Source organism: Suncus etruscus, chromosome Y (genome assembly GCF_024139225.1).
Source record: "Suncus etruscus isolate mSunEtr1 chromosome Y, mSunEtr1.pri.cur, whole genome shotgun sequence".
NCBI lineage: Eukaryota > Metazoa > Chordata > Mammalia > Eulipotyphla > Soricidae > Suncus > Suncus etruscus.
In genome coordinates this window covers 737222-809310 of record NC_064869.1, presented here as the reverse complement: position 1 = coordinate 809310, position 72089 = coordinate 737222, and the positions used below count along the sequence as shown (strand labels likewise).

Sequence of the window (72089 nt, the reverse complement as noted above, 5' to 3'; positions counted from 1 at the left end):
TTATTATAGTGCTATTTACAATATACAAACTCTGGAAACAGCTAAGATGCCCTTCAACAGAGGAATGTTCAAAGAAACTGTGGTACATATATACTAATGAAATATTATGCAGCTATCTAGAGAGATGAAGTCATAAAAATTTTCTATACTTGGATGTACAAGAAATTTATCATGCTTAGTGTAATAAATCAGAGGGAGATAAAAAGACATAGAATAGTCTCACTCATCTATGGGTTTTAAGAACAATTAAAGACATTATTGTAATAAGTCTCAGAAAAAATAGAGTAAAGAGCTGTAATATTTAGCTCTCAATATGAAGCTCACCACAAAAAGTGGTGAATGCTGTTAGGGAAATAACTACACTAACAGCTAGCAAGACTACATTAATATGAGTAGTAGAATGCAGCAGTAGAATACAGGCATGGGTGGGGAAGAAAAAAGGGGTCATTGGTGGTGGGAATGTTTGACAGGTGAAGGAGGTGTTCTGTTTATGACTAAACTAACTACAGTAATGCTTATAATTATGGTACTTAAATAAAAATTTTATAAAATAAAAATAAAGGGAAATAATTACAATTAATATTATTTCACAAGTACAGTCTGACACATCAATATATTTATATATAGATGCCTATTCTAATAGTATTCATATTCTATGATGTTAAAAATGTCATGGCTCTCATAGCACATTGTGTCTGAGCAATTTCTACATAGTAAATAGCATCAAAGTTTAATACAGATAAATTATACTTTAGAATATTGTTATAGCTCTGTACTCACAAAATGATTAAATTATTCAATGATTAAAATCATTCAATAACACTATAATTTACAAGTATTAAAACTTATTGGGGGCCGGGAAGGTGGCGCTAGAGGTAAGGTGTCTGCCTTGCAAGCGCTAGCATAGGACGAACCACAGTTCGATCCCCCGGTGTCCCATATGGTCCCCCCTAGCCAGGGGCAATTTCTGAGCGCATAGCCAGGAGTCACCCCTGAGCATCACCGGGTGTGGCCCAAAAACCAAAAAAAAAAAAAAAAAAAAAAACTTATTGAACATTGTATGAACCATAGTTTTAAAAAGTTCAAATTACTCTAGAAAACAAAATAGTAGAACATTTAATGAGGCAAACCACTGTTGACAAAAATATAATTATGCTTTAAACACAGCATAACTTAAATTATAAAAATTATGACGCTATAACATTCTTGAATGCACAGACAAATGCACAGACCATTGACTATTATAAAATGTTCTTACTCCTTTGTCAAAATATACCTAAAATAGCCCTGGGGAATTAACTTGGAGATGAGGATATGTTTCAATCTCAAAAGAAAAACAAGCAAGTAATATAATTTGTTAACACAAAAAGCAAAGGCAAAAAAAGGCTCAAAGGAAAGATTCCCAATTCCTTGGAAGGCCTTCTGAGAAGCCACAAATTGAGCTGGAACAGAAATTTTGAGATGGATCTATTACAGGGAGACAAAAACCATATTCTGTCCAGACACAAAAACAGCTAGAGAAATGCCATCTAATATCAAATAAGAAGGTCTCAAGCGAGCAAGATAAAAATAAAAAATGAGATTAAAAAATCAGTGTTCTTATATCCCACTCTTAGGCTGGAACCATAAGGACACTAAGATACCAAAGATAGTTAAGAATAGAAAGTTAATTAGAGAGCTCAGTACCTAGTATCCCAGGACAAAGAGACCTGAGATCCTAATAGACCTTTGCAGACAACCTCACATATCTTCTATACAAAGGCAGGAAAGCCACATTCCTATCTCCTCATGTATATAGTAAGGTCACAGAGGTTAGGAAATCCTAGACTCTTTTGAGAATTGACACATAATACAATTTATGAGGTTGTCTTAATTGCTCCCTTTTCACATGGGTGATGGCTCCTGTGGTGTCTTCCATTTTCTGATTTACAACCCAGCCAGAAAGTGCCCTTTTTAAATTAAAGTTATTTCTGAACATACACACACACAAAAAAAGAAATTATTAACACTAGAATATTCTGACAAATGCAGGCATACACATATCCATGTTCACCTAACTTTGAGTAGTTTTAATTTTGTTTTCCAGCTGGGAATTTTTTTCAAGGCTCAACTTAGATAAGGGAGCTATACTATGAAATTTGTGCATGCCTTACACCAATACATTAATTTTAACCCATGCCATCTGTAATATATTTACTAACATATGTTGATTGCCTTGATTTTTGCCTTAAACACGGAGTTAGCCTAATGATAACAAGTGTCTATCATCACTACCCCAAGAGCTTTTACCTCAAGCTTTCTGTGCTGAGGAAATTATGTCCTAGCTGGAAGCACTCAAAGTCAGTAGTACAGTATATTTACCTGCAAGCTGAGAGGCTTTGTTACATCAATTTAGAATTCTTTGTTGTTGTGTAATTTTTGCCTGTCGCCCCACCTGGATCTTCCAGGTGATTAAGGGAAGAAATAACTTGTTGGGGAGGCATAGGGTTTTTTTTTTGCCAGAACTGACGGCTTGTTCGGCTTGCTTTTTGAAGCTGGCTGCAACTGACAAAAGACTCTCTTTGTTGAACGTTTAGTCCCCTAAATTCTCTGACTGGAGTGGTTTATTTGTGGGGGATTTGTTGCTGGGGTCTCCTTTAAAAGGAAGACAGAGGAATTTAACATCACCAGCAAGGGGTTCGACCTCCCCCAACATTTGGCGCCTGGAACAAGTGAATCTGGACCCTCTGGAACTGTAAGTGACATGTCTGATTAGAAATTACTTTTGGAGGTCCTTGGCTGGCTGCTATGGATAGTCATGCTCACTATGCCATCTGTTATTAGATACATCACTTCAGCATTACTCAAGTGCATTACTCTGCTTGGATATAAACCACTTGGTTTGATACTAGTAAATACCATTGTCGTTGGATGGTTGCTGCTTACAGTTCAATCGAAAATTTCTACTCCAATATTTGCATTGCTCGAGTGGTCCCCATTAGTCATAGTTTGTGGAATTTCTGTGTTGGCTAATATAACTATCATATGCATAGGCATTGGCTGGTCTTTAGGAAATAGACAATGTGGAAATGGCAAAGTGATGACCAGTATGAATAATAAAAAAATTTATCCTACAAAAATTCAGACTAAGATACAGGCTGATAAATGTAACTTTGGCATCAAAAATATAGGCATTTTTGCCAGTAAAAAATCAACCCGGACACGTAATTTAGATACTCATAATCCAAATCAAGATCTTGACACTGACGATCAGCCTCCAGTGCTAAGTCCACAAGGGAGTTCTGATTCTGCTCACAGTATGGAATCACATGTTAGTGCCAACTCAGACAATGAACCACATTCTAGTATTCCACACCTCAGGCATCAGAGTCCTGTACAAGGTACTTTTGCTAATCTGGTCTCAACTCCATTGCAAACAGTATATGTTTCAAATTATGAACCTCTTGAAATGGAGGATGTGGAACGGTTTAAGAAAGCATGTAAAGAATTTGGGGCTACCTCTCCATATTGTCAGGAGGTACTAAGCATGTGGTGTCAAAAATCAATTTGGACTCTGCATGACTTTAAAAAACTTGCTGAAATATGCCTACCATCTAAACAGCGAACTGAATGGGAAATGTTATATGCAGAGGGTGTGAAATCCAAACTATATAGTCTAGATGGAACCAAAAAATGAGTGGCAGGGGTTAATCTCTCATATGAATTATTAATGGGAGAAAATCAATATTCAGATATACAGACACAAGTGGCTTTACCAAAGGAAATCTCAAAAATAATTAAAGACATTGCATTATCTGCATGGGAAAGAATTGATACTAACAGTACTGGTGAGGGAACCTTTTTAAGAATCATCCAAGGTCCCCAAGAGCCTTATGTAGAATTTGTGGCTAAACTCAAGGATGCTTTAAAAATACAAGTTAAAAATGATGAGGTGAGGAAATTTCTAGAAAAATGTTTGGCTTATTATAATGCTAATTCAGCTTGCAAATTGGTATTGGCTCCATTGCAGGAAAAAGCTTATTTAAATGAATTTTTATATGCACATAGGAATGTTTATGATATGTTTATGATATGCCCCATTCATTAGATCAGGTGCAAACCTTTGCAATTACTAAAGGAAATATACCTCTCTACCAAAAGGGACAAAAATTTGCCCGAAAACCAGGTCTCTGCCCAAAATGTAATAAGGGTTACCACTGGGCGGAAGACTATAGATCTGGAAATCCCCATAATAATAACATAGAAAGAGGTTTAAATACAAACCCTAGGAGACAATTTGCCTGTTACCATTGTGGAAAACAAGGGCATATTAAAAGAAATTGTCGTCTTTTGTTAAATTCAGTTCCTCCAGAATCAACAATTAAAAAACAGGGAAACGCCTACAGGGCCAGTTCCCAGTCCCTTACAAATTAGGGGCAAAGTCATCAAACCATAATTCTTCCCAGCCCAGCCCAAGAAGATTAATCTTAATTAATGAATTAACACATGCCACATTGGGCAGTGCTGGGCTTGATATAACTTGCCCAGTGGACATTACAATTTACCCAGGAGAATGCCCTTATATGTTACACACAGGCATAGTGGGACCACCACCCTCAGATACAAGGAGTTTGATTCTGGGCAGAATTTCCCTTAATGTAAAAGGTATATCAGTAACCACAGGTGTTATTGATTCAGATTCAAAGGGAGAAATTATTGTAGTTATCAATGTGACAGTTACTTGGACTTTCAAAAAAGGGGAGACGATTGCCCAAATAGTAATAATACCTTATGTTAAATTTGGGACTTCAGATAAGAACTGGAGATTTTGGAAGCACAGATCCAGGGGCTGCCAAAAACCCATTAATGGCTCTGATTACTAAATGTAAAGATGAAAATCCAAGGATTAAACTTAATATAGAAGGGCAATTCTTCAATGGCATGATAGACACAAGTGCTCAGGTCACTGTAATTTCTGATAAAGAATGGCCAAAAAATTGGTCTCTGCAAGAAATTCCATATTCATTAAAAGGAATAGGAGGCCTGAGTTCTTGTTTGTTAAGCACAAGAAACATGGTATTTCATGGCCAGAAAACCAAAAGGCTATAATCAGACCTCATGTGGGCCCATTATCACCATCCCTGTGGGGCTGTGATGTGCATAAACAATGAAAGGCATAATTCCATATTCCATTAGCTCAAGGTGAGCCTGAACCTTCTCCTGAATTAAAAACCAAATATTTTTGGTAGGGGCCACTGCCAGAGAAGCCCCAGCACCAATAAAAATAAAATGGAAATCTGATTAACCAATTTGGATAGGCCAGTGGTCCCTTAAAACTGATAAATTAAAGGTGCTGACAGAATTAGTGGAAGAACAGCTAAAATTTGGACATAGTGAGCCTTTGTTTTCTCAATGGAATTCACCTATATTTACCATAAAAAAGAAATCTGGTAAATGGAGATTGTTAATGGATCTGAGAGCTGTGAATTTATCTATGGTACCTATGAGAAAATTACAGACAGGTTTACCATCACCTGTAGTAATCCCTAAGGAATGGCCACTAATTATAATTGATTTAAAAGACTGCTTCTATCATATTCCTATTCACCCAGACGATAAACACCGTTTTGCATTCTCAGTTCCTGCTATTAATAATACTCACCCTTGCAGGCATTTTCAATGAACTGTTCTCCCTCAGGGCATGCTAAATTTACCAACTATGTGTCAATATTTTGTGGACAAAATTTTGAGTCCTGCTCATGAAAGATTTCCACAAGCTATAATTTTTCATTACACCGATGATATTGTAATTACAATGAATAATGAAACAGATTTACAGAAATTATATGCTCATGTGATTAATTGTTTGCAAATGGCAGGACTGAAAATAGCTTTAGAAAAAAGTACAGACCATGCCACCATATCAATACTTGGGCTTTATTTCGGACAGAACATCAATATGTCCACAAAAATTTCCATAAAAAAGAGAACCTTAAAACGCTTAATGACTTTCAGAAACTTTTGGGTGATGTAAATTGGCTCCGTCCAGCGCTAGGAATCTCAAATGCAGAGCTGTTTAATCTGTTTAAAACTTTGGAAGGTAATCCTGCATTAGATCGTCCCAGAAATTTAACACAAGCTGCTAAAAATGAATTGGACATTTTCTTGAACAGTCTGCAAAAATCATTTCTCTTAAGATTTATCCCTGGAGAGAAGTATTTTTATTAATTTTCCCTACAAAAGAAACACCTACTGCGGCTTTAATGCAACAGGCTGGTCCTTTGGAATGGGTGTATTTACATAACAAATAGCCTCAGTCTGTGATATCTTACCTGCAACTAATCTCAAAATTGATTGTCAAAGCAAGACTCAGATCAATATCTTTGTTAGGTTTTGATCCAGATATAATAGTATTGCCAATACCAAAAAAGGAAATTGAGTTAATATTGCTGAATCTTAATGAATCTCTACAAAGGGCTCTCTCAGATTTTACAGGAGAGATTTCTTCTCATTATCCAAAAGGAAAGACCTGGGACTTTTTGAAAAAGACTCAGTTTGTTATCTCTTTAATTGTGAGGAATTCTCTTATTCCCAATGCAAAAGTTTTTTTTATGTAGATGGATCAAGTGGGGGACGGGGCAGAATAAATGGAGAAAATATTAATATAATGATAGAAACCAAATATAAGTCTGCACAGAAAGTTGAATTAACAACGTTAATTTATCTATTAGAAAATGTATCTAAATCCATGAATGTCATTTCTGATTCTTTATATGTTGTAAATTTATGCCCGGTGATAGCCACTGCGTTCCTCAATTCTCATAGTCCTATTATACAGAATTTATTAAAAAAGTTACAACACATTATTCAAAAAAGAACCCCCTATGCCTCCCTAACAAGCTATTTATTTCTTTCCTTAATCACCCCCAATTGGAAGATCCAGGTGGGGCAACAGGCAAAAATTACACAACACTTTGTAACACTGAAGCTTGTGTGTATGCAATACCTTCCAATGATTTGGGCTCAAGTACAGGATACAGAATTTGGGCTCACTTATAGAATATTCTCCAACCAAACAATTTTAAAGTAGTATTTTATCAAAACCAGTCTTGATCTTTTATTATACTAGCAAATGATTATTTATTAACATGAAATGAAGTATTGGGTTGAGATAGTAGAATATCTATCACATAAACCTAGAATTTAACTAAAATCTAGATTATTTTAGAAACTGAAATGCTAATCTTTGTATTGATAATTTCAGTATAAAGATTCTTCAACCACTGCATTTGATATACCACGTTATTCTTCAATCTGATGAGACTGCTTCAAATATTGGAAATTCAATTTTTATAAGAGGTTGCTAGTAGATCTAATATCCTAGTCCATGATATTAATAGTTCTGATTTAAAAAATAAAAGTGGGGGAGATATGGGAATTACATTTCTAAAGAAATTTAAGCCCAGGTGAGGGAGCAATATTGTATTGAACAAATGGCCTAACTATGAAACAAATGTTTAGGTTATGCTATAGCTTGGACATGCCTTGTTTCCTTTTCTCTATGTGCTTACCTCATTTTCTATGATGCATCCTTGCAGAAATAAGGTCATAGTTATAATTTTGATTGACATAATTTATTTTATGCATAAGAATGTGAATATATAATTTTTAAATTAAATCACATTGAGATAGTTAAAATTATATTTTTCAATTAAGCAATGTTTCAGCACCCATCTCTTCACCAGTGTTTATTTTCTGCCACTAATTTCCCCAGGTTTTCCAAAAACTCTCAATTATATAGACATATATTTAAAATTATTAGTATTAATAATTTATAAAATAATTATGGTTTCCCAGGCATACATAGTGTTTACTCCCAGATCCATGTCATATAATTTTTATAGACAATAATTAATTACAGATAATGTTTAAAATAGGCTTTAATAGTAAATATTATAATAAAAATTTCTATAGGTTCAAATATATCATCTAAATAGATACAGAAAATCATTATATAAAACATTAACTTATTACAAGGAAGCATATAAAATTAACTGCTAGAAATAACCAGACTTTTAATATTTATTAAATACTATTTTACAAAAGTAACCATTAACGACTTTAAGTCATACAATATTTTAGTATCAATCCAAACACCAGTGGCACCTTCTTTACAGCAGTGTCTCCATGTTTGTTCTCACCCCCAGCTTTCCTCCTTGACAGGCACATGCAGAAGCCCAAGAGGCCCAAAGTTACTAGAGTTGCAGAGCTGCAGGCTGAAGATCCCCAAGGATGCCAATGACCTCAAGCAGAAAGGCATGCAGCCTGCCCCCTGGGCCTAGCTGCCTGCTAGGGCCTCAAGCCCACCCAGGGAAGCCAACTTGTAGTGATTACCCACACAGACAGAGAAAAAAACACATATATGTTACATGTGTTATATATATATCTATATAGATATAGATATATATCTATATAGATATATATAGATATAGATATAGATATAAATAGAGAGAGAGAAAGAGAGAGATAGATATGAAAATTTACTGGCCAAAAGAGACTGGGGGAAGTCTGGAATTAAAAAAGATAGTTTAAAGCAAATAGATGCAAAGTGGGCAGCATTTCTCTGATGTTTTATATCTGCCCTCTCCAGCCCCTCCTTCACAGACCAAGTTTCCCTTTTTATAGAGGCATGACAAGCAGCATGTCCAAGTTCAAATGTCATTACAATGTGAGTATACAAGGGCTGTGTCTAAGTCCAACTACCAAGTGGCCAAGAGTGTATCCAAGCCCAATTACCATATTAGGTTAAAGAGTCATTACAATGGGAGTACCCAAGGGGCATGCTAAGTCCACAAATATCTAAGAGCATGACCAAGTCCAAAGGCCATAGGCACACTTAATATTTGTTTTAATTTGGAATTTATGCTCACTATTTTTCTCTGGTTCAGATATATCTTATAAACCATCCCACCTTAAAAATAGTATCTTTAATTAAGCACCATGATTATAAACATGATTGTAATTAGGTTTCAATAAGTATAAAATCAAAACAAAACATTGTCCTTCATCAATTCAACATTCCCACAACCAATACCCTCTGCCATTTCACTCCTTCCCTACGCCTGCCTGTAATGAGATAGGCATTCTTCTTCTTTCACTCAATTAACATTGTCATGATAATTGTTAGTGTAGTTATCTCTCTGTATGCATCCATCACTCTTTGTGGTGAACTTCACGTCATAAACAGGCCCTTCCAATCGTCATCTCTATTGTCTCTGGGCATTATGATAATGTCTTTTTCTTAAAACCCGTTGATGAATGAGACTAGCCTGTATACACTACCTTTAACTACACCAATGCACCCAAGACCCTTGACATCTCCTTCCATTACTCCTATTTACTTCTCTTTACATCCCATTTCAATTTTACTTTTTTCTTTCCATACTATGGGGTTAATATTGATAAACGTATTACCCTTTAGTCTCTGAGTCTATAACAATTTATATTATTTATAAATAATATAAATAGATATTATTATTTTATACACCATAGATAAGTAAAATGATTCTGTTTGTCCTAAGTTCACTTGATATAATATCCTTAAGTGCTCTTTTAGTTGTGTCAAATAGCATGGATTTATTATTTCTTGCAGCTGCATATTTTTCTATCTATGAATAATATTATGATATATATGAATATATATGTATATATAATACACCTTTAAAAATCAATATATGTTCTGGACTCATAGGTTGCCCTGCACAATAAGTGCAATAGTAAAGAATGGTATATATTTCATGTATGATGTTTTTGAAAGCTCTGTGTTTTTAGGCTTTCTATTTAGAGCTGCAAATTCTGGGTCTTACAGTGACTCCTTATAATTCTATTGATAAATATACACTCTTTCCCCCTAGAATTTGAAGCAAACAACATGCCTACTAGTAATGAATGAGAATTATTTTATCATACCCCAGCAACAGATATTGATCCTAGTAAGTTAGTATGTGTAATGTTACTGATGGAAATAGTCTTATCTTAAATTAAAATTATACAGCTGGATTTCTTATTCCTAATGATAAATGATAATGATCACTTTTTATGTGCCAATTTGCCATCTAAATCTCAGAACTTCTTTAATTGCTGAGAAGTTTGTCATGTCTTTTAAATAAGATCTTTAAAAACTTAAAAATATTTTTTTAGGGGGGCCGGGTGGTGGCGCTAGAGGTAAGGTGCCTGCCTTTGCCTGCGCTAGCCTTGGATGGACCGCGGTTCGATCCCCTGGCTTCCCATATGGTCCCCCAAGCCAGGAGCAACTTCTGAGCACATAGCCAGGAGTAACCCCTGAGCATTACCGGGTGTGGCCCAAAAATCAAAAAAAAAAAATATTTTTTTAGAAAATTTTAGGCTATAAATTACTATTCACACAATAAAAGCAATTAGATTGGTACTTTGACCTGAATCTAGCAGTCAGTTAAAATTGAAAATTTTAATTAAATATAAAATTTTTAATTAAAATTTTGAGAGTGACAGACATGAATGTCCTGTTATAAACTAGTCTTAACAGATCTAAGCAACAAGAAAGGTGTGCTGATGAATTAGTACAATATTTGTTTCCGATGTTGTTTCTCAATATAAAGACCATTGTTTACATCAGGTATAGTAATAAAATTATAAAAAAGCAAATACTGAGATATTTTCATTGTTGTGGCAAAATAGTAATAAGTAAGCAGCAAAGACCTTAAGTGATTTCATATTAGTTTACATTATTATCTTGTTTTATTTTAGTCATAATTTTTGTTTGAACACTCTGCCTATTAATGTGGTTTGAAACACATTAATGGCCTGCTTTGTCTGATCTAACCTAAACTTGATTTATTTAGGGATTATCCAGACCTGTTTTATAATTAATGGAAGAATTTCCCACACATTTCCTATGCTGTTACCTACCCATAAAACTCTGTTTCCTTTCTTTTAATGTAAATAAGAATCTAACAAGAGTATTCTTGGTGATGTGTTGAAGTAACAGTGATTTTAGCTCACAGTTATCTACCGTACTCTTATTTCCTTCAAACTTATTATGTTAATTTTTTAAATGTTTCCCATAGCTAATATTAAAATTCCTTAATACTTTCTTTAATTTGTATGATTTTTGAATACTTGTGCATAACAACCTTCTGAGTAAGTGTTGCACCAACAAGTCAGTGAGACTTGCTTCTGTAATGATATTTGCTGTTGACAAAGTATATTTAAACCAGTTGTTTATCTTCTTGAGACTTGCCAGGGCTGACGTGATTAATAAAGGTGCTTCCATAGAAAGCTCGGGTGCCACTACCTCTTTCTGTTACATCCTGCAATAAAGAAAAATGTATTAATAGTCAGTTTGGGAACCATTCATAACAGAAGCTATCATGATTGCATGTGTATGTCAGGACATAAATATTTGAAACTATCCACTAAAGAAATGGCCTGATATATCTAATAAAAATCCTTGGGAGTTAGAATCTTCCTTGTTGTGTATGTAAATATTTTGGGGGATTACTATGTTACTCACCCTAAACTGATTGGTGATTGTGCCCTACCCTAGGGTGTGACCTAGCATTCTGCCCCACTCTAGGGTAGGACCTGATTCTGCTTTCACCATTGGTTGGTATCTGATCCCACCATTGGGTGGTACTTGACTCTGGGGTATAAAAACAAGGGTCTGTGGAAGGCCGGGGCTTTTTGGCTGGAACTGAAGCTGAGTCTTTGGACTTCAGTTTTGTCCTCCGAATAAAGCGAATATTTCCACGAGCCTGACTGTCTGCGAGCTGTTTACCTGCCATTTCACCTCAGAACCTTGGGCTAGACAGGGTGGCAGACGCGTGCTTTGAGCTGAAAGAAAAAGGCCTCATCCTCCATCCCACCATCAGTCAACCTGTTCAGGGGCTGACTTGCTATACTTATTTATTAATTTAATTAAATTACTGTCAGGCTTATTGACATATGTGTGTAGCATAGTTAATTATCTTGGTTAAGTAAGATTGGATACAGCATGGGACACAAAATCTTCTTAAAAAACATTTAACAGGGCAGGAGCAATAGCACAGTGGTAGGGCATTTATTTTGCATGTATCCACACAGGATGGACCTGGTTCAGTTCCCGGCATTCCATATGGGCTTCTAAGCCTGCCAGGAGTGATTTATGAGTGTAAAGCCAGGAACAACCCTTAAGTACCAATTGGTGTAACCCCAACCCCCCCCCCCCAAATAAATAAATAACTTTGTTTAATATAAAAGAATATCACCCTTTATTTAAAAGTATGATTTTATAGGTTATAATATGATTGTGAAATCGCCTGGTGTTTTACATTTAAAAGAAAAAGATATCAAAATAAAATATCGTGGTCAAAGGGATAGTATAGTGGTAAAATATTTGCCATCCACATGACTGATTCCCATTCAATCTTTGGCACTCTGTTGTTATGAACCTGATCTCTGAGCAGGAGCCAGGAGAAATTCTTAAGCTAAGGTTCCTAAATAAAGAAAATGGTGAGTTGTAAATTCTCAAGTGCATAGACATTTTAAAAGTTGAAAAAAATTATTTCATTTATGAACCGAATTTGATGGAGATGTGACCACCTAACATACTATTTAGTGGTATCATTAAGTGTGATAATATACTAAACACATTGTGATAAAATAAAATAATTTGATGGAGATGTGACCACCTAATATACTTTTTAGTGGTATCATTAAGTGTAATAATATACTAAACACATTGTGATAAAATAAAATAATTCTGTAAAATTTATACTCTAATTTTAATAAAAGTTAAACAAATCAAACTTAACTGTGGCACAAGAGTAAGAAATTAAATAGGAAGAGTTAGACTTAATATATAAAAAAACCCATTTCAGCCACTTTATTGAATTTGTTGCTTAACAAAAACAAAAGTAAATAGAGATGGGGACCTGGAGCTTCTGGTTGTGACTACAAAAAAAATAAAAATTTTTTGTTTGATTTTCTATTTAATTTACACATAATATATTAATTTTAGAATATTAAGGTAGTACACTATTAAGTGGATCAGGTGTTTTCTGAAGGTTTCTGAACACTGAATGAAAGAATTCTCTCAAGAGTTGTACTCGACACTAATAATTTCATTTAGACCAAAATCTTTAATCTGTAAACTAAATATGATTTTCAACCTTAATTTAATGAAGACAATACTAAATATAAAGAAAAATATCTGGAAATAAGAAAGTCTAGTTTTGCAGTGATCAACATTGGAAGAAATATTTAAAACTTTAGAACAATAGTTTATTTACTGTTCTTGACTCAAGAGTTTCTCTAATTTCTTGGAAAACATGTTATTACAACTTCAGTTTAAGAATGTATGTGTCTACTGTAAATTCCCTCCTACAATGAGACTTTGATATACTATCTTCTCTAATGATAAAACTTCAAATGGTAGACTTACAGGCTAAAAAACAGATTTTTAATAATCATATTTTGTGGGTTTATTATCTTCTTAAATTATAATTATAGAAGCTAGAAGAATGACTCATTGGCTTGGAATGTAATCTTATAATCAAAATTTGTGTCTCACTTTATTACTTCTCATGCAGTGAGGGAAAATTCTTTGTTCCACCTCATGAACGAGTAAGATGCTGGCATCTCTGTAGACAGAAAATGGCACCTTTCTCTGTCTATGATCACAAAAAGTTTCAAATACAGGAGAACAAAATATTCAAGTGTCAAGGATAAAAGGCACTGTCTATAATATGCATTACAAGTAAAATGCAATATAGTCAAAAAGCATGACATAACCAAAGAATGTGAACATATCTAACCCCATGAAATCACAAATACATAACATTCCTTCCACAGCTAAAGTAAACAATCCCTAATTAAAATGTTAATTTTAATACTGCAAGTGAAGGAGTCCAAATTTCAAGTAAAGAATTACAAATAAGAACAACAGCTGTCCCCCCACGTGGGCACCCTATTCCACAGCTGCCCCGGCACATCAAGTAACCCGCTCCAGGGACCCTAAGCCCAAGTGGAAAGTGGACTGGGTGAGTCCTATCCCCCCACGTGGGCACCCTACTTCACGGCTGCCCCGGCACCCCAAGCAACCCACCCCAGGGACCTGAAGCCCAAGCGGAGAGTGGACTGGGTGAGTCCCTTCCCCCCACATGGGTGCTCTACTCCACGGCTGCCCCGGCAACCCAAGCAACTCATCCCAGGGACCCCAAGCCTGATAGGAGAGCAGACTGGATGAATCCGTTCCCCCCATGTGGGCACCCTGCACTGCGGCTGCCCTGGCACCCCAAGCAACCTGCCCCAGGGACCTCAAGCCCGAGTGGAGTGTAGTAGGGGTGAGGAGAATCCTGCAGCTGACCCACTCTGCACCGCTGGGACAGGATAGAACCAGTAAACTGGGTGAGATTGGGCCGGTCACCTGGACCTTTGGGTGACCTAGAGTAGCCTACCCCCCTGAGCCCTAGAGTGAACCTGGGACTCCCCAAGGGCTGAGGACAGCAGCCCGCAAGGGTTTGGCTGAGGGATATTTTTCTGCTAATGCTCGAAGGGGGTGGAGCTCTATTGACTTCCAGAGAGAGCATGGAGGCCATTGACTTCCAGAGAGAGCAGGGAGGATAGAGAGCAAGGCTCAACAGCCCCACAATCATTGTGGCCAGGAGCAGAACTGCACCAGCTGACATGAATAAGGAGAAGGAAATTAACAAGACCCACTGAAGGAAGGCTGACCTCCAGGTAGCAAAGTGGGGGAGAAAGAGCTAGGCTCAACAGCGCCCTCCACCATTGTGGCCAGAAGAGGACCTACACTAGCGGACAACAAAAGGGGAAAAGGAATGGATTAGATAACATAAAGGGCACAGGAGGAGCCAAACCTAAGTAAGCTCACCCAACAGCCTTCTCTAGAACCACCCTCAGGGAGGGGACCCATACCCACACCACAGGGGACCAAAGAAGGCTGAATTTAGAAGGCACACCAATCTAAAGCACACCAATAACTTCAAAGAAATATGGGTAAATCAAGGAGAACCCTAATATCTGGAGATACAGAGACAAACCCTAGCAAGTTTCCAAGTCCACGAAAATGCACAAATGGGAAGGAGACCTAAAAACAGCTGTGAGGAAGGAAATGCAAAAATTGATAAAAGAAATGAAAAAAAAAAAACGCCAGCTACCGAATATAAGAAATCTATAGATGAACTAATCTTTTTTGTAACTTCCCCTCAATTTCTTTTATTTATTCTTATCATAGACTTCTCAAGTGTAATGTAGTTACCCTTCCTTTGATGACTATCTTGTTATTGTATAAACCATAGGTAGATAAAACAACAAATTAAAGTTTCAAATGACTTGGTTATAAATCTATATAACTGAAACATTTTTATTTTTATTTGAGCATTTTATTTTTTTTAATGAGTAATTTTAAGCTCATTAGTGAAAGAATTAATGAATTCTTTAACAAGTGAACACAAAACAAACACCCAATTTTTATTATCATTATTATTATAGTTACAATAATTGTAATTAAAATTTAAATTATTAAGACCTAATAATGTAAATTATTTAGAGTCAAATACTTAACTTGCAGAGAAAAAATTTAGATTGCTGCCCTATGCCTCAGTCCCTGCAGCTCCAGTGACAGCCAGAACTAGGGAACAGACAAGAGGAAACCAACCTGGCCCTGCACGCACCTGGAGGGATAGGAAGGGAGATGCCATCTATGTGCCTGTGTCCCTGCAGCTCCAGTAGAACGGTAAATGAAACAGATGGGAAGGAAATGACCTTGCCCAAGCATGCATGGGAAAGAGTGAGGCGCAAATCATCTCTGTGTCTTGGGTGCCTGTAGCTCTAGTGAGAGTGAGAATGTGAACCAGGGAAAGACGTGAGAAACCTGACATTGGCATGGTAACATTGGAAGGAGCATGCGGGCAAAGTCATCACCGTACCTCAACCACTGTGGGAAAGGAGCCTTTAAAAAAGGGGCCTCAACCAGAAAAAATATCCCAAGACACATCCTGGTCACAATGACGATTCCCATAGAGACAGAATTCTGAAAACAGCAAGATCAAAAAGGGAAATTACATTCAAGGGAGCAACCTTGAGATTTACAGTAGACCTGTCACCAGAAACACTAAAGCCAAGAGAGCACTGGTGGGATATTGTGACAAAATTGAATGAAATGAATGCTTCACCTAGAATACTGTACTGTACTCACTTTCAGGTTTGACGGGAGAACACATGGTTTCACAGACAAAAAACAGCTCAGAAACTTTACAGACTCAAAACCAGTCTTAAGAGAAAAACTAAACACCCAATTTTAGACAAGACTAACCAAAAGACACACCAAATTTTAATATTAAGATGGCATTAAATCCCAGGACAATTCTTTCTCTCAAAGTCAATGGACAAATGCACCAGTTGAGAGACACAGAGTGGCTAAATGGGTCAAAAAACTCATTCCAACCTTCTGCTGCCTACAAAAAACAAACCTGAATAGTCAGAACAAAGATAGACTCAACATAAAAGGCTGGAGAAAAATTATCCAAGCAAACAACACCCATAAAAAAGCAGGAGTGACCATACTAATATCAGATAATGCAAACTTTATACTCAGGAAGGTAGTAAGGGACAAAGATAGACATTTTATATTAATAAAGAGGTATGTAGGGCAGAAAGAAATAACTCTCCTAAACATATATGCACTGAATGAGGGGCCAGCAAAATATTTAACACAATTGTTGACAAATCTGAAAAATAATATCAATAACAACACAATAATTGTGGGGGACCTCAACATGGCTTTGTCAACACTGGATAGGTCAACCAGACTGAAACCCAACAAGAATATACTAGACCTGAAGAGAGAAATGGAAGAAAGAGGCCTAGTGGATATATATAGGACACTCCATCCCCAGAAACCTGGATACACATTCTTCTCCAATGTACATGGGACATTCTCCAGGATAGACTACATGCTGGCACATAAAACATACCTCCATAATATCAAGAGGATAGAAATTTTGCAGAATATTTTAGCTGACCACAAGACTCTGAAATTATTTGTGAATTCCAAAGGGACTCAGAAGAAAAACTTTAACACCTGGAAGTTAAACAGCCTCATACTGAATAACCAGTGGGTCCAAGATAAAATCAAGGAGGAAATCAAAAGGTTCCTTGAAACAAATGACAATAAAGACACAAACTATCAGAACTTATGGGACACAGCAAAAGCAGTACTGAGAGGAAAATTTATAGCTTTGCAAGCACACATCAGGAAGGAAGAAGGAGCTTACCTGAGTAGCTTAATGACACAGCTAATAGAACTAGAAAGTGCTCAACAAAAGGACCCAAAAATAGGGAGACAGAAGGAAATAACAAAGCTGAGAGCAGAAATCAACGAGGTGGAAACCCAAAAAACAATCCGAAAGATCAATGAAAGCAGAAGTTGGTTCTTTGAAAAAATAAACAAGATTGATAGACCATTGGCAAAACTCACAAAGCAAAAGAGAGAGAAACTTGATAATGCATATTAGAAATGAAAAGGGGGAGATCACTACAGATACTCCAGAGATTCAAAGGATATTCAGAGAATACTTTGAGTAACTCTATGCCACTAAATATGAGAACCTGGAAGACATGGATAAATTACTGAACTCATATAACCTTCCACGGTTGAATAAAGAAGAGGTAGCATATCTAAACTCCCCCATCACTATTGAGGAAATTAAAACTGTAATCAAAAATTTACCCAAAAACAAAAGCCCAGGCCCTGATGGATTCACGAATGAATTCTTTCAAACCTTTCAAGAGGAACTACTACCAATCCTGGCCAGGCTCTTTTATGAAATCGACAAAAACAGGAACACTTCCATGCCACATACCACTCAGGAGAGGCACACACCACAAGGTGTAGTGCTCTCCTGAAAAGGAATTATTTGCCAAAAAGGCCCGCTTAGAGCAGTCAAAATCACTTGACCCTTTGCGTGGATCGTTTGGCCATAATTCCATAGTGGCTGTAACTACCTCTCTCTTTCCACTTCCCTGAAAATTACCTGGTTCCTTTCTGCCTACCCAATACAAAGCAAACCCAAAACAAACTGCCTTTTCACCTTCAGTATCGGCTCTTTAATATGCTAATTTAAGCCAGGCTCCTCCACTCTCTTCCCAGTTTCTTTAATGTCAAGAATTTGCACCTGCTTTCCAAGCCTCTAACCTTTAAAAGTCAGCCAGTTCAAAAAATAAATTTGTCTTCGTCTTTTGAGACGTAAGTCCCCATACATTCTGTGTGGTTTCAATTCATTTCTACAATATTGTTCGATCATTCGCCATTCCGTGTGCCCACTCTCTCCCCGTGGAAATTTTTCCCGAACTCCACGAAGGATCTGTTTGCAGGCGCTGAAGATTTGCAACAGAATTGGCTCACAGCACTTCCAAATAGCTTTTATGAAGCCAACATCACTTTAATACCAAAACCTGATAGAGATGCTGCCAAAAAAGAAAATTACAGACCAATATCGCTGATGAATGCAGATGCAAAGATCCTCAACAAAATCCTGGCGAACAGCATCCAGTGCCTCATCAAGAAGATCATTCACTTTGATCAAGTAGGTTTCATCCCAGGAATGCAAGGCTGGTTTAACATCCGTAAATCTATCAATATAATACACAACATAAACAACAACAAAAAAATAAAAATCACATGGTCATATCAATAGATGCAGAAAAAGCATTTGATAAGGTCCAACACCCATTCTTGATGAAAACTCTCAGCAAGATAGGAATAGAAGGAGCCTTTCTCAATATAGTCAAAGCCATCTACCAGAAGCCAGTGGCAAATATTATCCTCAATGGAGAAAAACTAAAATCCTTCCCTCTAAATTCTGATACAAGACAAGGCTGTCCTCTCTCACCATTCCTATTCAACATAGTACTGGAAGTACTTGCCATAGCGATTAGGCAAGAAAAAGATATCAAGGGAATCCTGATAGAAAAGGAAGAAGTCAAGTTATCACTGTTTGCAGATGACATGATACTCTACTTAGAAAACCCTAAAGACTCTACCAAAAAGCTTCTAGAAATAATAGATTCATAGAGCAAAGTGGCAGGCTACAAAATTAATACACAAAAATCAATGGCCTTTTTATGCACTAATAATGATAGAGAAGAAATGGACATTAAGAGAACAATCCCATTCACATTAGTTCCACACAAACTCAAATATCTTGGAGTCAACCTGACTAAAGATGTGAAGGATCTATACAAAGAAAACTACAAAACACTGCTCCAAGAAATAAGAGAGGACACGCGAAAATGGAAACACACACCATGCTCATGGATTGGCAGGATCAACATCATTAAAATGGCAATACTTCCAAAAGCATTGTACAGATTTAACGCAATTCCTCTGAAGATACCCATGACATTCTTCAAAGAAGTGGATCAAATACTTCTGAAATTCATCTGAAACAACAAACAACCTCGAATAACTAAAGCACTCCTTGGGAAAAGGAATATGGGAGGCATTACTTTCCCCAATTTTAAGCTGTATTACAAAGCAATAGTTATAAAAACAGCATGGTATTGAAATAAAGACAGACCCTCAGATCAGTGGAATAGGCTTGAGTACTCAGAAAAGGTTCCTCAGACATATAACCACCTCGTTTTGGATAAAGGAGCAAGAAATCCTAATTGGAACAGGGAAAGCCTATTCAACAAGTGGTGTTGGCACAACTGGTTAGCCACTTGCAAAAAAGCGAACTCAGACCCCCAGCTAACACCTTGTACAAAGGTAAAATCCAAATGGATTAAAGACCTTGATATCAGAACTGAAACTATAAGGTATATAGAACAATATGTAGGTGAAACACTCCAGGACATTGAGACTAAAGGCATCTTTAAGGAGGAGACAGCACTTTCCAAGAAAGTGGAAGCAGAGATAAACAGATGGGACTATATTAAGCTGAGAAGCTTCTGCATCTCAAAGGAAATAGTGCCCAGAATACAATGGGCACCCACTGAGTGGGTGAAATTATTCACCCAATACTCCTCAGATAAAGGGCTAATATCCAAAATTTACAAGGTACTAACAGAACTATACAAGAAAAAAACAACTAACACCATCAAAAAATGGGAAGAAGAAATGAATAGACACTTTGAGAAAGAAGAAAGGCAAATGGCCAAAAGGCACATGAAAAGATGTTCAACATCACTAATCGTCAGGAAGATGCAAATCAAAACTACTATGAGGTACCACCTCACGCCACTGAGATTGGCACACATCACAAAAAAGGAAAACAATCAGTGCTGGCAAGGATGTGTAGAGAAAGGAACTCTTTCACTGCTGGTGGGAATGCCGTCTAGTACAACCTTTATGGAAAGCGATATGGAGATTCCTTCACAAACTGGAAATTGAGCTTCCATACGATTCAGCTATACCACTCCTAGGAATATACCCAAAGAACACAAAAATACAATACAAAAATCCCTTCCTTACTCCTATATTCATTGCAGCGCTATTTACAATAGCCAGACTCTGGAAACAACCAAGATGCCCTTCAACAGATGAGTGGCTGAAGAAACTGTGGTACATATACACAATGGAATACTATGAAGCCATCAGGAGAGATGAAGTCATGATATTTTCCTATACATGGATGTACATGGAATCTATTATGCTGAGTGAAGTAAGTCAGAGGGAGAGAGAAAGACTCAGAATGGTTTCACTCATCTATGGGCTTTAAGAAAAATGAAGGACATGTTTAACAGTATTTCAGAGACAAGAGAGATGAGGGCTGGTAGGTGCAGCTCAGGACATGAAGCTCATCACATAGAGTGATGAGTGCAGTTGCAGAGATGACTACACTGAAAACTATCATAACAATGTGAATGAATGAGGGAAGTAGAAAGCCTGTCTCGAGTACAGGTGTAGGGGGGGGTGGGGAATAGGGAGATCTGGGAAATTGGTGGTGGGAATGTTGCACCGGTGAAGGGGGGTGTTCTTTACATGACTGTAATCATACAACTATAATCATGTTTGTAATCATGGTGTTTAAATAAAGATAAAAAAAGAAAAAGGACTTAATTAAGTTTTTTATATGTGTTCATGATATTTGTCCTTGGTTTGGGTCACTAGACCCTGCATAGTTACAAGTACTTGGAAACAAATTGGTGATGAAATTATGCAATATTATACCAAACATGGTAAGGAACAAGATAAAAAGGTTATGCAGTTTTATTGGTCCATCCTTAGTCAAATTGTTACTGGTGCAGAGTTAAATCCAATTAGGGAAAGCCCCATCAATAAAACAATTTTTGAAAAAGCCTAGGCCAGCATAGAAATGGCCTCCTGCAGCCAGTCCCGGGCCAGTAGCGCCCCTCCTAAATCTGACAACCTCATAGATTTGGAACCTTCCAAAGGCTTTTATCCCGCTGTGGCCACTGCTCCCCCCTCTTAAAGCTATAGAAAAGAAACTATTTGGCCAAATTGAAGATCTTAAATGAATTTTAAGCCTTCAATAACAGGTTGCTTCTTTTAATTCACAAGTTTCTGCCCTTCAGGCTTTCCCCCGCTCTCCTAAATCTAAAGTTGTCTGTCCTCTGACCACTGAATCCCAAGGCCAGGCCCCCCTCTTGAGAATTTAGAGGGACAGGCTGATGAGGGTGAGGCTGAGTGCCATAAAACAGAAACTGCTGCAGCACCTACAAATAATCCTAAGGGCCCAGTGAGCAGGATAATTACAAAGTATCAGCTGCTAAGCCATAAAACCTTGCGATATCTGCACTTTGCTGTTAAAACTTCTGGGCCTAATGCGCCCTTTACTCAGTACATTTTGCTTGGCCAGCACTAAGCCCATCTTTCAGCCTCCTTCCTGCTGGCCTCTGAAAACATCAGCTCAGGCCCTGCCACTCCCGCTTTAAGCCTTCCAATTCACCTTAAAATACCCAATCTTTGTTATTCAAAAGAAATCTGAAAAGTGGCATCTCTTGCATATTCTCAAAGCAATAAATAAAACCGTGATCTCCATGGGTGCTTTTGCAACCAAACTCCCCTCTTCAGTTGCCATTCCCTCTAATTCCAATAAATTAGTAATAGATCTTAAAAGATTGCTTTTTTTCTCTATATCATTACACCCTGCTGACTGTAAAAGATTTGCCTCTAGCCTTCATGCTGTTAAACTGTGCTGGTCCCTCCCCGCATTATCAGTGAAGTTTCTGCTTCACCTTGTCAGCCCTACACTTTGTCAAATATGTGTAGCATAGGTAATAAATTTTGTAAAAAATATTTTGAAAATAAACCTAATTATCCTATGTAACCTTAAAATAATACAGCATATTAATTGGCTGATGCAAAACACAAATAATTGGCCTTTGGCATGTGCCTCCTTGAAGGAAAAAAATGATATTCATTATCCAGCAAATAAGTTTATACAGTTTTTTAAAAGATGGATGTGAAGAGAAAAAAAAAGTCGCAAGCCAGTGACAACAAGGTACCTCCTGGTCTTAAAAGTTCTCATTTTGAATATCAAAACCTCAGGTCAGCACAAACAGAAAGATAAAGTCCTGGCCCTGTGCTAGGAAGAGGCCATATACCCCCAACTCACTCAAGGTCTATTTTTCTTTAAGATCCTAATAAGCTAGTCACCCTCCCCCATCCCTTAGTGTAGGAATGCAGCCCTAAAATATTTTTCTAAGATAAAGACCACAGTTGGTAAAATTATGAGGTTTTAAAAGTGTTCAAAAATGTTATAGTAAGCCCTTTAATCTATGCAGAGGTAGTGTATATGTGGTATATTCTATACCTGTATTTGAGACAGTAAGTTTCTGTGTAGTCAAAATGCAGACAAAAATTTTGGAGAAAAAGTATTCAGCAGAAATAGTGCTAGCCTGTGTGTGTCTTAGTGGTTACAAGTTTGATTGCTCTGCTAAATGTAGCAGAGAGTGGCGGGGGTAGAAATAAAAGGATTCAAAAACTGTTCATGTGAAATATATAGTGAGAATTATTGTCAGAATTTTGTTGTGTCTCATAAGAGGCCTCAAATAATTGTGAATTAAATTATGCAGCATAAGTGTGCCTTTTCTAAAAGCATTTGTGTAATTAATTGTTGTGCATTGGGTGTTGTAAAATAATTATTAAAATATTGGAAATTCGGGGCCGGGCGGTGGCGCTAAAGGTAAGGTGCCTGCCTTGCCTTCGCTAGCCTTGGACGGACTGCGGTTCGATCCCCCGGTGTCCCATATGGTCCCCCAAGCCAGGAGCAACTTCTGAGCGCATAGCCAGGAGTAACCCCTGAGCGTTACCGGGTGTGGCCCAAAAACCAAAAAAAAAAAAAAAAAAAAATATTGGAAATTAAAAAACATTCTAAATTCAGGTCTGTAAGGATTAAAAAATTCTCTAGGGAGAAAAAGCAACAGGGAGATAATAGCAATAAACTCCCTTTTTTCATGTCTGTCAGAAATTTTAGAGCAAGGTCATAATTCTGTCACTTGTAATAACAGATTATCAGTAAAGTAAAAACCTTTTGGTGTTTTAAAATTAAACGGACATACAAGTATTAAAATTTGAGTCGTTTATATTTTTATTAGAAAATTTATTTTGATTTTCAAGGTATTAAAAAATTATGTGAAAATGATGTGGTTAGCCTTTTTAAATAATATAGTTAATTTTACTGCACAGTAAACACCCAGGTGTGCTTTATAGTACCATTGGATTTAATTTTGTGCTACAGCAATGGTTGTTTTTTACCTCTGCATTGAAAAATCTATCCTTTTAAGTGTATTCAGAAAGTCAGCACATTATACAAATCTGTATATTTGTGTCAAAGTGAAGAAATCTAGTATTAATGAATATATATATTTAATTTTATGAGTAATATTATAAAAGTAAATTTTATAAGCAGATCGACATCAGGTATCAAATATAATTTTGGTCCTAAGCTCTAGGTGTGGAAATGCATCAGATGTTTTTAACTATATTTTATACTGATCTAAACATTTTGTTAATTTGGTGTATAATATTTTTTTTACAAATTATTCACTTAAAGTCTTCAAAGTAGGAACAGTTGTTTGTTTTTTAAAGTCAGTTTTTCATACCTTTAATAATCATAGTTCATGCTATTGTGTTTAATCATAAACATTTTACACTTTATTGCAGCTGTCTTACTGTTCTGCCACATCTCACTCAGGAAGGACACACACCAATAAGTGTAGTGTTCTCCTGAAAAGGAATTATTTGCCAAAAAGGCCCGCTTAGAGCAGTCAAAATCACTTGACCCTTTGCGTGGATCGTTTGGACATAATTCCATATATGTGGCTGTAACTATCTCTCTCTTTATTTTAAACCAATATTAGAAATCAGGCCTTAGTAATTTCTTCCTACAACAAAGGACAGCAATCAATCCAACCAAAAGTCTCCCACTTAACTGCTCCCTGTAATTTTTGCTACCTTGGCACCTAAATCAGGTTTTTTCCATAACTTAGTTCAAAACAAAGTAATTTTCAGTTCCCCCCCACCCAGAACTCTGAAACATTCCTCACATTCCAACTTCCCTGATAATTATCTTTTCCTTCTGTTTTACCCAAAACAAAGCGAACCCTAAACAAGCTGCCTTTTCACCTTCACTATCAGCTCTTTAAAATGCTAATTTAAGCCAAAGTCCTTCATTCTTCTCCCAGCCTCTTTGATGTCTAGAATTTGCACCCGCTTTTCCCTGCCTCTACCTTTTAAAAGCTGCCAGCTCAAAAAATAAATTTGTCTTTGTTCTTTGAACGTAAGTCCCCATGCAATCTGCGTGGTTTCATTCATTTCTACAATATATTTCCGTCATTCGCCATTCCACGTGCCCACCTTCTCCCCCGTGGAATTTTTCCCGAACTCCACGAAGGACCTGTTTGCAGGTGCTGAAGACTGCAAACAAAATTTGGCTCACAGCAATTGGCACTTCAACTAGGGGCCATTCGGAGAAGGTAAGCTATCTCTCTGTCTTTTCTTCTATCCTTTCTTTTCCTTCTCTTTTTCATATTTCAGGCCACGGAATTGGACCTCGCCAGTTGCCTAGGAACCCCTGGAAAAGTACCAGGTTTTAAGGCGAGAAGGTATACGGGAACATGGGTCAAAATTATTCTAAGCAACAAATTCTTTCTGATACTATAAAGTATATTCTAAGAGCTAAGAGTTATGCCATATCTCCACAGCAGATACAGCAATTTATTCTATTCTTAGAAACTTATAGCCTCTGGTTTATTGAAAGGGGTACTATATGTTTGGAGGATTGGCTACAAGTACAACAGGATATCAAAAATGTATATGAAATGTATGGTCCTGATGCCCACCTAAATCTTATTTATACAATTTGGACAGAGGTTATGGAGGTAATTGATGATAGATAAGAATCAGTACAAGCTACCAGGGCAGAAATGGAATATAGTCATGGTCAGCAGTCCAAACAGAAGACCAATATAACTTTTAACAGAAACTAGCAATCAGTGGTTTGATAGAGCAAAGAACGGCTCAGAACCTTTAACAACTAAAGAGCCGGTTCCTTCTATAGCATCTCTAAACTTAAAGACAAAAGAATCCCCCAGAAGACACCAAGTTAAAGATGAATCAAAATTAGCTTTGGCTACTGTTTCTCCTGTGCAAAAAAGTTAAAAAGTTTTTAGAACAAAACAATCTGTATGCTGCATCTTCTCATGCTACTGAGTCTTGATCTCCTGTAATATTTGAGAAATATGAGAACACCTCAGAACCACTTGTAACATCTATAAGAATTCAGGACAAAGATATTTTAGGCCACGTGGATACCGGAGCAGACTTTTCCTGCATCGCTGGAAAAGACTGGCCCCACTCTTGGGCGTTCCATTCCCTTTGAGGGGTCTAGGATTGCCTAAAAGTGTTCTAAACAGTGCTGTTGTCCTACCTTGGAAAAATGGTGTAAGCAAAGGAAATTTCCAGCCCTATATTCTACCTCACTCATCGTATACTTTATGGGGAAGAGATGTGCTTAAAACTGTCTAATAATCATGATTAGTAACATTTTTGCATATCTAATGCATAAATTTTTTCATAAGTCTCTGCTCCAATGTTTTCTTTAAATAATAATAAATATGTGTGTATCCGTAAAAGTTGCAGGTCATATCTAATGCAACAAAAGTAGAAATTTGCCAACTAGAAATTTATAGAGGTAAACAAATGCACTTAATTTTTTCTATTTCTCTTCAAAAACCTCCTTTTTAAACTGAGTCGACTCTTCTATTTTCTTCTAAAAAGGCCTTATCTTATCTTTCCCTAAAACAATTTTTTATTAATAGCCAGCAAAAATCTGGCGGGAATAATTTGGAGATGTCCAAAAATTTCCCACAATTTTTCTCATCTCATCTTTTACCTGCAACTCACCTATATGTTTGTCAATTTATGTGCTGGGTAAATCTAACAGTTTGTCTGAGTGTGCATTTAAATTGTATGTCTGAAAATTGTGTGTCTGAAGACAATGTGTGTTTCTTTAATGTAACTGAGCATATTACAAATGTGCAATTTTGAAAAAACAGCTTTTTCCTAGGTCAAACCTCGCCTCAGAGAAAAGCAAAGAAAAAAAAAAAGGGTGTTTGTGCTTTGAATTCAAGCGGCTTCTAGGCCCTGAGGGTGAAGGGACCTTCCCCCACAGAGAGCTCATTGTGGTCATCAGAATGAGGTCTGAATTTCTCAAGGTTTCCAAATTTCTCTTTCTAAAAGGTTTTTAATAAATCAAAATTGTCTGATAATATTGCAGTTAATTAAGATTTAACCATAGTATTAATTTTGTGTATGCATAATATTTTTACAACTTAATTTTAAGAAAAAAAATTTTTTGGTCACATAAATTTATTACTGTGTAATATTATCATTGGTCATAATAATATTAAAACTGGTATCAAATTGTGTTAATTCTTTATTGTTATCTAAAAAATAACACATCTAAAAACTAATTTTCAATCGTCTTTAATAACATCTAGCATTTTATTTACTTATATTTTTATAATAATTAAAAGTAATTTTCATCATTTCCATCTTTAAGCCTTAATAAAAGTTTTCAAATGTTAACAAATAGCTGGCATATACCACCTGTCAGCACTGGTTTTAATTTAGTTGAGGTGTAATTCATCTACAAAAAATGCCCTCAAATTTTCAACAAATTTCAGTACCTTTAATTGGTTAAAGGGAACTTATCCCCAAAAGTCTACAACTTTAACAATTAATTAATCAGGCCATTTCATTTGTCAGTCTATTAGTGCCAAATTATTTTCAAAACACAAATCTAATGCTTTATATGGTAAAATTCAAGTAATAAAGCATGTTTTTAACCTCATGTTACAGTGCTCGTGAAATCAGAGCTACATAACTTATTGCAATTTAAAAAAATTTACTTGTTGCTCTATGCTTTCAGCCTCTTAAAATCTTTAAATTTATCTTTTGTTTATACTCAATGGCTACCTTAATTTGCATATGTATAAACAAGAATGCCTTCTCTGCAAGCCACATTTGCAGACAGCCTTCAGTGGCTGCCCCAAAAAGAAAAATTTTCTCCAATCTTAATAATATATATGTTTGAAAATATAATTTTAATTTTCAACTATCTAAAATAAAAATTTTTAGTTAACTTGTATTTGGTAACTACTTTCTGTATTTGTTTTTTATGCATTTAAAAAATACTTAAGTAAAGTTACTTAATAACTACAACAAACTGGTCATTAGTAACAAAGTTTATTCATGTTCTAATTACTCTGCCTTATCACGGTAATTCTTACCCAAAAATTTATAGTAAACAAATTAACAGTAATATTCAGCTGTGTTTTCTCCCAAAAAATCATTAAAGTTTTCTTCCTAAAAACAGGAGGTGTGCCTTCACACAAATGCCAAGAACAAATAAGTTACATCAATTTTTACGTCTTGTTTGGTGCATAACTTTTCATTTACATAACTCAAAAATATTTTCCCTCTATTCTTTCTATAATTTTTCTATAAATTTGTTTTCTTTTATTTCAATATGTATACAATATACTCAGGTCAATTATGTAGTCTTAACAAACATTTTCTCCTTTTAAGTGTATAATCATTACTTTATAATCTTATCGCTACTATGTTAAAAGCTTTGCTTCTTTTATTTTTCCTTATATTTCTAGCCTCTAAATATACCTACCACCACTACCTTATCTACTTGCTTATAAAATGCATTTAAATATTATAACCATACATAATTTACCTTGCTTTATAACCAATCTGTACTAATTAATATTGTAATTGCTTTTGCTTAATTTTCGTATTTTTCATTGCAAATTAACTTTTATCCTCCCACAGAAAACAAAAACACGTGCGCCTCTAAGACAATCTTAGAGTTTTTTAAAGCTAATCTGCTCAAATCCCACTAATCAATTTAATCCTTTCCAGGAATTGAAACTGCAAAATTATACCAGTCAATTGCATTCCCTTGCAATCAAAGTAACAAAAATCTTTCCTTCTTCTCATAACAACCTTTGTTTTATAGAACTTCTACAATATAAAGTCCAAAAGGGAAGCATATAGCTCCTCCGAAGCATAATTAAAAGCTATTTAATTTCCCTACAGGTCTCAAAAGTTTCTCTGAAACCCAGTCAAAGTAAAACAATTACCATGCCCCCACTAATTTTTTCACTTAAGTTTTCCAGTTTCTTCAAAAAAAAATTCACAGGAACTACTATCGCTGAAACGCTGTCTACCTGAAAAAAAAATCAGTCTCCCTTCTGCAGAAACTGACAAGTTCACAGACTCAGCACCCCCTCTGACTTCACCTGACAACTCCAGCTGCATTTTCAACCCCCAGTCCTGTGACTTCTGCAGAAAACGCCATCACTGCTGACCCCTGAAAACTGCCTGGAAACAGATGACGCCACACCCACAGCTGAACTTATGAACTCTTAAAAATTTAAAAACTGAACTTATAAACTCTTCAACAAAATATCATCTTTTATTCTTCTAAGTATATATTTCCTGTTTAGACTACCTTCTTAAAGCAGCAACAAAACTTTTATTATCATTGTATTTGTAACAAAAAAAATTTTTGTATATGTGTTTATAATTTGCAAACCAGCAATTCCCCTTCCAACTATTTGCCAGCAAAAATTGTTTCATATATGTCATGTTATTACTATTGCTTAAATTGTCCTCTAATTTCCAACTTTTCTATGCTTCTTCTTTATTTCTAACTTTTCTTAATAATGTAGTATTACTCAATCTTCCATCTCCTTACAATTCTCTCACTTATAGTATCTTACTTATTTGTTTTTTATTCCTCAGTGCCAGTGCACATTCTCAATTTTTTATTGTTATAGTAATCTGCCTATATTTTAATTTTCAGAAAATAGTATATAATTTATACCCTATTTAGCTAAGTGTATCATACTCCTAATCCCACCTTGCAAAAAATACTTATAACTTTTGGCTCTTTTGGTACTGTCCCTATTCCTTCTAATTGAACTTATTACAAAAAGTAGCATACGTAAGGCATTTTGCCTCGCATGCAAAACAGTAATTCGAACTCCTATTTGGTCCCTAGTGTGTAAAAGGCTATTCTAAGCTCACAGCCATAAAGCCTAAAATTGCCACCAGGTGCCCACGCAAAAAAAAAAAAAAAAGGGTGAAATGCCACATCTCACTCAGGAAGGACATACACCAATAAGTGTAGTGTTCTCCTGAAAAGGAATTATTTGCCAAAAAGGCCCGCTTAGAGCAGTCAAAATCACTTGACCCTTTGTGTGGATTGTTTGGACATAATTCCATATATGTGGCTGTAACTATTTCTCTCTTTATTTTAAACCAATATTAGAAATCAGGCCTTAGTAATTTCTTCCTACAACAAAGGACAGCAATCAATCCAGCCAAAAGTCTCCCACTTAACTGCTCCCTGTAATTTTTGCTACCTTGGCACCTAAATCAGGTTTTTTCCATAACTTAGCTCAAAACAAAGTAATTTTCAGTCCCCCCCCCCCCGGAACTCTGAAACATTCCTCACATTCCAACTTCCCTGATAATTATCTTTTCCTTCTGTTTTACCCAAAACAAAGCGAACCCTAAACAAGCTGCCTTTTCACCTTCACTATCAGCTCTTTAAAATGCTAATTTAAGCCAAAGTCCTTCATTCTTCTCCCAGCCTCTTTGATGTCTAGAATTTGCACCCGCTTTTCCCTGCCTCTACCTTTTAAAAGCTGCCAGCTCAAAAAATAAATTTGTCTTTGTTCTTTGAACGTAAGTCCCCATGCAATCTGCGTGGTTTCATTCATTTCTACAATATATTTCCGTCATTCGCCATTCCACGTGCCCACCTTCTCCCCCGTGGAATTTTTCCCGAACTCCACGAAGGACCTGTTTGCAGGTGCTGAAGACTGCAAACAAAATTTGGCTCACAGCACTGTTCTACTGTGAAACCAATTTAAAGAAAACCTATTCATTTACAGCAAATGATATTATACTTCAAAGTGAAAACTCCTTCTACAGTGCTCATTAACCATTTTACTTAAATTTTTTTAACTGCTTATTAACCATTTTACTTAATGTTTTAAACTTCAAATTAGGATTATTTAAAAAATGTTTTTTGCTAAATCTAAACCTTAAATTTTATTTTCAGCAAAGTTCCACTTCATCTACATTAAGTACTTCTAAAAACTGAAAAAGTTTTTCTACAATTTTTTCTTCTTCTTACAAACATGCTGGCTAAATATTTAAAAGCACTTGTCAATTTTTCTAAAAAAAGTTTAGAATCAATCCTTTCGTCTTTTTATATGTGTGTTGTGATGAATGAAAGTGGCCACTAGTATAAAATATTGTGTTTAGTGTTGTTTTGTTTTTTCTGTTTATTCATTATCTATACATTTTATAATAATACAATTGTCAAAGCCTTATCCATTTTTCAAATTTCAATTAATTTTTTTCAACCTGGTTCAGTCTGGTCAGTTGACAGACTGGCATCTTGCAACTAAAAATCATGTGTTAAAAATTATATATTAAGCTAGCTTTGTACTTTTAAGAACATGGCAGAGGGTGTGGGAGATGGTAAACTCCAGATTTCTCAATGGCCATTGGGAATAACTTTTCCTTGGAGAATTTCTGGACTTTGCAGTCACCCAGCTTTTTTGCTATGTGTAAGTTAAGGCCATAAAAATATAAAGATGTGGCTAGATAAAGCTGCTTATCTAGCTTTAAGATAATAACTAAGAAGTTTAAGAAAAATCATTTAGGTTCAGTTTAAAAGTTTTTGAAAGGTTGGCGATTGATAATTATAAAATTTTTTAAATGCTGAAGTCCGACAGAAGACCTCTGCAGCCTCCCACAGTTCTGTCTTCATCCACCTCAAAAAAGCCTGTCACCCCTCCTGCCACCTCTGTGTTACCCACCCATTGTTCCAATCCTTCAGCCCACCAGTCCTGCTTTCTAACTGACTCTGCCTAAAGGGAATGATAGATTTGATACTCTGCCTGGCAGCCCTTAAAGGAATTGCCTCCTGTGATATGCCCGCTGCCACCAACAACCTTCGTTGCACCAAGCCTTAACTTTAAGACAGGTCACGGGCGTGGGACTTTGCTTACTCAGACCATATATGTGTCCCCCCTGTTTAACTATCAAACATTTGCAATCAAACTATTGTGGTTAACAACTCTTCCATCTTCATTGAAGCCCCCGACTCCACTTATTTTGTTTGCTCCACTGGACTTTCTCCCATATTGTTACTGAAATGTCTCTTGCTTATCATGATTATTGCGTTTTAGCCTTGTTAATGCCTAGATTAACCATCAAACATGTTGGTCTGGTTTCCACCTCGGACCTCATCCTGCAAATGGTCAACACCTCCACCCAGGCACTTTCCAGCACCAGCTTTGAACATTGTTGAATCTGCTATTCACCCATCCCACAATTCTATAAAGTAATTGTTGCCTTCGGCTGCCTCACTTCACCAACAATACCAACCTTCTGTGATGGGGTATGGAGCCTCAATGCCATGGCATAACTTTGAAATAAGTGGTGGAAATTAAACTTTGCCTTTTGGAACCCAATATGCTTCCCCCTATTCCCCTTATTGAAATTTGTAAGCAAACTCTTGTTGTTAATTCATCTTTTCAGGTTATACTTGCTCCTAATTTAACATTTTTTGCTTGTTTCTCAGGTTTATCTCCCCATATTGTTTCTGATATTTTTCTCCAGCATAAGAATTATTGTGTATTGGTTGTTTTAATGCCTAAATTAACTGTCAAATTGAATCAGATTTATTGCCTCGTAAGGATAACTTCCTTGCCCTTTCCAGGTGCAAAAGAAAACTTGTAACTGCACTCACTCTTGCCTTGGTGTTAAGCTTAGGTGCTGCTGATGCAGGTACAGGCATTTATTCCATCATCCGCACTGAAGAGTCTATAGGCTTCCTAACCACCACTGTTGTTAAAAATATAGAGGAGCTTAAGCGAGGTCTAGATTATTTACAAGAAACTGTTGGTTCCTTAGCTGAAATGGTACTACAAAACCGTCGTGGCCTTGATCTTGCTTTGTTAAAAGACGGGGGAATATGTGCTGCCTTAGAGGAAGAATGTTGCTTCTTTAAGGATAAATTAGGCCTTGTTAGGAATAGCATCAAAAAGGTTGAAAAAAGTCTAGCTGAAACTAAGAAAACCTTAGACAGGGAGGAAAATTGGTATAAAAATTGGTTTTCAGCTACCCCCTGGATATCTACTCTGCTGCCCACGCTGCTTGGCCCATTCATTGGGTTCATGCTGTTTGTTTCTTTTGGTCCATGGGCATTTCGCCATCTAACTGGCTTTATAAAAACCCAGATTGACAAGGCTTCCAAAAAATCTGTGGGCGTTCATTACCAACAGATCTAGCCTCAAGAACCCCCGGTGACTAAAGTCTCAGAGGGCGAGACAGGCACCCCTGTAACACTAGACTTTGAGGAGTTAGAACAGCTTGCCAAGCGCAAAAAATCCCTCCTCTCACACCTGTGGAAATTCCTAGGACGGGATTAGCCTGATGTCAGTTGTCAGAAGCACACCCCATTCTTAAAATCTGCATTGGCTCTTAAAGGGTTAGGGCGACCTAGCCTATATGCACTAATGCAAGAATTTCTTGCGTACTCCCCGAGCCATAGCCTTACTTTGGGGTGCTAACACTGAGAGCACATCAGGTAGCCTAAGACAGGGTTTCCACTCATCTTTGAAATAAATAAAAAAGGGGGAATTTGTTGGAGACTCTTTGGCATAACTAAAAGCCCTTTATTCTAAAATCAAAATGGAGTCTCTGAAAGTCTGAGCAAAAGTGCCTACGTGACAATTAGCAGGAGCTGCCAGCCTGAGCAGATAGCAGAAGTGGCCTTTGCCCTTGGACCCAAAGAAAAGGGGAGTTACTGCATACCTCAGAACTAGGGGAGTTCTAATGCCTTTATTTGTCCATAGTGATTCTTGGAGATGTAGAATGTACACCTTAATTTTGCAATTCAGTGCTCAACCTTACCCTTTCCTTTTGATTATGTTTCTATTATGACCTAAAGCATATGGCAATTGAGACCACTGAAACAGACAACCTACTACCACAGACTTATGTTACAGGTCCTACACACTGAGTACGTTTTTGCAAATTACAATTATCCCTTTCCCTTTTTTCTTTTTTCTTTCTTCTTTTTTTCTTTTCTTTATCTCTCATTTCAAACTATATTACAATTATATCATAAAGCCCAGGATGCCAGTTTCTTTATGGAAAAGGAACCTTGATTCACAATACATGGTGGATAACACTACACAGGATAGACACCTCTTATTATGCTTCCTGACATATTGCTTAGTAGTCTAGACATAGAAATCATGCTTATCCTAAAATGCTCCAGCCATAATCTCATCTTGCAAACTTCATTTAGGAAAGTTCACCCTGTCACTTATGAATTGCTTAGAAGTTTGAAAACCTCCCCAATTGGAGGTGCTGGCTAAAATATTTTTACTTAATTTTCTTTTTTATCTTTATTTTTTCTTTCTCTTCTAATCTATACTTTAGCTAATTATTTATATTTTCTTAATTCAATTATTTCTTAAGCTAAGACCCATCCTATGAGGGTCCGGCCACCAACAAAAACTATGACTAAATCTGTAATGTCTATAAATTGTCATGAATTTGTACATGGTGGACTCCTCTTTGTCTGCTCAACCTATATTGTAAACAATACATGCCCATATTCCATTTAGTCCCACACCCGGTGATGCTCAGAAATTACTTCTGCTATGCACTCAAAAATTGCTCCTGGCTTTGAGGACCATATGGGACACCGGGGATCAAACTGCAGTCTATCCTAAGTTAGCACATGCAAGGCAAACATCCTACCGCTTGCACCACTGCTCCAGTCCCGCAGCCCCCTCATATATTAATCCTCCTCCTCTCTTAAGAATTCCTTCTATCTTCTCGTCTTCCAATCATGATCCATTATCCATAACTATTTAACCTCCTATATCCTCAGTTATTAACTCATTAGGCACTGAGGCCGACCATCTGCCCCAAAAAGCCACCACTCAGCTCCCAAAGCAAAAGCACACTTTATCAGTCCCACATCTCATGTTCCTTTAAGAAACTGCAACCACCACTCCTACAGACTCATTCAGTGTGGCTCTTCCTCTCACACCCACCTACATGAGAACTTATGCATGCTACCAGATTCAGTTCCAGAAAACCCCCAGCTGGATACTACCTGATCCCTTACTGCTGCAAACCATTTTCCAAAACAAACACCTCCACAATGTGGGATGAAAATGGGTCCTGCTTGGGGGGCAAAGGCTGGAGATATGGGATGCATGCTGGGAACAGGGGTGGAGGGAGGACAATGTTGGTGGTGGGAATGCCCCTGATTTAATATCACTATGTTCCTAAAATATTACTGTGAAAGACATGTAATCCACTTTGATTAAAATAAAAAATGATGAAAAAATAGTTTGAATATAAAGAAAGGAAAATGGATCCTGGATATTATTTCCCTAGGAATATCTCAAGAGACTTAATGGGTATATATATATATTTTATTTTTATACATAATACCTCAATAGTTATGCCTCTTACTGTGCTTATTTCCAAATGTAAAAGTAGCCTCCTTCAACCTTTTTAAAAGTTTTTATTTTTTCATCTTTTAATTATATATACACATTATATATATAATATATAAATTATATATAATTTAGATATAAATGTAAATTATATGTGATATATAAATATACCAGGTATATTTATATATAAAATTATATATTATATAATATAACATTATATAACAGTATAACATATATTTATACTATATAATATTATTTATATGATATATACATTATAATATGATTTATATAATATATAATACATAAAACTTATATGATTATATAATTTATATACACCACTTGTGCCACTGCTCTGAACCCTATTTTAATTTTTTAAATTTAGCTAGTTTGGGTTCTGCTTTGTACAAAATTCTAAAAGAAAAAGTTTTTTGGGATAAAAGCTCAAGTTGAAACCAGGTCACAGAGATTCTATAGCTTGTCATTTTACCCCCACATGCACCAGCAATATAATATAGCACTGTTCCATTTTACATAAGCATAATATAATAGTGGACATCTTATGTATAGAAACAAGCTCTTTTTTAATTGGAATAAAAACTCAAAAATTTTATAATACAGGGTCACTTCCACCCTAAACATGTATCATGTGGTCTCCATGGACTTAGACTCCATGTGACTGAACAGCGACCATCCAGCCCCAAAGTGCAGATCCCATGCTGTAGGATAGTCACAAATCCCTGCACAGCACCAGGAACCAAACTCCCAGAGGAGTTCATAATACCAGTCTGACACCAACTTGCACCAGGTTGATTTGATATCCTGATGACATGGAAACAGCAACAACTTGATCAAAGAGCAGGTAATCCTATCTAATCTCCTAATGGTAAGATGAAATCATAAGGCACTCTATCCTTTGATCTGCACAAAAACCAACATTACTAATTATATAACATAAACTTTGACAACCATGACTGCACAGAACTTTTCCTGGGATCAATAAGAAAGACCCTAGCACCCTGCCAGGTTTTTCCTGTCTGCCTCAGGTAGGGAAGCCTCGCCCAACCATGCCGACCGTGCTTGCGTGAATATAGCCTAAGACAACATATAAGTCTAGCCAGCTCAGACCTAACACCCAAATTTCTTAAATAATTAAGAGCCCATAAAATTGGAAACAAAATACCAAACAAACCAGAAATACCTAAATCAAACAATGCAGGTGGCAAAAGTGTGCTCTAATTGAAAGGCCCTGCAAACCAGGCAACACCAAGAATTGCAAAGAAATCTGGGTAAACCAAGGAGACCCTAACATCTGGAGATATCGAAGGAAACACAAACAAGTTTCCAAGTCCACCAAAATGAACAGATCCACGAGATGATCTGAAAACAGCCATGAAAAAAGAAATGCAAATCATGATAAACGGAATAAAGTAGCACTAGCCAGCGAGTACAAGAAAACCACGGATGAAAAAAATCAACCAACTAAGAGAAGAACTGCTACAGAATATGAGAAATTCCATAAAATGGAATTTAAGGAAACAATAAATAATGTAAAAAGCTATACGAGTAGAATTTCACAGCTAGAAAAGCGTATAGAAAAACTCGAAGACAAACTGCAATAAAAAACCATCAGGAAACCAACAAGGAAATAAAAGGCAAAGCACTGAAAGAGAAAGTCCAGTACTTAATAAACAAAGACAAAATATATAATCTAAGAATTGTAGGTATACCAGAAGGGGAGGAAACAGGGAAAGGGGAAGAACAAGTGGTCAGGGAAATAATAGCAGAAAATTTTCCAACCCTTTGGAAAGAGACCTTGATGCAACTGTAGGAAGTAAAAAGAGTCCCTAATAAAATAGACCCTAATAAGCCAACACCAAGACATATAGTAATACAAGTGGCAAGAAACAAAGAGTAAGAGAAACTCTTAAAAGCCATAAGGGAGAAAAAAACCTCAAATACAAAGGAAGGGACATAAAAATCAAACCTGATCTCCCATTTGAAACAATGCAAGCAAGAAGACAGTGAAATGACATATTTAAACGAATGAATAAAAGAAATTTCCAACCTAGGGTCCAATACCCAGCAAAACTCTCATTTATATGGGAAGGAAGACTAAAAACATTCTCAAATAAAAACCATCTAGCAATATTTGCACAAACAAAACCAATCTTAAATGACCTACTCAGAGACGAATTACACAATCCAAATTCCCAATTGTAACAGCAACAACAACCCTACACAACACATCTACACAACAGCCCTCTGTCAATAATCTCCCTAAATGTTAATGGTCTAAACTCTCCCAGTAAAAGGCATATACTAGAGAACTGGATTAGAAAACATAAACCGGACTTCTGCTGATTACAAGAAACAAATCTACTAATGCAGGACAGGCACAGACTTAGAATAAAAGGATGGAAATCAATTATTCAGGCCAATGGAAAACAAAAAAGAGCAGGGATAGCCATCCTAATATCAGACCAAATTGCATTCAACCTCAAGAAAGTGATCAGAGATAAGGAAGGTCACTACATACAGATCAAGGGAACAATAGATCAAGAAGTACTAACCCTGGTCAATATTTATGCACCTAATGTAGACTCAGCAAAATATGTGAGGCAATTACTCACAAACCTAGAGAAAAAAAAAATAGAAGATCTAGGGCTAATAGACTTATATAGGGCCTTCCATCCCCCAAAAGCAGAATACACATTCTTCTCAAGTCCACATGGAGCCTTCTCCAGAATAGACCATGCCTTAGGATATAAATATAATTTATATAAAACCACAATTGTAAGGATCATCAGAAGCACCCTATCACATCACTATACAACAAAGGTCAAAATTGATTGGAAGAAGAAACAATGGAGAAAACCAAAAACCTGGAGATTAAACAACATGCTACTCAACAACAGTTGAATCAAAGAGCAACTCAAGGAAGAAATAAAAAGATTCCTTGAGACAAACGATAATGAAGAGACAACTTGTCAAAACTTGTGGGACACAGCAAAAGCAGTAATTAGGGGGAAACTCATAGCAATACAGACTTATGTCAGAAAATAGGAAAATAACAAAATCAACAATTTAAAGGATCATCTAAAGGGACTGGAACAACTGCAGCAAAGAAATCCAACCACAACGAGAAGTCAAGAAATAATAAAAACCAGAGCAGAAATAAACAACATAGAAACCAAGAAAACAATACAAAAAAAAATCAATGAGTCCAGGAGTTGGTTTTTGAAAAAATAAACAAGATAGACAAACCACTGGCAAGACTCACCAAAAAAAAAAGAGGGAAATCACCCAAATTAATAGAATCACAAATGAAAGGGAAGAGATTACAACAGAGCCCCAAGAAATACAACATATCATGATGTCATATTATGAACAACTATACTCAGTTAGACTAGAGAACCCAGCAGAAATCAACAGATTCTTTGAAAAAATACCAGCCACCAAGACTGGAATCTGAAGATCTTGAAAATCTAAACAGGCCAATCATTTCAGAGGAAATTGACGATGTAATTAAGAAATTCCCTAAGAACAGAAGTCCAGGTCCAGATGGTTTTACAGGTAAATTATATCAAACATTCCGAGAAGACTTACTACTATTGATACACAGGCTCTTCCAACTCATAGAAAAGACAGGAACCCTCCCCAACTCCTTTTATGAGGTTACTATCACACTCATTCCCAAAGACGGCAAGGATAGCACCAAGAAAGAAAACTATAGACCAATCTCCCTAATGAACATAGATGCAAAAGTTCTCAACAAAATTTTAGCAAACCGAATCCAGCACTACATCAGAAAGATTATACACCATGACCAAGTGGGTTTCATCCCAGGGATGCAAGGTTGGTTCAACCTATGTAAATCAATCAACATTATACACCACATCAACAACAAGAAAAACAGAAACAACATGATCATATCAATCGATGCAGAGAAGGCATTTGACAAAATTCAGCACCCATTCATGTTGAAAACACTCAGCAAAATAGGCTTAGAAGGAACTTTTCTCAAGATAGTTACAGCTATCTATGAAAAGCCCACAGCCAACATTATCCTCATTGGTGAAAAACTGAAAACATTTCCACTAAGGTCAGGAACTAGGCAAGGCTGTCTACTCTCTCCACTCTTATTCAATATAATCTTAGGAGTTCTAGCAATAGCAATCCGACAAGAGAAGGGAATCAAAGGAATCCAAATTAGGAAAGAGGAACTCAAATTATCCCTCTTTGCAGATGATATGATGATATACTTAGACAATTCTAAAGAGTCCACAGTAAAACTGCTGCGGACCTTTATCCTAATGAGATAAAAATAATCCCTAAGCAAAACTTAGTGGGTTCTTATTCCCACTGGGAATCAAGCGAGAGCACGAAGAGACGAATATGAAATATGAAATAAATGAGACCACACAGAATTACATGGTGAAAACAAGAGGTGAGGCCAGAGAGAGAGACTTTATTCCTTGAGTTGGACCTATATATAGACGGATATTTGGGGTGTCGCCAGGGAGAAAGGAAAAGGGGATAAACCAATAAGATCAGAGCTAGAATTAGCATGTGAAGAGACAGTTAAAAAGAAACTAGATACCTTTAAGAAAATGAGGGGAGAGAGAGAGATCACAAAGGAGCTCTCAGCAGGAGACTTTTGGTGGGCTTTTAGCACTGTACTCCTTTGTTAGAAATACTGAGGCCTGATTTCTAATAATGGTCAAAAATAAAGAAAGAGATAGTTACTGCCACGTTTAGAATTATAGCCAAACAATCCACGCAAAGGGTCAACTGATTTGACTACTCTAAGCGGGCCTTTTTGGCAAATAATTCTTTTTCAGGAGTGCAACACTTCTGATGTGTGCCCTTCCTGAGTGGGGTGTAACATAAAACTCTAGAAATAATTAACCAATACAGCAAAGTGGCTGGCTACAAAGTAAATTCACAAAAGACAGTAGCATTTCTCTGCACAAATAATGAAGTAGAAGAGAGAGATTAAGAAGTCAATTCCATTTAAATTAGTAACAAAAAACATTAAATACCTAGGGATTAACCTTACAAGGGAAGTGAAGGACTTATACCAGGGAAATTTCAAAAGACTTTAGAAAGAAATTGAAGAGAATCTAAGGAAATGGAAGAACCTCCCATGCTTATGGGTAGGTAGAATCGATATAGTCAAAATGACCATCTTACCCAAAATTCTATATAGATTTAATGCAATCCCCATCCAAATTAGGACATCATTCTTTAAAGACTTAGAACAATCAATCATAAAATTCATTTGGAACCACAAAAGACCCAGCTTAGCCAAACACATACTAAAAACAAGAAGCTGGGTGGCATCTCGCTACCTAACCTGAAGCTATACTATAAAGCCATAGTGATCAAAACGGCATGGTACTGGTACAAAGACAGAGCCTCAGACCAGTGTGTTAGGACAGAATTTCCAGACATATAGTCAACTAATATTTGACAAAAGAGCCAAGAACTTGAAATGGGACCAAAAAAGCCTTTTCAACAAATGGTGTTGGCACAACTGGAAAACCACCTGTAAGAAATTGAAAATTGACCCATACCTCACCGCATATACAAAAGTCAACTCAAAATGGATTAAAGACCTCGAAATCAGACCCAAAACCATAAGGTTTATTGAGAAAAAATAGACAGAACACTCGAAGACCTATATATCAAAAGTCTTTGATGATAGATTGCCAATGGCAAGAACTTTAGCATCAAACATAAACAAATGGGACTACACCAAACTAAAAACCTTCTGCATGGCAAAAGAAACCATACTCAACACAAGAAGACAGGCAACTGAATGGGAAAAAATCTTTGCACTTAACACGTCCAATAAAGAGCTGATATCCAGAATATACAAAGCACTCAGAAAGATGAGCTCCACAAAACCAAATAAAGCCATAGAAAAATGGGGAGATGAACTGAAAAGACACTTCACTGAAGAAGATCAAAAGATGGCCAACAAACACATGAAAAAATGTGCACCTTCACTCATCATTAGGAAAATCCAAATCAAGACAACAATGAAGTACCACCTTACACCAGTGAGTATGGCTCACATCAAAAATGATGGAAACAATCTCTGTTGGCGTGGTTGTGGTATGAAAGGCACTCTCATCTACTGCTGGTGGGAATGCCCCCTAGTCCAATCCTTATGGAGAACAGTCTGGAGAGTGCTCAAGGAACTCAGAATTGAGCTACAATTTGACCCAGCAATTGCTCTCCTGGGTATCTACCCACAAGCCCGAAGGATTTCATCCCCAAATATGTGTGCACCCCACTATTTATCGCAGCACTCAGTATAATAGCCAATTCTTGGAACCAACCTCGATGTCCAACAAAAGATGAGTGGATCATTAAGATGTGGTATCTATACACAATGGAATACTACATGGCGGTAAGAAATGATTCAATCACAGGCTTTGCAGCAACATGGGAAGACCTTGAACATACTATGTTAAACAAAGTAAATCAGAAGATAAAAGATAAACACAGAATGATAGCACTATTCTGAATCACCTAGAAACTATACCATATACGCAACTAATATTTAAAGACCAAATAACAGGATTTAACAGGGTAGAAACTCCGAACACTGAAATACCACACATATACTGGGCAGAAGTGCCCAGAACACATGATAGAGGAACATCGTAAACAGTCGACCACACATTAACCCACAAAGAAACCAACATCTGCAGAAACAGCAGCATAGAGTGAACAGGTATGTAATCAGTCTGATACTGCAAAGGCTCATAATAATCTCTTAGGGATCTTATACAAGGTTACAGGTAAAGAATACCACGGGAAATCACTGACTACAACCGAAGTATTTCAAAATAATAGGTGTTTATGCCTTAAGCTTAATATATTCAAAATAACCTCTCAGCTTTTCTGTCCACAGGTGTTCTTGGATACAAAGGATGAACAACCTAAGATGGCATCTCAGAGCTAAGCACACGAAATACCATACCCAGGTTGTGTTACAAAATTGTCCGGACAAAACTTTTTAACACACCCTTTATCTCTAGGGCATACCTTCTTTTAGGACCTGAAGCATGTGACCAGCCAGACCACCGAAGCAGCAACAGTGGCCTGCAGACTTATACTAAGGGGCCCACTCATCGTTCATATTCAAGCAAAATGACATGCCCCCACTCTTTTCACCTCTCTTCTCACTACTCCCTCTTCCTTTTCTCCCCCCTATTTCATCTTATTTTCCCCTTTCTTCCTTTCTGCCCCTTTCAAATACTCTCCCCTATACCCCTTCCAGGAATCCAACTACCCCTTCACCCCTCAATCCCATCCAGATTTTCTAATTGAGTAAAACTCTTCACCCTCAGTTCTTAATCTATTAGGCACCAAGACTGACCTTCTACTGACCTTCTACCCCAACGAACCAGTACCCAGCACCAGAGCAAAGGGACATTCACTCAAACCCACACCTCGTCCCTGGCAGGAAAAGACAACAAACACCCCTACTGACTCATGCTGTGTTACTCTTCCTACCAACTTATCGTAATGTGGACTGTTGCTGGATACCACACTTAGCCCTAAAAGGACTCCCATTGCAAGAACTTTACACAAGACCCCCCTCAAATCTTTTACCAATCTCAGGAAGGGCAGGGTGTGAGATAAAAAGGTGCCTGGGAACCCACACCCCACAAGAAAATCTCAAAAGGCAATGGGGAAACATATACTTCCATCATAAGTATAAGACCTGTATAAAATTAGCTCCTTATTTTTTATTTCATTTTACTTACAATCATTTTTCACTATACATATGTGAGCAAATATATATTTTTTATTTCTATTTTTATGTTTCTTGGGTGTGTGACTTGTTTCTCTGTTCTTTTCACGCCCAAATGAACTAGCAATATAATGAAGCACCATTTCTTTCTGCAAAGGCACACTACAAAGGGAAATTTCATGTATATAAACAAGCTCTTATCTACTAGAGATAAAAATTCATACTTATTTACAATACAGGGGAATTTCCACCTTGAAAATATGGCATGTGGATCCATCTTAGACGCCAGAAGATTATACACCGATCAAACCCGAACCCTAGACATAGAATCGACACAATTCTTCACAACAGCTACAGGAACCAAAGCCCACCTGACAAATCCTGAATACTACTCGATCTCCAACATGTGCCAGTTCTAATATGAGATCCTGACAATGAGAAAATAGGGAACAAATGGACATAAGAACAGGATATCCTACCTTACCAACTAATGATAAAACAAAATTGGAAGACTTACCATACTATGGGCTGTGCAAAAGCCAAGAACGTGATCTACAGATGGCTGATAGAACCATGACTGGGCAGTATGTATTCTGGGACCAACAAGAAAGCCCTAGTCTAGGGTCTAGTCTATGTCCTGCATAACAAACATGACCTCCAATGCCAGAGTCCTAACTGAGGCAATTGCAACTGAACGGGTCTTCTGGAAACATAACAAAATACGATATCCCAGGCTCCATCCAAGCTTCAGATTCAGTGGCCAAGAGTACTAACCACAGAAGACAGATTAAAATGACATCGAGAAAACAGAACTTCTAAAATCACAAAGAAAGTCATCATCATAAGTTCCACTCCTTGACCTGTGCACAGACTGAGACCCCTAGATTTAGAGGTCTGTCTTTATCATCCAGATCAGAGCAGAAGTCTTCCATACGGCACAAAAACACCAAGGGGAGAGTAAATGAACGTGAAAGGAATATATAGATAATCCCATTACAATATATTCCAAGGTAGGGAAACCCTGTATCTCTTAGGCCAAGGGGATTTCTGTTTCGGATAACCCCAACATTTACTGTGCCTATGCAGGGGGGGAAGAGACAAAAAAAACACTATATAATCCTTTTATTTAAATTTTTTTACTTTTTATTATTTTTATCTAGTTTTGATCAAATTCTTTGTTTTGGAATAAATATTGAAGTAGTCCATTTTTTTAATTATTTATTTACTTTTTTCTTCTTTTCTCTTCTTCCTCCTTGTGCCTTGTCATATTTCCTATCTCAAGACCATGGCAACTATGTGGTGCACATTTTTATGGCTGCAGTGCTCACTGAATATCTTATTTGATTCCTCTTTTTGAACTGCTGTGGTGTTTCACCTTCTTCATTTCCCCATCGTCCCTCAAACCAAGGAGGAGGAGCCTCTAGAATGACTCCACTCATAGTTGGCGTAGTCGATTTTTACCCCATTATATTATCTTTCTCTTCCTCAAACAAATCCACATAACTTGATCTTTCTAGTCCTGCCTCCCAACTAGAGGGGGAAATAATGGAGGCAACAAGACCAAACAGTTATAAGCCCACTAAGTAATTAACTAGACACAGAGGAGACCACGCATTCTAGCAGCCCCTGGGGGAAGAGTGGAGGATATGGAAGTAGGATGGGAGCAGTTGTGGGAGGACAATTCGGTGGTGGGAATTCCCCTGATTCAATGTAAATATGTACCTGGAATATTACTGTGAACGATATGTAAGCCACTACAATTAAAATAAAAATTATGCTAAAAAAAAAAAAAAAGAAAGACCCTAGCCTAGGCTTTGGCCTAAAATTTGTGCAAAAACTGAAAACTCAAATTTCAGAGGTCTGATTTAGACAACATAGACTGAGCAAAATGAAGCATAAGGATATTCTATTTTCTAAGTTTCATCCTAAAATCAAGATCATTAATAACAGAAGACTGATTACAACAACTGTAACAAATCAAAAATTACAAAACCAAAAAGAAAGACTGTATCTTATACTACTACTACTTCTTCATTTTTTGTTTTTTGTTTTGGACCACACCTGGTTAGGCTCAGGGTTTACTCCTGGCTATGCACTCAGAAATCGCTCCTGACTTAGGGGACTATATAGAACTCTGGGGGATCGAGCCACAGTCTGTCCTAAGTCAGTGCATGTAAGGCAAACACCTACAGCTTAAGCCACCATTCTAGCCCCTATCCTAGACTTGTTTCTGCAAACACTAAGATCTCTAACTACAAAGGACTGATTTTGGTATCTACAACTGAGCAGAATATTTTCCAGCACCATAAAATGACTATTGGGTTTTATAATGAGTATATTCAGAGCCTGTTTTTGTTCCCATGACAGTATGCTTCAAGAGTAGAAATACCCTGTAGCTATTAGGTCAAGGGAATTTCCTTTCTAATTTCCTCAGTACTTACTGTGCCTATCCAGAAAAGCAAAGAAATACAAACCAAAAATTAAGCTCAACATTGCCACACCAGCCTTCATTCCTTTTTTTATATATATTTTTTTCTTTTGTCTTGTTGTTTGGTAATTGTTTATTGTGGCTGTTGTGTGTTTTGTCATTGCTTTATCTATATTCTTCTATTTAATTGATAGTGATAGCTCTTAGATGAACTCCTCAGCTTTCTCTTTTTCCCCCCACAAGAATCAGAGAAGTTGAATCATCTTGTTCTGCCTCATAAATTGAAGGGAATGGGAATGATAGCACTAGGAGCAAACAGTAACATAAATATTGAGTAGAATAAAAAAATGATCAGGTCTAAATACCAAAACCCAAAGTCAAAGACAGCATAATCAATAGCTACGTCAAGGGACCTGTTATACTATCAGTGGGCAAATGGGGAATGTAAAGGATGCATGGTGGGAACAGGGGCAGAGGCAGAACAATACATGGTGGTGGAAATACTTGTAATTCACATTGGTCACAATAAAATAAAAAAAGTAGATTGTTTTTAAATATCTAACAGATGCAGAGGCAGAACAATACATGGTGGTGGAAATACTTGTAATTCACATTGGTCACAATAAAATAAAAAAAAAGTAGATTGTTTTTAAATATCTGTTTATTGTTATATCTTTTGTTTGTTTTTAATATAATTTTTATTTTGATCATAGTGGCTTACATATTGTTGAGAATAATATTTTAGGTACATATTTACATAAAATCAGGGGGGATAAGTATTTTATTAAAATTTTAGTTGAAAACATTATAAATATGTGCTTCCAATTATAGTACTTGAAAACAAAAATAACTAAAATTTATAGTTATAATATATAATCAGATACTATATATTATCTTATTGTTACATTATTTTCTATGATATGATTTTACATAATTATTTTATTATAGTATAGATAGATAAAATTTAATAGATATTCCATATAACTTATATAAATAATAATAAAAGTGAAAGTTTTAAAGAAACACATCTTTTATAAAAGGTCATTTTAATTGGTCCCCAACTTAATGTAAGCTCAGATACAAAGATTATCACTATTGATAATAGGTAATTACTTCCATCAAGCCTGTCTAGAATACTGGTGGGATGTAGTGGGGTGGAGGGAGATTTGGGACATTGGTGGTAGGAATGTTGCAGTGGTGAAGGGGGGTGTTTTTTACATGACTTAAATCTAATCACAATCATGTTTGTAATTAAGGTGTTTAAATAAAGATATTATTAAAAATAGACACCTGAAAGCACAGAAAATTTTAAAAAGACCAAAATATACCAAATAATTTTAAAAAAATCATCAACAGTTCATTGATAAAGATATTAAGCACTAGAAACTAACCCTGTTATATTTTAAATTTAGTTCCAGTTATAATTTGTGTAAGGTGTTATTAGTAATAAAAATTATTTGGGCCTTATTTAAATTAAGTATTTAAATGTAAGTATTATATTTAATATAATATATAATATAATAATATAATATATTATAATGTATTTTAATGCAAAGTTGCAAAGTAGTTCAAACAATGTTTAAAGCCCTGCATTATCTTATTTGGTAAACTTTTCAAAGAAAATTGTTATCTTTCACAAATATATTTCATCAATATATATATATATAAAACTCCTTCATCAATATATATTTTTAAAGGATGTATTTAACAATAGCATTAAATAGATTCCCTCTTTAATCTTTGTAGTAAGCACACTTTTATAAAATTGTAGAATATATACACTAGAAAGGCTAGTTTAGTGTATATATACACACACTAGAAAGTATATATAATTATATAGATATGTGTATATACACACACACACACATTGTTGGTTGTTTTCTTATTGTCTAGAATGTAAAACTTTGATTTATAACCTTCTAGAAGGGGAAACCTGTTTCCTAGTAGCAGGTAACTCAAATGGAATTCATTTTCTATTACTATCCTACAATATTTATTTTCTCATTTTTTCCATAAGAAAATAGATTGTTCTTAAATATCTGTTTATTGTTAATTTTTTAAGTACGTTGTTAAGAATCTTATGAGTCTTTGAGCCTTATGATCTTTGAATCATAAAGTATAACATAGAAGTGAAAATAACAGGCTAACCCTAGGTTAAAATGTGTAACCTAAAAGGTATTAAATATACTGATAGACCCCCAAGCCTAAATAGAATTTAAAATATTATCTCAGAAGCACAAAAGGTCATAAACTAAAGATCTGTTAGAAACAAATTGGAAAACTTTGTGAACCTTGATAAAGCACAGGAAAAAAATTTTTATTAAATAAAAATTTATGTTTTAGAACTCTGCTTAGTCCTACATTAAGGTGATTCCCAGAGAAAATTTGTGTATGTTTCTTGTTTTAACAAACTTTTCTAACTCTTATTTCAGCATATTTATTACTTAATGTCTTATTTTTTTAAATATTAAAGAACCTGTGAACTGAAGAAGTAACTGCCATTAGTCCTGTATTATTATCAATTTGATAGCATAAATTTTATACACAATTTATAGATTGTTAGTATAAATTTTAATTGGAATCTCATGGGTCTTTAGGAGAATTAAATGGTAAAATATTGGGCAATAATATAAAAACTAGCAAATTGTTTTATTTTTAAATAAATCCAGAGAGATATAGTATGTCCAATGAATTCAATAAAGCAGTTGGTTTTAAGGCTGGCTATTTGTACAGAAGATAGGACTGTTTTCCTTTAAGTTTTGGATCCCAGGCTTAATTTATGGACCCTAGAGACAAGGTACTACAAAAAGGGAGTAATCTGCCAGGAGTGATCTCTATACATAAAGTAAAGAAGGAAACCCTGAATACTTCCAGGTGTGCTTTGTACTCAGAATAAACAATACAGTCATTTTTTTAATTTTTGAAAATATTAAATATCTGTTAAACAAAAAGCAGATGCTCACTGCCACCACTCTTTTACAACCCCACTTTTACTTTATCCTTATTACACTCATATATATTTTCTATACAAAATAGAGAAAATTATAAAAATCCAAAGGCAAAAACTACTTTTCTTTATAAATAAGAGAGATAAAAAATTATTATGCAAAATATTAAACATTATTAATTTATTAAAATCATAATAATTACTATAATACAATAGATTATACAATATAATCATATAATTATATATCATATTATAATGATAAATTACAATATTATTTAATATTCTAATATATTAATAATCAAAAGTGTTAATAATATAATATTGTTTAAATATATTAAATATATTATCTTCTATATAGAAATTGTTTTTTACAAAGCTAGATATATTTCAAAGAGCACTGCATTTATTTGATAGTACTTTATATATTGGGGTGTTTTTTATTAAAGGCAGCAGCTTTTTTTAAAAATTTTGTTAGTATTAGCATAATGTCTATTTTCCATTAAACAATGTTCAATTTACATGATTTAAACCCTAATTACGTGATTTAAAGGTCTGATTCACCTAGTCATAGCTTAAGGGCAATCAGGTAAAAACTACCATTTCAGAATATTATAATTTTAAATACACCAACATGTAGATTCTTAAAATTAAGCTACAGATTTAATAAAAGTAAATTTGACATAAACTGGTAATTTAATTATATAGAAAAATAGTAACAACAACGACGATGACAACAAAAAAACATTGAGTAAGGAGAGTACTGAATTACGATGAAATGTACCTCTAGAAAAAAACTATTATGTATTACCTGATCAACCTGTAAACTTGTCCAGAAACTCGGAAGCTCCTGTTGCAGTAGAGAACTAGATATAGTTAAACCTTTTGAAATGTTTAACTGTTTCTCCATTTGTGGCTGTGCAATATAACTGTAATCTTCCCTATAAGTGAAAATAGACTTCTGATTCATATACACCTGGTTGCACAGCATGGAAGAGCAGTTTGAAAGCAATGCTTTCTCATCTTTTTGTAGTCTCTTGGCCTTTCTACGAGGTTGGTATTTATAGTCTGGATATTTCTCTCGGTGCTCTGCCTGTAGTCTCTGTGCTTCCTGAAAGAATGGCCATTTTTCGATGTCTGTAAGCATTTTCCACTGGTATCCCAGCTGTTTGCTGATCTCTGAATTTTGAATTTGGGGATTTTGTAGAGCTATCTTACGTCTTTGATCGCGAGACCACACCATGAACGCATTCATGGGTCTTTTGATGTGGTCCATTTTCTTCTTCCTACTATATCTTGTAGTTTCATACCCATTATTAAGGTTAGCATTGTTGGTCCAAAGAAGAGAAGATGTTTTCCCCAAAGGAAACATACTTCGTTGTTTTAATTCTGGGAAGAAGTCCTCAGTGACCCTTGTAGAAGAAGTACAATTTAATTAATTCAAAAAGTAAAGCTAGCAGATTTTAAGCCTGTGAATGACCAACAAAGTATCTCCTCATTATGGGATATTTGAAGTACAACTTTATCACTGTAATGTTTGAAGCGACATGAGCCTCCTCCCCAAAACCTTCGTTTAAGCTGACCCTTGGGCAGTTAGCCAAATTCTATCTATCTACTTGTTCTCAAGCAAAATATTTTAACAGTATATAATAACTACAGGCCTCTGTGTGTATTATCTAATCAACTACATTAAAGAACTAGCTTTTCAATAAATATATAAATAATTTTAGTAATCATATGTGTCAGTTCTTTAAATACAACTTATTTTTATGTATAATGGCACATTATTTAAAATAAGATTAATTAAAGTTTAATATAGTAATCTTTTAAAATTGCTTACATACCATGTTTAAGGTCATGAAGTAACCCAATTCATGAAAAAATGTTTGATTTCTTTACTTTTCAAGTTATTGTTTAAAATTCTCTGCTATACATCCTAAACATAACTGATAATATTAGTATTATATAGATTATTGTAAGAATATGAATAATAAATATCCTAAAATAAAATTAATTTCCTGAACACTTACATACAATTTTCTTTGAAAAAATAAAATTCAACGAAAAATTATGATATAAAATGTGAATACAGATTTTCAGAAGAAAATATTTTTTGGTAAGAATTTATTCAAGAGACAAAATTGATTAACATAATGAGGTAAACTAACATAACATAATATAGTAGCATAACATAACATATAATATAATTAATAATATAATACATATAAGTCAAAGAAAGTTTCTGATTAAAACACAATTTTTTTCATAATGGCTTACATATCTTTCACAGTAATATTTTAGGTACAGAGAAGATATTTTTATTTGCTGTATTTTATGCTTTACATAAAAGACATTAATACTTTAAAAGCTATCTATTAAGCCTTTTGCATAACACTTTTATATAAAGAAGTAAAACAAAATATTTGCAACATAAATTAGAACTCTAATAGAGTGATACAAATAATTTAAACTTTATTTTACAATAAGTTGAAGTCAAATTTTGAAGTTTAAATTTAAAATTTATAGTTCATTAAATTAAAAATGATATTTATACCTACTACATTCTATAAATAACATAAGATAACTAAAAATTTTTGTTTACTAAACTTTGGGATGTTCCCAATTAAAATCTTAAAACCAGTACAAAGATATTACAGTGGGTAGTGTGTAAATCTTGAAAATAATGAATTTAATCTCTTGCACCATGAACTGTGCCTTGAAACCCTTGGAAGTGATCCCTGATCACAAAGTTAGGAGTGAGCTCTACATACCACTGGATATGACATAAAATTCATCCTCAAATAAAATAAAACCTTAAAACATTTTCATAAAATATAACACTTTTAAAATATATTTTTGAAATGCAATCAAGACAGAATTTGAAAGGTAAATCTTGGCAAATAATAATTTTATATTATAAAATCTATTTGTAAGTCATCTGCAGATGTTTTAGTCAATAACAACTGAAATAAGAGAGGTATGCTTACATAGCATATGCGCTAAGATATAAGTATAAGGCACTTTCATTGTATGCAATCGCTCCTGTTCACTTCATTTCATAAACCACACCAGGAGTGATTTATGAGTATTAAGCTAGGGTTCAGTCCTAAACATTATTGGTTTTGACCAAATATAAAGTTATAAATTAAATTATAATACAATAATATTGGAAATTCAAAATTAAATAATGTTTCTTTAAAAATAGTTTAAACACTTCTCAGATAATTAGAAATTGAGACTCCACATGAATCAAAAATTTCACTTCTTTGTGTGTATATGAAGTACCAAAATAACTCTATTCAGATTATTTGTTATCCCATATTCATTGCAGCAGTGTTCCCTATAGCCAAATTTTAAAAACAATCTAAGTAAACTATAAATAGATCAAGTAAAGGTCTATATGAGAGAATAGTACTCAATATTTAAGAAATTATGAGGTCATGCAGTAACAAGGATGGGTTTGGAGCATTCCATGCTAAGTTAAGTTTGTTTAACAAGGATAGGTTTGGAGCAGTCCATGCTAAATTAACTTCATTAGAAGAAGATAAACACAAAATGTTCTGTCTTCTATCTGGAATATAAAAACTACCATATGTCAATGATAATGGAAACAAAGAACTAGGCTTTAATAGGAATCTTATAATGGGTTAACTGTGATGCATAAAAGAAACAATGAGAGAGATCAATGGAATCAAGAGGGAATTGTATGTTTTATGCATGAATTTCTACAAAGCAGTTTTGTTAATGATAGCACTTAGAATGTTTAAATAATAAATGAAGTTAATTTAAGTAAAAAGACAGATACGACCTTTATAATTTATATCTTAATTATCTACTAAAACTTAATGTACAGCATTTAAAAAGTGGGTTGTATTGCTACTCAATATAACATCTAAACACAGAGTCAAAAATCCAAACTATACTATATATTGTAGAAAATCATCTTCTAACATCATAAATTAAGTGTGAGTGAAATAAAAATTATCAGTGAGCAGAGGTGATTTTTGTTTTTTTGGGAGTAAGACATTGCACCAGGAAGGCAAAAAGCCACGTCTGGTGTGTGCCTTCTTTAAGTGGGGGCTAACAGCCTTCCCTCTTAATTCTGGCACAATACAAGGATGACCGCTCTCACCACTCCTATTCAACATAGCAATGGAAGTACCTGCTATAGCGATTAGGCAAGGAAAAGATATCAAAGGGAATCCAGATAGGAAAAGAAGTCAAGCTCTCACTGTTTGCAGATGACAATATACTCTACTTAGAAAAACCCGAAGACTACTTAAAAGCTCTGGAAACAATAGACTCATATCGTAAGATGGCAGGCTTCAAAATTAACACACAATAATCAATAATCTTTCTATACACCATAATAATAGGGAAGAAAAAACATTAAGAAAACAACTTCATTCACATTACTGCCACACAAACTCAAATATCTTGGAGTAAACTTGACTAAAGATGTGAAGGACCTATACAAAGATAACTATAAAACTCTGCCCCATAAAATAAAGAGGACACTCGTAAATGGAAACACATACCTTGCTCATGGATTAGTAGAATTAACATAATTTAAATTGCTATGCTTGAGGGAACCTTGAGCTCCTGGATCAGGCTAGAGTGCATGCAGGAGGTCGACAGGTAGGGCATGTGGAAAGCAGCCATTCTGGGGAACCTTGAGCTCCCTGAACAAGCCAGAATGTGTGTAGGAGGTTGCCAACTAGGGCAGGTGGAAAGCGGCATTCTAGGAAACCTTGAGCTCCCGAAACTAGGGCTGGTGGAAAGCGGCCATTCAAAAGAACCTGGCACTCCCGGAACAGGCCAGAGTGCATGCAGGAGGTCGCCAGCTAGGGCGTGTGGAAAGCAGCCATTCTAGGGAACCTTGAGCTCCCGGAACAAGCCAGAGTGTGTGCAGGAGATTGCTGACTAGGGCAGGTGGAAAGCGGCATTCTAGGGAACCTAGAGCTCTTGGAACAGGCCAGAGTGCGTGCAGGAGGTCGCTGGCTAGGGCGGGTGGAAAGCAGCCATTCTAAAGAACAGGGACAAGCCAGAGAGTGAACCTGTACTGTCTGGCTTGAAGGGAGTGATGATTGGTCAGGCTGGACTGAGGATGAGGGAAGATCCAAAACTCAACAACATCCTCCAATATACTCATGTAGAGCCACATCCCGAGAAGAGACCCAGCCCCACACCACAGGTGGCAAAAGCGGGCTGAAACCTGAAGGCACTGCACTCCAAGTCAAGCCAATAAATGCAAAGAAAGATGGGTAAACCAAGAAAAACATTAACAACAGGGGGGATGGAGAGAAATCAGAACAAGTTCCCAAGTCCACCAAAACGCGCAGACCCAAGAGAGGAAGACATAAAAGCAGCCATGAGAATAGAATTCCAAGCCATGCTAGAAGAAATGAAAGTCACACTGGCCAGAGATTACAATAAATCAATAGATGAACAAATGAACCAACTTAAACAAGAACTCCTACAAAATATGAGACTCCATACAAACAGAATTAAAAGAAATTTGTAAAACCTTAGAAAGCCAGAAGAACAGAATTGCACAGCTTGAGAATCACATAGAACATCTCAAAGATAAAATGCGGGGTCCTGCAAGCCCCCTGGAGGGGCCTGGCCAGCGGGGATCAGTCGAGAGGCTCACGGACGGCCGCATCTTTATTTTACGAGGCTCAGATCACACCACACCTGTAAGAAATCTGGGAGAGATTAATAATAAATGGCCCAAGACATAAAATTTGTTCAAAGGCTTTTATTAAGGTTCAGCACCTTCTTATATAGGGAAGGTGAAGGAGGCAGGCAAAAGGCAATGTCAATCATGCTTAATTAGCAGTTTCCATGGAAACATCACGTGACCTTCTAACTGCATTCCTAAACTCCTAACAGATACAAGGTGGGGGCAATGTTCTTACAGAAATAATTTTGTACAGACAATGTAACATATACACAATAATGAATGTCTTTTTAACTCGGGGATATGGTTAAGGGAGTAAGGCCTCATTTCTGGGAATGGTATCGGGCCGTGTTGCTCTCCTCCGGGCTACAAGGTTAATTATACTTTGTAGCTCCACATTCTTTCCTGTTAGCATAAGGGCTTGTAGCAAAACAGCACGTAGACAGCTTATAGCTGGAAAATGGCAGAGAGAGTATAGCAAAATGGCCACTGCCAAGTCACAGTAACCAACAATAAAATGCAATCAAAGGACAACAAAGAAATAGAAGGAAAAGCACTGGAAGTAAAAGTCCAGTATTTAATGAACAAGACAAAAGAAACAATCTAAGAATTGTAGGTATTCCAGAAGGGGAGGAAACAGGAAATGGGAAAGAACAATTAGTCAGGGCAATAATAGCGGAAAATTTTCCCACCCTCTGGAAAGATACATCTGAGCAAATCTAGGAGGTTAAAAGAGTCCCCAACAAAATAGACCCTAACAAATCAATTCCAAGACACATAGTAATTCAATTGGTAAGAAACAAAGAGAAAGGCTACCTACATAAAGCAATAAGGGAGAAAACCCCTCACATACAAAGGAAGGAACATTAGAATCAAACCAGATCTACCATATGAAATACTTCAATCAAGAAGACAATGGAATAACATATTTAAACAACTGAATAAAATTTTCAACCTAGAGTCCACTATCCAGAAAATTTCTCATTCATATGGGAGGGAAGACTAAAATCATTTTCAAACAAAAATGAACTTGCACTATTTGTGCAAAAAAATCGACCCTAAATGACCTACTCAGAGACAAATTATACAATCCAAAGCCCCGATTTTAACAACCACCCTAAAAAACACAACTGCACAATAGCCCTCTCTGTCAATAATCTCCTTAAATGTTAATGGATTTAACTATCCCATTAAAAGACACATAATAGAGAACTGGATTAAAAAACATAAACCAGGCTTTTGCTGCCTACAAGTACAAGATAGGCACAGGCTTAGAATAAAAGAATGGAAATCAATTATCCAGGCCAATGAAAATAAAAAAGGTAGGGACGGCCATTCTTATATCAGACCAAATTGCATTCAACCTAAAAAATGTGATCAGAGACAAAGAGGGTCACTACTTACTGATCAGGACAACACTAGACCAAGAAGTGCTAATGCTGGTTAACATCTATGCACCTAATGCAGAGCCAGCAAAATATGTACGGCAACTGCTTACAAAACTGAAGAAACACATAAAGGGAAATGTGATAGTAGTGGGAGACCTTAATATTCCACTATCACCACTGGACAGATCCACCAGACAGAAAACTAATAGAGAAATAAGAGCCCTAAATAAAAAATTAGAAGAACTAGGGCTCATAGACTTATATAGGGCCCTTCACCCCCAGAAAGCAGAATACACATTCTTCTCAAGTCCACATGGAACCTTCTCCAGAATAAACCATGCCTTAGGATACAAATCTAACCTGCATAAAATCACAAAGATAAGGAACATTAGAAACACCCTGTCAGATCACTATGCAACAGAAGTCAAAATTGACTGTAAAAAGAAACAATGGAGAAAATCCAACACCTGGAGATTAAACAGCATGCTGCTCAAAAACAGCTGGATCAAAGAAATACTCAAGAAAGAAATAAAAATATTCCTTGAGACAAAGGACAATGAAGAAACAACTTGTCAAAACTTGTGGGACACAGCAAAAGCAGTAATCGGGAGAAACTCATAGCAATATAATCCTATGTCAGGAAAGAGGAAAACGACAAAATTAGCAGCTTAAAGGACCATCTTAAGGCGCTGGAACAACAGCAATAAAGAAACCTACACATAAATGGAAGACACAAAATAATAAAAACCAGAGTAGAAATAAACAACATAGAAACTAAGAAAACAATACAGAAATTCAACGAGACCAGGAGTTGGTTTTTGAAAAAATAAAGAAGATAGACAAACCACTGGCAAAACTCACCAAAAAGAGGGAAAACACCCAAATAAGCAGGATCAAAAATGAAAGGGGCGATCTTACTACAGAACCTCAAGAAATCCAACACATCATGAGAACATATTATGAACAACTCTACTCAGGCTAGAGAACCCAGAAGAAAGTGATAGATTCTTGGAAAAATACCAGATTCCAAGACTAGAAAAGGAGGAGTTAGAAAGCCTAAACAGGCCAAGCATGTCAGAGGAAATTGAAACAGTAATTAAGAAACTCCCCAAGAACAAAAGTCCAGGCCCAGACAGTATTACAGGTAAATTCTATCAAACATTCCAAGAAGAATTACTTCCACTGATCCACAGGCTCTTCCAAACCATTAAAAAGACAGAAATCCTCCCCAATTCCTTTTATGAGGCCAATATCACTCTGATTCCCAAAGAGGGCAAAGATACTACCAAGAAAGAAAACTACAGACCAATCTCTCTAATGAACATAGACGCAAAAATACTCAACAAAATCTTAGTGAACCAAATCCAGCACTACATCAAAAGATTATGCACATGGCCAAGTGGGTTTTATCCCAGGGATGCAAGGCTAGTTCAACATATGCAAATCAATCAATATCATACACCACATCAATAATAAAAAGACAAAAACCACATGATCATATCAATCGATGCAGAGAAGACATTTGATAAAATTCAACACCCATTCATGTTGAAAACACTAAGCAAAATATGTTTGGAAGGAACCTTTCTCAAGGTAGTTACAGCTATCTATGAAAAGCCCACAACCAACATTATCCTTAATGGTGAAAAACTGAAAGCATTCCCACTAAGGTCAGGAACTAGGCAAGGATATCCACTCTCTCCACACTTATTCAACATAGTCTTAGAAGTCCTAGCAATAGCAATCAGACAAGAGAAGGGAATCAAAGGAAATCAAATAGGGAAAGAGGAATTAAAACTATCATTTTTTGCAGATGACATGATGATATACATGGAAAACCTTAAAGAGTCCACAGTAAAACTCCTAGAAACAATAAACCAATATAGCAAAGTGGCTGGATGCCAAGTCAATACACAAAAGACAGTAGCATTTCTATATACAAACAAGGAAGAAGAAGAGAGAGATTAAGAATATAACTACTTTTAAAATAGTATAAAAAAATACAGTACCTAGGAATCAACCTTACAAGGGAAGTGAAGGACTTATACCTGGCAAACCTCAAAACAGTTCAGAAAGAAATTGAAGGGGATCTTGGGAAATGGAAGAATATCCCATGCTCATGGGTAGGTAGAATCAACATAGTCAAAATGACCATCCTACCCAAACTCCTATATAGATTTAACGCAATCCCCATCCAAATTCAGACATAATTCTTTAAAGACTTAGAACAATCAATCATAAAATTTATTTGGAACCACAAAGGACCCAGGATAGCCAAACACATACTAAAAACAGGAAGCTGGGTGGCATCTCCTTACCTAACCTGAAGCTATACTATAAAGCCATAGTGATCAAAACAACATGGTAATGATACAAAGACAGAGCCTTAGACCAGTGGGTTAGAACAGAATTTCAGACATAAGCCCCCAGACATACAGTCAACTGATATTTGACAAAAGAGCCAAGAACTTGAAATGGGACAAAGAAAATCTTTTCAACAAATGGTGTTGGTACAACTGGAAAACCACTTGCAAGAAATTCAAAATTGACCCATACCTCACTCCTTATACAAAAATCAACTCATAATGGATCAAAGTCCTCGAAATTAGACCCAAATTTATAAAGTTTATAGAGAAGAAAATAGGTAGAACACTCGAAGACCTATATATCAAAAAGGTCTTTGAGGATGGAGCAACAATGGCAAGAACGTTAGCGTCAAACATAAACAAATGGGACTACATCAAACTAAAAGCTTCTGCATGGCAAAAGAAATCCTACTTAACACAAGAAGACAGTTAACAAAATGGGAAAAAAATTTCACCCATCATATCAGATAAAGGGTGATATCCAGGATATAAAAAAACACTCAGAAAGCTGAACCACTAAAACCAAATAAAGCAATAAAAAATGGGAAGATGAAATGAATAGACACTTTTTTGAGGAAGACGAAAGATGGCCAACAAACACATTAAAACATGCTCACCTTCACTCATCATTAGAAAAATCTAAATAAAGACAACAATGAGGGACCACCTTACACCAGTGAGGATGGCTCACATAAAAAATAATAGGAAAAATCTATATTGGTGGGGATGCGGCATGAGGGACCACCTTACACCAGTGAGGATGGCTCACATAAAAAATAATAGGAAAAATCTATATTGGTGGGGATGCGGCATGAAAGGCACTTTCAACCACTGCTGTTGGGAATGACCCCTAGTCCAACACCTATGGAGAACAGTCTGGAGAGTGCTCAAATATCTCAGAATTGAGCTCCCATTTGACCCAGCAATTGCTCTTTTAGGTATCTACCCGCCCATGTTGGAAGGACATTCATTCCAAAGTATGTGTACACCACACTATTTATCTCAGCTCTCAGTATAATAGCCAAGTCTTGGAACCAACCTCGATGTCCAACAACAGATGAATGGATCATTAAGATGTGGTATCTATACACATGGCAGTCATAAATGATACAATCACAGACTTTGCAGCAATGTGGATGGACCTAGAACATATTATGTTAAATAAAGTAAGCCAGAAGATGAAAGATAAACACAGAATGATAGCACTATTCTGAAGCACCTAGAACAGACAGACACCTTATATACAACTAATACTCAACAATCAAATAACAGGGTTTCACAGGGCAGAAACCTCAAACACTGAAACAGTCAACATATACCAGAAAGCAGTGCCCAAAACACATAAAAGAGGAACAACACAAACTCTTGACTATGCACTATACCACAAAAAAAAAAAAAAAAAAAAAAAAACAGCAACAGCAGAAACAGCAGCATAGAAAGACCAGGTAAGTAATCAGCCATCTACTACAAAGGCCCATAGTAAGCCTTTAGAGATCTTATACAGAATTACAAGTAAAGGATACCATGGGAAACCATTGACTCCAATATAAGCATGCCATAAAAATATGTTTTAATGCCTTAATCTTTCTATACTTAAAATAACCTCTCAGCTTTTCTGTCTACAGGCGTTCTTGGATACAAAGGGTGGACAAACCAAGATTGCGTCTAGGGGCTCAATCACACGAGATACCATACCCAGCTTGCACTACGAGAATGTCCCGATAAAACTCTTTAACATTCCCTTTATCCCTAGGTAATACCTTCATTTAGGACTTGAAGCACGTGACCACCCAAACCACCGAAGCAGCAACTGTGACCTATAGACTTATACTACAGGCCCTACTCATTGAACACTCAAACAAAATAGCATACCCTCGCTCTTTTCTCACTACTGTTTTTCTTCTTTTTTTCTTTTTCTCTCCTTTTCTTTTTAATTTATTTTCTCTTTTCTTTTCTGCCCCTTCCATATACTTTCCCCTTTCACCCCTATAAAAATTCGACTATCCGTTCACCCCACAATTCTATCCAGATTCCCCACATTAAAACTCTTCACCCTCAGTTCCTATTCCATTAGGCATCAAGAATGATCTCCTACCCCAGCGAACCAGTACCCAGCACCCAAGCAAAGGGACAACCAGTCAAACCAATATCTCACTCCCTACAAGAAAAGGCAACCAACTCCCCTGCTGACTCATGCTGCGTGGTCCTCCTTACCAACCCTTCCTAACGTGGACTATTACTTGAAACTGGATTTAGCTCTACAAATATCCCCCAATTTATGAACTCTTCCCAAGTCCTCCCTGCCGCAAATCTTTCGCCAATCTCAAGAATGTCAGGTTGGGAGATGAAAAGGTGCCTGGAAATCCACACACCACAAGAAAATCTCAAAAGACAATGAGGAAATCTATACTACCATCATAAGTATAAGACCTGTATTACACTACCTCTTTACCTGCTTTTCCCCAAATGCAAGATACTTTCTTGCATCACCTTGTTCCTTTAATTAATTTTTTACTTTACTTCTTAAAAATCTCTTTTCTTGTTATATATACATGTGAGCACATATTTTTTATTTTGGTTTTTATCTTTTTTGGGTGTGTGACATGTTTTGTTTCTTCACTCTCCACCCTCATATGCACTGGCAATATAATGTAGCACCATTTCTCCCTGCAAAGCTACACTAAAAAATGGGAAATCTTACATATAAAAACGAGCTCTTATTTATTAGGGATAAGAACTCATACTTGTTTACAATACTGGGGTATCTCCCACCTTGAAAATATGTCACATGGACCCAACTTAGACCCCAGGTGATTAGACACCAATCGTCCAGCCTTGAACCCTGGACCACAGACATAGAAACGACACACTTCTTCACAACAGCCACAGGAAACAAATCCCAACCGGGACATCCTTAATAGTACTTGGACACTAACAAGTGCCAGCCCTAATATGATACCCTGACAATGAGGAAAATGGGAACAACTTGACCTAAGAGCAAGTTATCCTACCTCACCAGGTAACGATAGGACAAAATCAGAAGACTTGTCACCCTTTGGTCTGTCCAAATGCCAAGATCGCGATTTACAGATGACTGGCTGACAGAACCATGGCTAGACTGAATGTAACCTGGGACAAATAAAACAACCCTAGTCTAGGATGTGAGCTACGACCTGCATAACAACTATGATCCCTAGTTCCAGAGGTCTGTCTGAGACTATTGCAATGGTAGGGGACCTCTGGAAACACAACAGAAGACGCTATCCTAGGCCCCTTCCTAGGATCAGCGCAAAGACCAGGACTGCCAACCACAGAAGATGGATTAAAATGACACTGAAGGAACAGAATTTTTAGATCCACAAAGAAAGACATAATCATAAGTTCAACTCCTTGACTCGCGCAGATACCGAGACTTCTAGATACAGAGGTCAGATGTTATCACCCAGGACAGGGCAGAAGTCTTCCATACACCACAAAAGCACCAACGGGAAAGTAAATGAACCTGAAAGAAGTCTATAGTTAATCCCATGACAATATACTTCAAGGGTGGAGAAACCCTGTATCTCTTAGGCAAAGAAAATTCCTTTTCGAATGACCCCAATATTTACTGTGTATCTGCAGGAGGAAAAAAAAAAGCACAAAATTATTTTTATTATTATTTACTTATCTATTTTTGTTGATTTCATTCTAATGTTTGGCTATTGAAGTGGATGTCTCCATTTATATTTATTTTCTTCTTTTCTTTTCTTATGTGCTCTGCCACATTTTTTATCTCAATACCATGGCTTTTATATGGTGCTGACCCTTTTGCTTTGTTTTCTTTTGTTTGTTTTTTTTTTGTAATGCTCACGGAATAGTTTATTTGACAGTTCTTAATCTACTGTTGTGGTGTTTCACCTTCTTTTTCCCCTTCATCTCTCAAACCAAGGATTAAAGCCTCTAGAAGGACTCCGCCCATTTCCGGAGTATTTTTCCTCTGGTTATTACTTTTCTCTTCTTCAAACAAAACCACATAACTTGAACTATCCAGTCCCGCCTCCAAATGTGGGGGAATAAAGGAGGTACCAAGACTAAATAGGTGTAAGAGCACTAAGTAGTAAGCTAGGCACAAATGGGAACCACTTATTCTAGCAGCCCCAGGGGTAAGGGAAGAGGATATGGGAAGAAGGATGGGAACAGAGGTGGAGAAAGGACAATTCAGTGATGGGAATTCCCTTGATATTATATTAATATGTACCTAAAATATTATTGTCAATGATATGTAAGCCACTATGATTAAAATAAAAATTATATTTAAAAAAATTAAAAATGGTTATACTCCCCAATGCATTATACAGATTTAATGCAATCCCTCTAAAATACCCATGGCATTCTTCAAATAAATGGATCAAATCCTTTTGAAATTCATTTGAAATAGTAAACACCCACGAATAGCTAAAGCACTTCTAGGAAAAGGGAGGCACTATTTTTCCCAATTTTAAACTGTTTTACAAAGCAATAGTTATCAAAACAGCATGGTATTGGAATAAAGATGGACCCTCAGATTAGTGGAATAGGCTTGAGTACTTAGAGAATGTCCGCAGACATAAAATTACCTAATTTATGACAAAAGAGCAAGAAATTCTAAGTGGTGCAGGGAAAGCCACTTAAACAACTGGTGTTGGCATAACTGTTTAGCCATTTGCAAAAAAGTGAACATAGACCCCCCAGTTAACATCATGTTTGAAGGTAAAATCAAAATGGATTAAAGACCTTGATATCAGACCTGATACCATAAGGTATATAGAAGAACATGTAGATAAAATATTCCATGACATTGAGAGTAAAGGCATCTTCAAGGAGGAAAATGCACTTTCCAAACAAGAGGAAGCAGAGACAAACAGATAGGAATGCATTAAGCTGAGAAGCTTCTGCACCTCAAAAGAAATATTGCCCAGGGTACTAGCGTCACCACCGTGTGGGAGAAATTATTCACTCAATAACCATTAAATTAGGGGCTAATCTCCAAAATATTCAGGTCACTGACATTACTTTACCAGAAAAAACCTTCCAATCACATCAAAATTGGGAGAAGAAATGGACAGACACTTCGATAAAAAAAGAAATACAACTGGCAAAAGGCACATGAAAAAATGCTCCTCATCACTAATCATCAGGCAGATGCAAATCAAAAAACGATGAAATACCATCTCACATCACAGAGATTGGCACACATCAGAAAGAATGAAAACAATCCGTGTTGGCGGTGATGTGGAGAGAAAGGAACTCCCACTGCTGGTGGGAATGCCGTCTATTCCAACCTTTATGAAAAGCGATATGGAGATTCCTCTAAAAACTGAAAATGGAGCACCTATATGATCCAGCTATACAACTCCTAGGGATATACCCTAGGAACACAAAAATACAATACAAAAATTCCTTCCTCACACCTATATTTATTGCAGCACTATTCACAATAGCCAGACTCTGGAAACGACGAAGATGCCTTTCAACAGATGAGTGGTCTATAAATTTGATTATTTTTTTCAAAGAATCAATTCCTCTTTTTGTTGATATTTTGAATTGTTTTTTGGAATTCGCTTCATTGATTTTTTTCCTCTAAGCTTTATTTATTTCCTTCTGTCTATTTATTGTAGGTTTCTTTTGTTGATCATGTTCTTATTTTATAAGTCACCTCATTAATCTATTCAGGTATGGCCCTCTTTCTTCCTGATGTGTGCATGCTAAGCTATAAATTTTTCTTTTAGTACCTCTTTTGCTGTGTGTCAGAGATTCTGATAGTTTGTGTCTACATTGTCATTTGTTTCCAGGAAAGTTTTGACTTCCTCTATGATTTCATCTTGAACCCACTAGTTGTTCAGTTGAAGGCTGTTTAAATTCCAGTGTTGAAGTTTTTCTTCTGTGTCCCTTTGTAGTTCATATCTAATTTCAAAGACTTGTATTCAGGCAAGGTAGCCTGCAGAATTTCTGTTCCCTTGAATTTATGGAGGTATGTTTTATGTGCCAGCATAGACATATCCTGGAAAATGACACATGTACAATTGGGAATAATGTATATCCAGGTTTGTGTTGATGGAGTGTCATCTTTATTTTTGTTAGTACTCTTTTTTTCATTTCACTTTTTCAGGGCTAGTACTAGTACATTTTTGTTGGATTTTTACTTTTGTTGACCTATCAAGTGTTAATAGGACTGTGTTAAAGTCTTATTGACATCCTCTTTCAAATTTGTCAATAACTGTATAATACATTTTCTTTGTCTCTCATTGTGTGTGTACATGTTTAGTAGTGCGATTTCTTTCTGTTGCACATATCTCTTGATTAGTATAAAATATCCATTTTGGCCCTAACAACTTTCTGAGTATAAAGTTTGTGTCACTTATATTAATATGGCCTCCTCAGCATTTTTAAGGGTATTGTTTGCTTGGATAATTTTCCTCCAGCCTTTGATTTTGAGTCAATGTTTGTTCTGACTAGTCAGGTGTTTTTTTTTTTTCGTAGCAGAAGGTATGGTTTATATTTTTGATACATTTAATCATCTGTGTTTCTTAACAGGTGCATTTAGTCCATTGACGTTAAGGGAGATGATTATCATGGAATTTAATGTCACCTTTGTGTATAAGTTTGGTGCGTCTGTTCTGTCTTGTCTTAAAGTAGACCATTTTTTTTTTCAGACCGACCTTTCACATTTTCTTTTAAGGCTGGTTTGCATCTGTAAATTTTCTGAGCTGTTGCTTATCCATAAATCTATGTATCCTTCCTTCAAACCTGAATGTGAGTAGGGCTGGTGCAGTATTCTAGGTAAAGCACTCATTTCCTTCAGTCTTGTCACATTACCCCACCATTGTCTTCTGGCCTTGAGAATTACTTGTGACATGTCTGCTGTAAATCTTATGTATGCTCCTTTGAATGTAATTTCTTTTTGATCTTTCTCATTAGGACACGTTAATATCTTGTATAAGACCAACATTTTTGGACAAATATTTTCTGTTTTCCATAGATCCTGTGTCTGACCCAAGCTGACTGCTGTAATAAAGGTGTCTTCTTCGCAATTGCCAATAGGTGGCGGTGTAGGACCAGTTTGACTATATATCACGATGGAAAAGAAGTCTGTAAATCAAGTAAAGTTTTTCTGATTTTCAGAAAAAAATAGAAATAATCTCAGATACAATCTGGGATATATCAGAGTATTTCAAAAGTACATCAGACATTTTTTTGTGATAAAATTAGTTTTCTGCCCACATATTTTATCTCCTAACAACAAAAAAATATATAAAAATGCCCATTAAGGGGCCGGAGAGATAGCATGGAGGTAAGGCGTTTGCCTTTCATGCAGGAGGTCATCGGTTCGAATCCCGGCATCCCATATGGTCCCCTGTGCCTGCCAGGGGCAATTTCTGAGCCTGGAGCCAGGAATAACCCCTGAGCACTGCCGGGTGTGACCCAAAAACCAAAAAAAAAAAAAATGCCCATTAAACAAATACAATATCTATATAATTCATGTTACTAATTTTTTGTCCAAACCAACAATAGATTTTCATCTCAATACTAATTTTCTGTTTCCCACAAATTCTGATATTTTGTGTCCGATTTTCTTTTGTTTTCAAGATTTTTTTTGTTTCACCATTCACAATACAGACCAGGCAAGGGACCTGGATTGAGATGTAGATGGGTGCATTTACTTTACATCCTCTTTCTATACAGTCAGTGTAAAGAACAGAGTCTTTGGTAAGCACTGGGAGGCCTTACTTTTCTTTTCTTTTTTGATTATATATAACATTCCCATCACCAATATCCCAAGTGTCCTTTCTCCCCACCACACACCAGCCTGTAATATAGACAGGCTTTCTAATTTTCTCATTCAGTCACATTTTGTTATGATAGTTCACAGTGTAATTATTTCTGTGCCTGCACTAAACAATCCCTGTGGTGAGCTTCATGTCGGGAGCTGGACCCTCTAGTCCTCCTCTACTTTGTCTTTGAGAATCTTTACACAAATATTTTTCTTTTTTCTCGAAACCCAATAGATGAGTGAAACCATTTAGTGTTTACTTCTCTCCCTCTGACTTATTTCACTCAGTGTAATAGATTCCATATACATCCATGTATAGGAAAATTTCATGACTTCATCTTTCCTGATGGCTGTATAATATTTCATTGTATATATGTACCATAGTTTCTTTAGCCATTCATTTATAGAGAGGCATCGAGGCTGTTTCCAGAGTCTGGCTGCAATAAACAATGCTGCAATAAATGTAAATGTGAGAAAGGAATTTTTGTATTGTATTTTTGTGTTCCTAAGATATATCATTTGTGGTGGTATATTTGGATCATATGGGAGCTCAACTGCCAGCTTTTGGAGAAATCTCTATATCACTTTCCACAAAGGTTGGACTAGATGGCATTCCCACCAGCAGTTAATAAGAGTTCTTTCCTCTCCACATCCCTACCAGCACTTCTTGTTCTTATTCTTTATGATGTGTGCCAATCTCTGTGGTGTGAGATAGTACCTCATAGTTGTTTTGTTTTGCATCTCCCTGATGATTAGTGATGTCAAGCATTTTTTCATGTACCTTTTAGCCATTTGTATTTCTTTTTTTGTCAAAGTGTCTGTTAATTTCTTCTCCCCATTTATTGATGGGATCAGATGATATTTTTGTCAGTGCCTTGTATATTTTGGATATTAACCCCTTATCTGATGGGTATTGGGTGAATAGTTTCTCCCACTCAATGGGTGGCTCTTGTATTCTGGGCGCTATTTCCTTTGAGGTGCTAAAGCTTCTCAGCTTAACATAGTCTATTTCTGCTTTCACTTACTATTTCCTCTTTAAAGATACTTTTAGTCTCAATGTCATGGAGTGTTTGACCTACATGTTGTTCTATATACTTTATGGTTTCAGATCTAATATCTAGGTCTTTAACCCATTTAGGTTTTACCTTTCTACATGATGTTAACTGGAGGTCTACAAGTCGCTAGACAGTTGTGCCAGCACCACTTATTGAAGAGGCCTTCCCTGTTTCATTTAGGATTTCTTGCACCTTTATCAAAAAGTAGGCGATGGTATATCTGGGGAACATTCTCCAAGTACCCAAGCTTGTTCCACTGATCTGAGGATCTATCTTTATTCCACTACCATGCTGTTTTAATAACTATTGCTTTGTAATACAGTTTAAAGTTGGGGAAAGTAATAGCTCCCGTATTCCTTTTCCCAAGTATTGCTTTAGATATTCGTGGTTGTTTATTGTTCCAAATAAATTTTAGAAATTTTTGATCCACTTCTTTGAAAAATGTCATGGATATCTTTAGAGGGATCATATTAAATCTGTACAAAACTTTGAAAAGTATTGCCATTTTAATGATATTAATCATGCCAATCCAAGAGTAGGGTATGGATTTCCATTTTGTGTGTCTTCTCTTATTTCTTGTAGCAGAGTTTTATAGTTATCTTTGTATAGGTCCTTCACATTTTTAGTCAAGTAGAATTCAAGATATTTGAGTTTGTGTGACACTAATGTGAATGGGGTTGTTTTCTTAATGTCCATTTCTTTCCTATCTTTATTGGTAAATAAAAAGGCCATTAATTTCAGTGTGTTAATTTTATTGCCTGCTGTATTGTTTTATACATCTATTGTTGCTAAAAACTTTTTGAGAGAGTCTTTAGGGTTTTCTAAGTATAGTATCATGTCATCTGTGAACAGTGAGAGCTTGATTTCTTCCTCTCCTATCTGAAGTTCCTTGATATCTTTTTCTTGCCTAATTGCTATAGCAAGTACTTCCAGTACTATGTTGAAGAGGAGTGGTGAGAGGGGGAAAAACTTGTCTAGTACAACAGTTTAACGTTAGAGTGAAGATTTTTAGTTTCTCTCCATTGAGAATAATATTTGCAATTGGCTGTGGTAGTTGGCCTTGACTAGATTGAGAAAGGTTCCTTTCATTCCCATCTTGCTGAGAGTTTTTATGAAGAATGGGTGTTGAACCTTATCAAATGCTTTTCTTGTCTATTGATATGATCTTGTTATTTTTATTTTTCTCCTAGTTTATATTGCGTATTATATTAATGGATTAATGAATGTTAAACCATCCTTGCATTTCTGGAAGAAACATACTTGATCATAATGAATGATCTTCTTGTTAAGGCACTGAATTCTATTGGCCAGAGTTTTATTGAGGATCTTTGCATCAGTATTTATCAAGGATATTGGTCTGTAATTTTCTTTTCTGGCTGTATCTCTGTCTGGTTTTGGTATCAAGATGATATTGCCTTTCTAGAACCTGTCTGGAAATGGTCCTGTTTTTTCAATTTCATGAAAAAGCCTGCCAAAATTGGTAGTAGTTCCTTTTGAAAATTTTAAAAGAATTCATTAGAAAATTCATCTGGGCCTGGACTTTTCTTTTGGGGGAGACATTTGATTACCATTTTAATTTTCTCAATAGTGATGGGGGTGTTTAGATATGTTACATCCTCTTTGTTCAACCATGAAATATTATACGAGTTCAAATATTTATCCATTTCTTTCAGGTTCTCATGTTTTTTAGCATGAAGTAATCTCTGATTACCCTTTGAATCTCTGCAATATCTGTAGTGATCTCATCCTTTTCATTTCTAATATGGGTTATTAAGTTTCTCTCTCTTTGTGAGTTTTGCCAATGGTCTATCGATCTTGTTTATTTTTTCAAAGAACAAACTTCTGCTTTAATTGATCTTTTGGATTGCTTTTTGGGTTTCCACTTCAATGATTTCTGCTCTAAGCTTTGTTATTTACTTCTGTCTCCCTACTCTTTTGTTGTTGATCATTTTTTAATTTTATGAGCTGCATCTTTAGGCTATTCAGGTATGCCCCTTCTTCCTTCCTGATGTGTGCTTGCAAAGCTATAAATTTTTCTCTCAGTACTGCTTTTGCTGTGTCCCATGATACTGATCATTTGTGTCTTCATTGTCATTTGTTTCCAGGAATGTTTTAGTTTTCTCTTTGATTTCATCATGGGCCGACTGTTTGTTTAGTAGCAGGTTATTTAGTTTCCAGTTGTTAAGTTTTTTTCGTCTGTGTGCCTTTGTAGTTTACATCTAATTTCAGAGCTTTATAATCAGAAAAGGGAGCCTGAAAAATTTCTATCCTCTTAATTTTATGGAGATATGTTTATGTACCAGCATGTGCTCTATTCTTGAGAATGAGCCATGTGTACTGGAGAAGAATGTGTATCCACGCCTGAGGATGGAGTGTTATATATATATATATAAACATATATATATATATATATATATATATATATATATATATATATATATAGTCCTCTTTCTTCATTTCTCTTCTCAGGTATAATATATTTTTGTTGGGTTTCAGTTTGATTGACCTATCAAGTGTTAAAAGGGTTGTGTTGAGATCTCCCACAATTATTGTTTTTTACTGACATTCTCTTTCAAATTAGTCAATACTCATATTACATATCTCATTAAATGCATAGATATTTACTATTGCGATTTCTTCCTTCTGTACATATCCCTTGATTAGTACATAATGTCCATCTTTGTACTTACAACTTTCTGAGTCTAAAATATTCATCCTCAGATATTAATATATCCACCCCAGCTATTTTAAGGGTGTTATTTGTTTGGATGATTTTCCTCCAGCCTTTGATTTTTAGTCTATGTTTGACTATTCAGGTGCGTTTTTTGTAGGCAGCAGAAGGTTGATTCATCTTTTTGATATATTTTACTACTCTTTCACTTAATTGGTCCATTTAATCCATTGACATTGAGAGAGATGATTGTCATGTGAGTTAATGCCATATTTATTTATAAGATTGATGAGTATGTTTGTCTGTCTTGTCTTAAAATAGGCCTTTCAATTTCTCCTTTAAGGCTGGTTTTGTATCTGAAAATTTCTCAGCTTTGTTTATCCGTGAAGCTATGGATCCTTCCTTCAAACCTGAATGTGAGTTGAGCTGGGTACAATATTCTAGGTGAAGCTCCATTTCATTCAGTCTTGTCATTATCTCCCACCATTGTCTTCTGGCCTTGAGAGTTTCTTGTGACATGTCTGTTATAAATCTTAAGGATGTTCCTTTGAATGTAATTTTCCTTTCGGATCTTGGTGCTTTCAGTATCCTATCCCTATCTGTGGAAGTTGTCATTGTGATTTGGTTGTGTATTGAAGTGCTTTCTTTGAGTCTCTTTTAGCTGTTACTCTCTGGCATGCAGGATTTGGTTGCATACAATCATTATCTCTGGGAGTTTCTCTGTAATTATGTCCTTGATTGTTGATTCTTCCTGGAAATTCTCCTCCTGTGTTTCTGGAACTCCAATGATTCTTATGTTGTTTCTATTAAATTTATCAAATGCCAGATGTATCCTCAGATTTTCCTGGTGGGTAGAACTAATTTTAGCCCAATGTGGTTCCTCAAAAGGCCCACTGTGGACGCCTTTTCCCCCTGTGTGGATGGTTGAGGAATTTCCAAAGAGATGCCTGGCATTACATTTTTAGCCAGTATTTGACTATCTCTTCTTTGTATATATCAGGTAAAATAATCTCCTCTATCAAACAATTTGGCTCAGAAATTCCAGCACCAATGTTTATTTCAGAACCCCCTTTTCTGGATATAGCCAGCCCTAAAAGCAAAGACATTTTTTCTCTCTTTTTCAAATATTTCCTTGCAGCTGCAGTTTCTGGTAAACAAGGGCATAACCAGAATGCATATCTTGACTATTGACCCTCATTTAGAAATAAAAATAGAAACTCATTTTTGGGTTTTGGCTCCTCCCTTCACTTAACCTCTAAAACAAGAGTCCAATCTAGAAAGTTCAAGTTTCTAGATATTTCCTACTTCCTCCTAATCCTGATTTTACATTTGAAGTAAGTTTGCAAAGAGTTGCCTTGAGTGTAACCTTCTATCTTGTAACTTAGAGTTTTTACAGTCATACCCATGGCATAGGTATTCTTACTGTTATACTATGCTTTGTGATTATAATTATTTTTTACCTCTGGCTTATTTTACCCCTTTAAATTCCTATGCTCAAAATATTAAATGTGTCACAATCCTGCCAGAAACGTGTTGACCCCATATTCTCTGTGTATGGTTTCATTATTTTATATTTCATATTTTGCCATCCGTGCAACCCACTCTCCCTAAAGTGGATTCACTGAAATCTTACTGATTGCCTACATCAATAAAACATTTCCATTTTCATCTGTTCAAAATCATTGATGTTTGTTCATTTGCTTTGCCAATCTCTTCTGTTGTATGGAGTAATTATGTCTCTCATCTTCAAGCTGACTAATTCTGGCTTCAGCTCCTGTTAATCTACTGGAGATTCTTTCCATAGAGTTTTGAATTAACTCTACTGCATTTTTCAGTTCATTATTTCAGTTTGGAGTATTCTGATTTCCATATCTGTGGTCTGTTCAGATCGATCTATACTCTTTTGAGTTCCATGAACATCTTTCATATCTCCACTCTAAATGCCCTTTCTGAGAGGTTAACCAGGTTTTTGCCACATTTTTGCTCATCAGAGCTGCCATCCTCATACTCCACACATGTTGTTGTCCTTCGTTGTTTCCTCATTGTCACCCTTTAACTGTAATTCTGTGTATTACAATGGGGTTTGTATTATATAAAAGTACACGTCACGGAGAGAAGCAGAGCAGCCACTATTTTTTTCTCCCCTGTGTTCTTTTTGTTTTGACCCAGGGATCACAAAGCAACTTCAAATGTGATCCTCGAAAACAGTCTGCTGTAGCCATGGCAGGTAAGGCTCAAAGAGCCCTGGACTGATCCAGTCCTACCTTCAGTCAGACTCCAAAGAGCTTAGCTCCTGTGTTTCTCCCAGATGGACCCAGGGATCACAAAGCAGCTTCAGGTGTAGCCCTCAAATACAGTCAGCTGTGGCAAGGCAGGTAGGGTTCAAAGAGCCCTGGACTGATCCACTCCTATCTTCTGTCAGACTCTGGAGAGCTCAGCTTCTGTGTTCCTCTGAGATGGATCGAGGGATCACAAAGCAGCTTCAGGTGCGGCCCACAAAAACAATCTACTGCAGCCAAGGCAGGTAGGGTTCAAAGAGCCATAGAGTGATCCACTCCTACCTTCAATCAGTTTCCAGAGAACTCAGCTCCCTGTGTTTCTCTCAGATGGACCCAGGGATCTCAAAGCAGCTTCAGGTGTGGCCCTCAAAAACAGTTTGCTGTAGCCAAGGCAGGTAGGGCTCAAAGAGTCATGAACTGATCCATTCTTACCTTCGGTAGCACTCCAGAGAGCTCAGCTCCCTGTGCTTCTCCCAATTATACCCAGGTATCACAAAGCAGTTTCAGGTGTAGCCCTCAAAAACAGTCTGGTGTAGCCAAGGTAGGTAGGGTCAACGAGCCTTGGATTGATCCACTCCGACCTTCAGTCGGACTCCGGAGAACTCATTTCTCTGTGCTCTTACCAGATGAACCCAGGGATCACAAAGCAGC

General features: G+C 36.1%; 1 protein-coding gene and 2 non-coding genes across 3 annotated transcripts; 1 reads left to right on the top strand and 2 right to left on the bottom strand.

Annotated features, from left to right (window-relative positions):
- Nucleotides 1–23663: 23663 nt before the first annotated feature.
- LOC126000423 (small nucleolar RNA SNORA22) lies at nucleotides 23664–23793 on the top strand. Its single transcript, XR_007492738.1, has one exon. It is a non-coding gene; the product is annotated as a small nucleolar RNA SNORA22 (small nucleolar RNA).
- An 11913-nt stretch (nucleotides 23794–35706) lies between these two features.
- On the bottom strand, nucleotides 35707–53371 carry SRY (sex determining region Y). Its single transcript, XM_049767712.1, has 3 exons — nucleotides 53271–53371; nucleotides 49019–49619; nucleotides 35707–35883 (listed from the first exon to the last, which is right to left on the bottom strand). The coding sequence occupies exons 1-3, from the start codon at nucleotides 53369–53371 to the stop codon at nucleotides 35707–35709; spliced, it is 879 nt and encodes a 292-aa protein (XP_049623669.1).
- Nucleotides 53372–65254: 11883 nt separating this feature from the next.
- On the bottom strand, nucleotides 65255–65386 carry LOC126000428 (small nucleolar RNA SNORA51). The gene has a single exon (XR_007492741.1). It is a non-coding gene; the product is annotated as a small nucleolar RNA SNORA51 (small nucleolar RNA).
- Nucleotides 65387–72089: the final 6703 nt, after the last annotated feature.

Coding starts and splice junctions, on each gene's coding strand:
- SRY (XM_049767712.1), bottom strand. CDS start 53,371: ATGTGGCTCTACATGAGTATATTGGAGGATGTTGTTGAGTTTTGGATC. Junction 49,620..53,270: donor CACTCCCTTCAAGCCAGACA/GTACAGGTTCAC, acceptor TTCTTCTACAAG/GGTCACTGAGGACTTCTTCC. Junction 35,884..49,018: donor CAAGTTTACAGGTTGATCAG/GTAATACATAAT, acceptor CCATGTCATCAG/GATATCAAATCAACCTGGTG.